Source organism: Zootoca vivipara, chromosome 15 (genome assembly GCF_965207765.1).
Source record: "Zootoca vivipara chromosome 15, rZooViv2.hap1.1, whole genome shotgun sequence".
Classification (NCBI taxonomy): Eukaryota; Metazoa; Chordata; class Lepidosauria; order Squamata; family Lacertidae; genus Zootoca; species Zootoca vivipara.
In genome coordinates, this window is record NC_142598.1 from 17,364,255 (window position 1) to 17,436,343 (window position 72,089).

General features: G+C 43.1%; 1 protein-coding gene across 12 annotated transcripts; it reads left to right on the top strand.

The window, feature by feature from the left end:
* Positions 1-226: 226 nt before the first annotated feature.
* PCGF3 (polycomb group ring finger 3) lies at positions 227-52,145 on the top strand. 12 transcript variants are annotated; one of them, XM_088658749.1, is made up of 13 exons: positions 625-827; positions 28,030-28,072; positions 28,744-28,849; positions 31,595-31,632; positions 35,126-35,239; positions 35,887-36,004; positions 40,843-40,939; positions 41,260-41,315; positions 43,229-43,339; positions 45,234-45,322; positions 47,202-47,339; positions 50,693-50,773; positions 51,001-52,145. In XM_088658749.1, the coding sequence occupies exons 6-13, from the start codon at positions 35,896-35,898 to the stop codon at positions 51,046-51,048; spliced, it is 729 nt and encodes a 242-aa protein (XP_088514875.1). In that variant the 5' UTR covers positions 625-827; positions 28,030-28,072; positions 28,744-28,849; positions 31,595-31,632; positions 35,126-35,239; positions 35,887-35,895; the 3' UTR covers positions 51,049-52,145. The 12 variants fall into 12 exon arrangements, with proteins under 12 accessions (XP_088514877.1, XP_060125212.1, XP_060125211.1 ...); XM_088658753.1 differs by having other exon boundaries at positions 691-827; positions 28,787-28,849; XM_088658751.1 differs by lacking the exon at positions 28,744-28,849 and having other exon boundaries at positions 227-827.
* The last annotated feature ends 19,944 nt before the right edge of the window (positions 52,146-72,089 follow it).

A 72,089-nucleotide genomic window follows, 5' to 3' on the forward strand; every position in this document is an offset into this window, starting at 1 on the left:
TTGCTATACTGTACTGTATGGCATTCTTGCAAGCGTGGAAAAGTGAGTGGCGGAGATGCGGGTGCCGTCAATATAGGGAGCCCCACTTCGGCTACCTGTAGCAACTGCGAGACACCCCCCCCCCCCGACGAAGCAAGGAGGGCACGAGCCCACGACCTGGGCCAGAAGCAGTAGCCCGTCGCCATGGGAACGGAAGGTGTGTGCACGCGCGCGCGATTGTATGTGCGTGGGGGGGCGTGTGCGTTAAAGGTCCTCGCGCCCTCCGACTCCCCCTCACGTGGGCGTTACCGCCCCTGCCAGGCCCCGCCCCCTTCCCCTCATCTCTCTCCGCCCCGCTCCCCTGCCGAATGTTGCCTGCCCAGGTCTGAGGGACTTGGTCGCCGACCGGCACCAGCCGCGCTGCTGCTGCTGCCGCCGCTGCTGCTGGTGGTGAGGCGGCGCGCTCGGGCCGGCCCGAGCGCGCATGCTCCGGGTCTCGCGGCGCCCCCGCTCGGGCGCGCTCGGCTCCGCTCGGCTATTTCCGCCTCTTTGTTGTACTAACTCCCGACCGGAATAATTCCCCCCCACCCCCATTCTAACCTTCTCCGGGTTCTGTTTTATATATATATATAGATAGATAGATACACATATACACACATCTATCTCCATATCTGCATATATATATATATATTGGGGGGGAAAAACACCCACCGCCGAGTGTCTGAGGGGAGCGGGCTCCCTCCCCCACCACCCCACCCGCGTGGCCGGCGCCGTCCTCGCTGCTGCTGCCGCTGCCGCTGCCGCCGCCGCTTCCTCCTCCTCCTCTTCCTCCTTCTCCCCCCGGCCAGGTCAGTGTCTTCTCTCCCTTCTCCTTTCTCGCCTCCTTTCAATGCCCGGAGTTACGGTGGAGGCCCCCGCCAAGGGCTGGCTCCCTCCCGCCTGTGGGCCAAAGGTGTTTTGGGGGGCGGGCGGGGGGCGCTCGCGAGGGGAGACCACCCCCCGCGCCCTCACCCCAGAAACATGCCTCGGGTGCCGGGGCCGCCCCCTACTTCCCTCGACAGGAAGGGGGTTGTTATTGGAGAGGGGGGCAGGTGGGGAGGGGGGGCAGGTGGATGTGCGAAAGGTGCGGGGGGCCAAAACCTCTTGCCCCCTCCTCTCAACACAGTGCTGGGATTTTGGGGTGTTTTTTTGGGGGGGTGTCTGTGTCAAGGGGAGGTGTTGGTTTATGAAAAAAGAGAGGGAATTGGGGAGGTGGGTTTGAAGGGTATGCGCGTCCTTAACTTTCTGTGACTGCAGCAAATGCCCTCAAGGGAAAGGGTGGTGGTGGTGGTCTTCCTGATTCAGAGTTGGAGACTTTCTCCTTCTACCCCACTCCGTGGCTCCCCGATAATTATAGCCCTCCTCCCCACAAATCATAAGCTTGTTTTAATAATAATAAGTCTTCTTCCCCATGGCGATTTGCCTCCCCACCCACCCCTCCAGAAGTGTAGGGGGTCCTTAGATCTTTCAGAAATGTCTAACTCCCCTTACACACACACACACACACACTCTCTCTCTCTTAAAAGGATTTAAATACCTCACATGGAAAAGCTACAGTTGATTTTATCTGCTTTCTCAACCCACCTCCCCGCCCCCAAGTTGTGCCAAGGAGTAGTCTCTGCTGGTGTGGTGACTAAAGGCTGGTTCACACCGGTGCCTTGCTTGTAGTATGGTGGTTCCCATTGCCCAAGTGCAGTTTAAACTGGAAGGCTGCCACATGGGTTTGATGGTGTAGAAAAAGACAAAAAAGGGAAAAGTGTGGTTTGCTGTGTTTTATTGGGGATTTCGCCCTGGCACAATTTAAGGTTACTGCATAGTTGTGAGTCTCTCAAGTTGATCTGCAAGAAGTCTGGGCTTGGGATCAGCAAGTAACTAACTTGAAGCTTGCCCATATCAGAGCAGCCTGGGCTCTCAAGGTGTTCATGGCCTCAGGTGTCTATGTGAGTGTTATTTGTTGTAATGAAGTATTGTTTTTGTTTGTTTTTGAATTCTCCACTCCACTATTTGATACTTCTGAGAGTGCTTCTTGATTTTGCCATTAAGGAAGTTCACGTCTAGCAATTTAGCCAAATGGTCTCACATAGTAAATAGTTTTAAGATCTCCTTTGATGGAAGCGATAGGAGAGGTGATCAAATCCATAGTTGAGATGAACTATCTATAGTGCTATTGATAACTAAAGAATTTTGTTTCAGAAATTATTTTGAGTGGCTCTGCTATTCTGGGATGGGTGCACTGTCAAAAAAAGTAGGAGATAGTGTGTTGTGAACTTGAGATCTGTGCTTCTAGTGATGGGGTGTAATTGAAGAAACACTTTTGTGGCTGGCTTGAAGTTCAGTTTAACTTGGATTTGTTAAAATCACTTTATCATGTTGGAATTTCAGTTTTGTAAATGCTGTGGGAATGTGATTCGGATTTGGTGATAAATAGATACATCTTCATAACTAATTACAAGTGGGCTCTAGATTTTCATATGCTCCACATAAATTGCCCTAAATCTTCCTACAAGAATTGGTATTTCTAGTTTAAAATGCTTGCTATTTTATTTAATAAATGCAATAGTGTGTGAAAATGCATGCTTTAAAGGTAAAGCTACACTTTTAAATATGACTCCATTTTTATACAGTAGCAGTGTTCAACTTTATATGTTATCCTTGATGTTATCCATATATATTTCTCCGTGTTATCTGATTATGTTTTCATAGTATGCGGTAGTATCTTTCTATGCATTCCTATGGTCCTGGGACGGTGTCTCAGGGGTTGAAGGATGGATTAGCTCTACCTGATGTCAGGTGGGGAGATCAGATGTCTGAGCCTCCTCTCTGATGCCCTGGCCCAACTGATGAGAGCTCTGACATGGAAAGGACCAAATAGGGGGGATTCTGGGAAGTTGCTGATACCCAAAAGATCCTAAGTCCTCCTGGTCTCCTGCTAAACCCCCAAACCCAGGAGAAAGCTAGACATGTTTCTGAGTGTGTCTGAACCTCTCCCTCTCTTTGAAAACAGTGGGAGGGAAATGAAAAAAGTCACATTTTTAAAAAGCTTGGAAGCAGATGGCATTCACTTCCACTCTGCCAGCAGAGCCTGGGGGGAGGGCATTGGATGATGCTGTTTTAACATCTTTGGTCCCTGCTCTTTTGCTGAGCTGCAGCCTAAAACTGTAATTCAGGCTTCCTGTTACCCCTGATTCAGAAGCTCTAACCTGTGATGACCTGTTTCACAAAGGTATTTATTGTGTAGAAGACATTACTGACACTTAAGAAGCTTTTTGCTAGGTCATAGCCAAACTTTACACCTTACTTAAATATACTGACAGCTGCTTCACATAACAGAAGCTGGTATGTGTTAACTTTTGAACATATCTGCTTCTTCTCCATAATGTTTGGGAACATTATGTGTGTGATTTTTCTCCATACATATATATCACTGAAGAACATGCACCTCTTTCTGTAATGGCTTGCAAAGTGATCTTAAGGCTGGTAAAATTTATCAAGGGTAGAAATGGAGCTGCAGGGATGCCAGAAGTCGCCTTACTCAAGGGTTTTCAAGTTTTCTACCGTTTCAATGTCAACATGTCTACTAGGGAGCCACTGTTAGTTTGCAAAAGATTCTGGGGCATGTTTGGTGTTAACAATCTGTTCTGCAAGAGCATTGGTTAGGGCTGTTGCTGTTGGGCTTCATCATAGTTCTCTGCGAACAGAGAATACTTCTTAGCAGAGGGTTCCATGTCTACACATTAGAGGGGAAGATTGGCAGTAGTGGGCAAGCTGTTTATTTAAGCAAACTGACCTGTCATTGCTGATCTTCTGATTAAAGAATCTCTGATAAGCCTGTGAAACCATTGATTTAATCTATATACGTAGTACTAATAGCCTACTTGCGCTTGCTTTGTGATAGAAAATATCAAAGTTCACTTTTGACCAATTTTACCCCAAATAGCCAAATCTTAATGTGAAAATACTTTCATCTTAGCATTGCAAGTCTTTAGCTAACTTCATTTTCAGGTACCATTTATGTGCCGGCGCCTGCATTATATACCTTTAGGTGCCAGTCAAAAACGTTCCTCTTCTGCCATGCCTTGGGCTGATAAACATCCAATACACTTTTAAATGTGTTGTGGGAAGGAGGATTATTGGTTTATTTTTGTTCTTGTTCTTACTATATATTTTGTGTTTTTTTATATTGTATTTTTATGTTGTGAGCTGGATGAAGGGAGATATACAAATTTAATAAATAAAGAAATAGTTGCTTGAAATAGAGCTGTTTGATATTAGCCATGGCAGTCTGGGCTTTGGAGTGGCAAGTGGCTCATATAGATTTAATACAAAGAACTTCATGTCTTCAACGAGTGAAATTAAAAGTACAAGTCTTAAGCACACCCGTACATTGCATGCTTGGAAATGTGATTGTCATGCTGGTTTTTGTTACGTTCAAGCACTTCAGTTCTGTGTAGCTGTGATTGGTGCAGAAAGTGGCTTGGACCGATGCAGCCTTAGTAACATCCATCCTAGGTGAGGGAAGTAGGGCAGGTCTGTCTTGTAACATTGCCTGTCAGCCGAACTCCCATTACAGCCAGTTACTATCATATTTCAGGCACTCAGGCTTATTCAGCTATAGCTGGCTCTGTGGTAGCCCCAAAGGTAGGCAGGGACTGTGCGAATAAAATCTTCTGAATTTTATATTCAGCCCACCTCTGCTGTGGTCCAGATTCAACCACATTTCACTCGTGAAAGGCATTTGCATGAAGATGCTGCATAGTGTCTTAAGGAATGGTTGGTTAGTTGTTGTTAGGCTGCCCCTCTGCCGCAGTGTCTTGGATTGGTCAACAGCAGCCAGTGGCCAAACTCCTTGGGTGTAAAGTCTTGCCCAGGCATCCCCAAACTTCGGCCCTCCAGATGTTTTGGACTACAATTCCCATCCTCCCCGATCACTGGTCCTGTTAGCTAGGGATCATGGGAGTTGTAGGCCAAAACATCTGGAGGGCTGCAGTTTGGGGATGCCTGGTCTTGCCGGTGCCACCAAATTCTACCTGATATTGAAGCTGTTTGCCAGAGCTCAGTTATTCATAGGACTGGGCTGCAAGGCACTCCTTTTCTGTGAAGCAGGTTGGTTTATTGTGAGAATATTGTGACATTAAAACGAAAAAGTTTTTGGCTTGAATAGAAATATTGAAGAATGCCCTGACTTGTTTTTTTTTTAATGATCGAGTGAAGAAAGTAAGCATATTTATTCACCCCCCCCCCAAATTCTGAGTAAGACAGGTTTTCCAGCCATTACACGTAACAAGTAAATTTAAAAATGAGTGCTGTTTCCCATGTGCGCACAATACAAATACTTTTGTACATGTATATGAACACCCCATAGCAGAGCAGCTCTCCTGATAGAACACCCCCCCCCATTTCATATAACTTTCCCCATTCCAACAAGTGATCTTAGCACCGCTTTCCCAGCAATTCTCTGTTGATGGAATAATTTAAGCCATCAGCAGAATGAAGTGGTAAAACTTCCTTCTGGCTTGCGCCTTCATTCTTCAAATAAACTGAGAGAAAAGTAGAGTATAAGTAGAACAAATGTTGTCATCTCACCAGGTATATTCAGAAAACAGGAGTCACATCAAATGTGAGAAATTTTCTACGTGGGAAACATTTCCAAATATGAAACAACATGCAACTGTCATGCATGGACTCCTGTCAGTTCCCTAGCTTGATGGATCAACTTGAAGTACAGTGTGTGTGGCTGTATGTGCAACGTGTAGTTTTGCACACAGTAGAGTTTTCTTGTACTTTTGAACTTGTTTGCAGAGTGAGTTACCAAAAAGGTTTGACACTGTTTGATCAACTTCATAGTTATATATGCTACAAATGTGAGTAGTGAAATATACCCAGTAGGCATTCTATTTCCAGGATTGAAGTGCTTCTCATGTAGGACTCTAATCCTGTTTGTAGTGGCCTTGAGCTTTTAGCGCTTTCATGGATTGTCAACCTTTTTGGCAATAGTGTGGCAAGTCAAATGGTACCACTCAAAGCACATATACAGCCTCCCTCCCATGTACCTTGAGATGCTGCTGCCTCTACTGATCTTGGGAGCTGGCAGAAGTGACTCCGTTTTTATCTTTTTATTAGTTTAGATATTAATCAAAAATATATGTGCCACAGCTGGTTGCATGGGAGGACTTGCTCCTATCCAAGAGTGCCACAGTTCCAAGCTGATCATGCCACTCCGCAAATTGACTACCAATGGGTTAGTCACAATAAAGGACAAGGAAACTTCAGTGATAAATTACTGAGTATGCTGTATGTTACCTGAACTTTTATAATGATGTTGTGTGTCAGTGACTATAAAGTACGGATGAGCAGCCAAGGTCAGCCAGACTAGTCTCAGAGGTGAAAGAGAAGAACCCGTTACTCTTGGCAGTGGACTTTGGTTTAGAGCAGTGTTTTCCCAAACTTGGATCTCCAACTGTTTTCAGGCTGCAATTTCCCCTATCCCTGACCACTGGTTTTGCTAGCTAGGGTGATGGGAGTTGTAGTTCAAAAACAGCTGGAGACCCGAGTTAGGGAAACACTTGTTTAGAGAGTTATTGCCCTCAAGGCGCTTTCTCAGGGTGGTTCTGTGTAAACATAAACGCTGAGGGCTGTAAAACCTACCAAGAATGAAACTGCTGTACCTGTTAAATGCACTTGAAAGCCTTCTACTGTTACACCACGTTTGAAGACACATCCTTCAAACCAAACACCCTCCGACATTTTGCTGTTCTTAAGAGTCATCAGACAGTCTCATGCATACAAATGCCTGACCTTCTATCTGCTGCTGTGCCAAAGCTGTGCAATTGTTTCTATTTACGTGTGTCTGATAGTGTGAAATCTGGAGTCATGTACTCCAAATCTGAATGCTTCAGCCCACATTGGGAGCTGTGAATAGAAGGACTCTGAAGTAGAAACGGATGCCAAGGGTATTGACGAATTAGTAAGATGCAGTTTTTGAGTGTATGGGTTGGTCAATACTGTATGTTCTTAGTACTTTCCAGAGGTGGGAGGGATTCATGGAAAGCTACCCTAAGGGCTTGATTCAAAACCTATGTATAGTGCTTGAGGCTGAAATATACAGTAGTCTTCTTTATTCCTCTTTGGCCTGAAAATGGCTGCCTTTCTGTGTGCCACAGCAACATTGATGTTGACCATATCTGCACCCCAGTAATCTACTTCCAAGTTGTCAGCCTTTAGGGGGGGAAATACCCCCCCAAAACCCATAAAGCACTGCTTGATGGAGGCTCACTTGGCAAATCACATTCTAAAATCAAATACAAAAAAAAATTGGCAATTTTTTCTGTTGCAGCTACTTTTAACACCCATTGCTCAATCCTAGGATCAGAAATATTTAATTTGGGTGAGTAGCTTGCCTTATATGCATATGCATGGGTTCATATCAGGTCAATTGGTAAAACCAAGCAGAGCATTCTGTTTTATCTACTTATTAATAGCAGTGATTCAGAACTAATGCAAACTGCTCTTTCATCTTTGGGAAAGTGTCACTTTTCAGCTCAAAAACATTTTGATCCGCAACAGTTAAAATTTTTGGTTGCCCAGATAAGATCTCTGAATACACTATAGAAACCTACATGTTTTAAGTGCATTGTTCAGTTTGATTAATTCTTCGAAGGTATGAATGCTACTTTTTGAGTAACTTGCTGCTGATCATTTAACATGTGCCAGTGTTTTTGGAGGGTTAGGTGGTTTTTTTATTCAGGGTTAGGTGGTTTTACCCACATGCAAGTGGCAGATATGTTAATTGATCCCAAACTTCAGGATTGAAAAAGTGTTATGTGTGTAAACAAAGCTATTGTATTCTCCAGAGATGCTACAGGATACAAAAAAAATAAAGTAAGTACTCAGTGATAGACATTTGAGTTTGATATGTCCTAGCAAGCAACAGGTGGTGTTAGTTGTTATAGCCCTATGATAGTGTGAATGCTGAAATGTTGCACTCTGAAAAGATGCTAATTGATGATGTACCCACATACACCTTCGATTACATATGGCATTGTTTGTATTGTTGGTGCTTAGTTTGCACATTTATCTTTTAAAGATGGTTTGGCTGGTGGAAAGATTTGGTGTCTATTCATGAGGTAGACCCAGTATGGAAAAGGTGTATGCTTAGGTCCAGCATGAGATAATTTGGATTGCTTGTAGGCAGTGTTTGAAATTCACCAGGCACCAGGTGCATTTTGCACCTGGCTATTGGCCACTTGCGATCAAGTGAAGATGCCCTGCCACCAGGATGGCGCCTGATGTCTCCACTATCTGGAGGTGCATACCTGGGGATCCTTGGATCTTGCCTGTTTTCACACACTAAAAACACATCCTGTAGAAGTCTGTGATATTTTATCTGCACAATCAAAACGAATTTTAAGAACCAAAAAGTTGTATTGAAAAATTCGACTTTCGAGCCCTCTGACCCCAAAATGAGAACTAGACATTCGTTTTGGCAATTGGCACCTAGCTTATATATCTGAGTTTATAACACTGCTCTTAGAATACACTTTACTGGAAAATTGTCTTGCACAAGGCTCATTAAGTGATTAAAATAAATGGCAGCTACACAGGAGAGCTTCCTGGTGGGTGCAAGGCCATTTGCAAGCCTTTTGTTTCTTGAAGCCTCAATCTCTGCAGGAGAGTAAGGCCTCTCTTTTTTTCCCTGGACAAACTGAATATTTCTTTTTAAAATCAGCTTTAAACCTGTGCTTTGTTTTTATTTCTGCCACCTCCCCCCCCCAGGAGCGCAAGGTTGCACACATTGTTCTCCCCCTCCTCATTTAATCTAGACAACAACATTGTCCGCAGAGTAGGTTAGGCTGAGGGGCAGTGATTGGCCCAAGGTCACCCTGTGAGCTTCATGGCCAGATGGGGGATTTGAACCCTGGTCTCCCAGGTCCTAGTCTGACACTCTAACCACTATACCATGCAGGAGTAAGCCTCATGGAGTTCAGTGGGGCTTATTTTCAAGTTAGTGGATGTAGGATTGCAGCCTTAAGAATGTAAAAAGAACCCTGCTGGATAAGACGAAAGGGCTATCTAGTCCAGTATTCTGTTCTCATAGTGGCCAACTAAATGCCACAAGCTGGAATTTAAGTACACTAGAACTTTCCATTTGTGTCCAAATTTTAAATCAGGGGGTCAGTTTCTTATAAACTTCTTAAGTGGCTTGCTTAAGTTGGTGTTGCATCAATTATATATGTAATTTTGGAAACAATAATTCATAGTATGTATTCCTGGCATATGTGAGCATGGCTCGAATGCCATTTCCAGGGGGTCTCCCATCCAAGCAACTTACGAGCTATAGAACTGCGCCATGTGCCTTCAAACCATCACCATTCCAGAATACAGCATTTGTCTGAAAGCGCTATTACAACCTTCAATTTCTTTATTCTCTCATTCCTTATCAGTTTAATATAAGATTCTTGTTCACTTTCTGCCATTTAATAATTGGCCAGATTGTATTGCCTTCTTGCTAAACAAGGATGACTGTGAACCGAATTAATCCTTTGTGAAACAGCTAGGTTTTTACAAACCTGGACAATTGCTTAGCATTGTTCTGTGGTGATTAACATCAAGGGAGAAATGAGCTTTTTAGAAAGCAGGCTGCCTGGAGCAGCTCCATTTAATGAGGGTGTAGCTAAATTAGGATGATTTTTGTCTTCTGAAAATATCTTTACACTCTCAGGAATTCTGGATTTATGCTAGTTTACCATCTTTCTAATGCATTTTACTAGTGGAAGCCTAATTTTTAGGTCTACTGTTCAGCTTTTTTAGATGGAAAGTAGGAGAAGTTCTGCAGTAGTTCCCCTCTTACCTAGGGGTTCTCTGAGCTGGAACCACACATTCATGCCATGACCCCACAGTCCAGCAGATACCAAGGCACCAAGTCGGAGGCTAGCGTAAGATCAGGTTCCTGACTAGGAGCCTCATGCTGTGAATGATGGTACGCAGTGCAATTTTTTTAAGAAAAAGAGTTGTGTGAACTCCTCCCTTTTTCTCACAATGGCAATAGCGGCTACCTGAGAGGTGCCGGAACTGTGTTCCGGTGAGTTCCAGCTGAAGAAAAGCCCTGGCAGTACTCTTGAACCAGAGGGTGGTGTTACAGCACCAGAGTCCATAGAACAGGATCCCTCAACCAGAGGAACATGATACTGCCTCCCACAGTATCTTGCCATTTCAAGGTGAAGGTAACACACCATAGAATGCAAAAGTGCCTGTCTGGAAGGCTAGCCCTTTAAGAAAGCCCCAGTTTACTTAGATTTGAGTCAGAAACCTGGATGCCTGCTTGCCAAACACAAGCTTCATTCAGTATTTTGCGTAAAAAAGTAAAATAGGCTGATGGGTCCTCTCTACCGCCAAATCTAACAATTCTCTAGTTTCTGCTAATTGTTTTTTCAGGTCCTATTAGATATCTAAAACACCAGTTAAATAAGCCAATTTGTATAATGAACGATTCCTGTGGGTTCTTCAGATAATTTAAACAGAATATTTGAAACATGGAGTGAATATCTTTATAAATGTGCCAACCATGTATTTGATTTGGCAGCAAATAATGTGGCACGCTAACAGTAACTCTGCACAATAGCACTTCAAATCTCAGTGTTTTTAACACGTTCCTAATTAGGTGTGAAGTGATGTGAAGTGATCGAAGGTTGATAGCATCGCAGTGGTTGAAGCGCATTCAGATTTTCTACTAACACAGTTTATTGGGTTGGTAGTCAACTAATACTGGATATTAATCTGGATCGACAGTTTGTGAATCAAGGTTTCACTTACATTATGAAAAAGCTAACAATCCATATTTGAAGGGTGCCAGAGTCTTTCACCCAGAATCTGAGCCAGTAAATGTTGCCTGAGAAAAAAATGGTCCTAGGATTGAGGCAGAACTAAATGTCATGCCAAACATAGGTTGCTGCTAAATACACAGAGTCTGTGACAAGTTCACCCTCCTCTTCTCAATAATATTATATTTAAGAATATACAAATTTCCAGTTTGCACAGCTATGTACAATAAACAGAATGTATAAAAGATATAAATATATGCACAGCAGTTTAAAAACAAATCTTTAAAAGATACATTTTTGGTAATTGCTTAATATAGATTTACTTACAGAAGCATATTATGTTATGTATTCTTCTTCTTGCCCCATTTCCAGGCACCCAATATTGTTGAGAGGCGGTAGAGGAATGCACAGTGTGATGTCATTCTGTCATGTATTTCCTTAAGATATTAAGGGGAGATAAGGGAAAATACCCATTTCATTGTCTTACATCTGATTCTGCCCTTCCATTGTGATCTGTACATGTCTACTCAGAAGTAAGTTCCTCTTTTTTCAGTGGGACTTACTCCCTTGCTAGGGTGTTTAGGATTGCAGCCTTTTAAATCTGGTTTTCATACTAGGCCAGAGCCCGAAGAACCATTGTACATTTTGTATCTCATCAATATGGCTAGGAGCACTCTTTTTGTTCAGCCTCTAGGATTGTTGCTTTTTCTCTTAAAAGAAGAGTTTTGCACTTGCACTGGAAGCAGAAATTCAACTTGTGAAAATTTCCTGGCAAATTGTTGCAGTGATGGGAAAAAGCTGTGCCTGTTGAATTTCTGTTTGCCATGAAGCAGTTAAAAGGACAAAGATCCTCTTGTCAAGAAAGAGAGAGTGATAATCCTGAAGACTAAACGGATCATAGAAAAAACAAAAACAAAAGATCTTAACATCTCTCAACCTATTTCAGAATAATAATAAAAATAATAAAAATAATAAAATTTATTATTATTGGTACCCCGCCCATCCGGCCAGGTTTCCCCAGCTACTCTGGGCGGCTTTCAACAAAGATTAAAATACATTAAAATGCCACACATTAAAAACTTCCCTAAATAGGGCTGCCTTCAGATGTTTTCTAAATGTCAGGTAGTTGTTTATCTCTTTGACATCTGATGGGAGGACATTCCACAGGGCAGGTGCCACTACCAAGAAAGCCCTCCCATCAGATGTCAACCTTTGGTGAGGCAGGTGGGGACACTTTTGCATCTTCTGTCTCTTCAGTTTGTTGATGAACAGAAAGAGCAAAGGATTATGAAGCAAAAGTGGGCGATTGGGTGTGGGAAGGAGATCACTCAGAGAGGGATGGGAGAAGCGTGGCTGGCTCACATCTCTGGTTTGTAGAGGATTCAGAGAGGTTTTCACTGCACTAGGTGAGGAGCCACAATACAGGAAAACATCCTTGAGGGTGAAAGTAGGGAACACTGTGAAGCCCCGACAGTTAAAGACAACTGCACATTTTGCGCAGAAGTTGATCTTGTTGTGGTTACATTGGTGTTTCCTGCAGCAAACATGTAGAAGGCTAAATGTCAGATGTGAATCCTTGTTTACCTATAGCAAAGTGATTTGTCACATAAATATTAATTTAGACATTTCATTTGAAGTTGACAAGTCAACTAGATGTTGAACATACAACCTTTCCCCCTTGCTCCTGAGGAAAATGAAAGAGAAAAATTCGCACATTCCCCCACTGGGTATTAGGCAGCCTGATACCCATGTTCTAAATGCATTATATTAATTTCAATATCATTTCTGTGATAAGTTTTCAGACTAGATACATGTAACCCACTTCTCTCAATTTTAGTCAACTAGCACTGATTAGGAAGTTGCGAGTGCTGATTTCAACAGCTTCCCCCCCCCCCCCCATAGCCTTGCATATAAGTCTATGAAGTTATGAATCTGCATACATTTTTACTAGGTATATAGGTATACTATACCTATACCTCAATGCCTCAATATACACGTTTCTTTAACTTTGTCACCTAGAGGTTATTCCTACCGTGTTTCTCATATTATAAGACATGTCTTATATTTATTTTTTCCTCAAAAAAACACACTATGGCTTATTTTCAAGGGATGTCTTATTTTTTTCCTCCTCCTTGCCGTGGCCGGCATTGCTGCTGCGCCTATCACTATGTCTTATTTTCGGGGTATGGCTTATATTCCTTGAATGCTTAAAAATCCTGCTATGGCTTATTTTATGGGTATGTCTTAAAATATGAGAAACAGGGTAGTTGTCATCACGTGGATAGTTGAGTGGTTATTGTTAAGTTTTTCAGACTCTCATCAAATGGTTTTTCACCGAAGTTACCCCCCCCCCCCGGGATACTGAGAATGAAAACTTTTTTGCTGCAGAGGAACTTCATTAAACCCGAAATATGGGATCCCCTCCAAACCTGTGCCACAGTTTTGCAGTTGTTTTGCAGGGTTTTGCAGAGCAAACCTCACGTTTTGCAGCCCCCCCCTGTCAAACTGAGTAGTCAAACTGGGGTTTGTCGTTAACCCCCCCAAAAAAACAACCCCTGCGGAGGAGCTGCTTGCCAAGGGGGGCTGAGTTTTTTTGTCTTCTCCCCCTAGGAGATTGAGAGAAGGAATGGTGAAGAGGTTGAGAGGGATAGCCAAGAGTTTTTGAGGAAAAGATACTGAGGAGATGGCAGAGATAGTGAACAAAAATGAACTACCTTCAGATGACAGGAAGAGCAGTCTTCTGGCCTGACTCCGCTTTAATCCAGCCACAGTTTATTGCCAGGGGAGTGACTGAGACTGGGGCCTCTAGCTGCCTTCCAGCCCAGACTGTAAGATCAGACAGGTCTGAGAAACCCCAATTGCTCATCTGTGGATAACTGATTTACTAGATTCTGAGCCTTCTCGTGTTTTGTTTAGCGACGTGTATATTTATCTGAAATGTTCCTCTTTTGTATTTCTCCCACTCCAAATTCAGTCAATTTGCCTATAAGCTGTGATGTCAGTTTTCTGGAACATTTTGAATTGGTATTTTTCCTTAAATTCCTCCCCCACCCCCAATTACGGTAAGTTACAATGGAATTTTTTTTGATGCCCCAAGAGAGCGATCTTATTTAGCATGCTTATTTTATTTGTATTTAGTAAATAAAGCTAAAAACTTTGAAATTGCCAAGCTTACCTAATATTTATTTGCAGTTGGCACCATTCATTGTTTCGGTGGAAAAAATAAACACTGGAGAACCTTCCACCCTACAAGTTCTCCTTGTAATTCTGTTGGCAACTTAATCAAAGGCTGTGACATTTATCCCCCTTCATCCATCCCATTTCAGTTAAACAACAACAACCAGTAAGCCTAGGATTCCTAGTAAAAGAAGTTGCCAGTATGGAAAGTGGGGTTAACAAATGTTGCATGTATAAAATACATTTTTGCTAAGAGTAGTAGAAATATCCAGACCACTTACATTTTATTCTGCAACCTAAAACAACTTTACACAGGAAGCAACTATTGTTTATGTTTTTCTAACTTCAGGGTTACACGTTACTGTAATGTAATTTAAGTAGGCCTACCTTTGACAATTTGGAAGCTTCACCCGGCGCAAAACCCCCCAGCTGGTGTATGTTTCTTTTTTGTTTTGTTTTCAATTTTCATTGAAGGTGTCTCACATCACTTCTAGGGACTAAGTTTCTGTCTCAAAATGAAATTCAGGTAAAATCATAGCTAAAAAACAAGTTTGGAGTGACACAGTTTGAACACTGCCATTTCGATGGTAGAATGGGGAGACTTTGTACTGCCACATCTGTGTGGAGTAAACCTTATTTGCCTGGCATTAAAGCATGACCCAAATGATCATGTTCAGTTGAATATGGAAAGTGCCAAGATAACTGCGTTAGGGCTAGAAATCCTTGGGTAGAATCTTACTCAGTTTTTTCAGTATGCAAGTTGACCTTGCTGGTTTCGTTGTAAGATTTAGCGACGTCTAAGTTTGGCTGCTTTTGAAGTTTTCACTGAGGCTTGTTTAATCTAAGGGATTTCCCCTGTGAAGCCATTATTCTGTCCTAATGCCATTATTCTTGTAGAATTGTTAGTACTACATATTCAGTATTGGGACTTTACTAAAAAGCTGAAATTGTAAAAGTTGAAAAAAGAGGGCTTTGGGACATTTGTAAAACGTTTACTATCTTAATTAATTAATTAATTAATTAATGTATTTAATTAAATTTAGTTACATTTTAACCAGATTAAGAGTTGATTTATGGCATCCTAAAATGCCTGCAATGAGTTTCAAATGTTCATTAGTCTATGTTCCAGCTAAACTTACAGGTGGGGATTCTCAAACTTATGGGGACATTGTGGAATTTTGAAATAGTGCCAAGAAATACTGACTTCTTCTCTAGATTTCCACCCCCCCTGCTCCCACACTACACTGCTTTTCCATTTAGTAAAAGTCAGCTACAACAGAATTAAAACAGATCTTCTTGAATTTGCATGATTTAAATAGAGAAAGGGCTCCCATTCGTTCACACTTTCCACAGGATCTGGGTAAAAGTCTGTTCCACTAAAATCAGAAAACAGATCTTATTACATGGTTTTTAAAATGAGATCCACCCAGGACCATGATCAAATGAGATTTTACATCGGTGTCTATAGACTGCATGCATGCTAAAAATCATGGATCCAGCACTTGCCAGCAGTTACATGACACATACAGAAAGATGAACCCACGACATGGATCCTGATGAATTATCATGATTTTTAGATGATATGTCAATAAAACCATCATGTCACATAATATATCTGAGGTTACCTATGATTTGCCTGAGGTATGGGGAGAAACTTTTGTAAAAATCATAAGCATCCAAAAAAATTATGCCCCTAATTCAGGGGTTCCCAAACTAAGGCCTGGAGGCCGGATGCGGCCCAATCACCTTCTCAATCCGGCCCGCAGACGGTCTGGGAATCAGCATGTTTTTACATGCGTAGAATGTGGCCTTTTATTTAAAATGCATCTCTGGGTTATTTGTGGGGCTTAGGAATTCGTTCATTTTTTTTTTCCAAAATATAGTCCGGTCCCCCACAAGGTCTGAGGGACAGTGGACCGGCCCCCTGCTGAAAAAGTTTGCTGACCCCTGCTCTAATTCATGTTTTTTTGCCATTTTACAACCCATTCACTCAGTTTGGAGAGTTCCCTTTGGAGCTCTTCACAATCTCTCTTTGTTGTAGTGACCATCAGCAAACTTGGCCGCCTCACTGCTAACTCTATAAATTGTTATGAACTCATTAGAAAGCTCAGTTCCCAATGCTGATCCTAGAGGGACTCTATTTTCTATACCTTCATTCAGAAAACTGTTCATTTATCCCTACTCTTTGCCTCCTGCAACTTAATCAATTCCTGTAAGAGGGCCTAAACCTCTTATACCTTGGCTGTTAAGTTTATTCAGGAGTCTTTGGTGAGGTACTTTGTTGAAAGCTTTTTGAAGCTCCACGTACACTATGTCAACCAGATCACTTCTATCTATATGCTTTTGTTGACACTCTCAAATAACTCTAAAATAGAAAAATAGAAAAATTCCTTCAGTAGCACCTTAAAGACCAACTAAGTTTATATTTTGGTATGAGCTTTCGTGTGCATGCACACTTCTTCAGATACACTCTGAAAGCTCATACCAAAATATAAACTTAGTTGGTCTTTAAGGTGCTACTGAAGGAATTTTTTTATTTTGCTTCGACTCAGACCAACACGGCTACCTACCTGTAACTAACTCTAAAATAGGTTCATGATACGTTGAATGTTCTCCATAGCAGGTGCTTTACCACTGAGTGTGTGTGAGAGCTCCCAAGTGTGAGTAGGTGTGGCACTTGGAGGAAGGGCTAGTACATTTTTGGGGTTGCGCTTCTGCAAGGTTACTTGAGAGCTAGTGTCAGATTTCTTAATTTAGGCAGCTTGAGCAAAAGGCTTATGTGGCAATGCTTCCTATATTTTGTCAGCTTCAAGAAACTGAGGACACTTGACAGCTTCCTCTTTCTTTATACTTTTATTTTATTTATACTTATAGAGCAAACTGCTTAGCTTTTAATTTCATTTGAACACATCTTCAGACTTTCCCATTTATTTATTGGTCCCTGTGACAAGGCTGCATTAAGTGCCCACCTACGGTACTTCCAGGGTGTCTGGGGCTGCATTTGGTGAGCTAGTTCTGTGTAGGGATCTCAACCACAACTTGTGTTGATTTGGAAGACTGATAAGTGAAATGATGTCTCTGACCACTGCATGGCAGATAGACAGCTTGGCACTAGTCTTCGGTAAGCTTATGTTCAGGTAGGCGAAATTGATATGAGAGCAACCCTTAAAGGGACAGGCCTTAATTAGAACCAAAGATGGCGTATTGGTTTCATGGCATCCTGCCCCCCCTGCATTACCCAGTGAGATATTTGTACAGAATATTTTGGATACGTTTTGGGATCTCATAGAATTGTAGAATCATAGAATTGTAGAGGATCATCTAGTCCAACCCTCTGCAATGCAGGAATAGGCAGCTGTCCCATACAGGGACTGCATTTGCAACCTTGGCGTTATCAGCACCAAGCTCTAACCAACTGAGCTGTCCTCAACATTATTTTTATTGTCTGTGCCTCTGATGTGTTGTTCAAAATTTACAGAATAATATGGATGAAATGCTGGCCCCTGCACTGATTCAGAAGAGATTTCAGTCTAAATGTGGGGACATGCAGGAAAGAGATGCAGGAGGTGGCAGGGGGAACGAGGGCTGAGTGCGAATGAAATGCAGTTAGAGGTGCTTAGGTTTTATTTCACTAGGGATTAGGATTTAGGAGCAACAGAAGAGTGGAGTTTGAGGAGGCCCTGAGGAGGAGCAGCATGCAGATGTAACTTGTGTTTTAATGTATTGGATATTTGATGTTAGCTGCCCTGAGCCCAGTCTTGGCCGGGGAGGGCGGGATATAAATAAAAACTTACTTACTTACTTACTTACTTACTTACTTACTTACTTACTTGTGCAACTACATTCTAGGCATTAGGGGCAGCAAAGGGGGAATAGGCAGAGTTTAAATGCTGAGAAGTCAGCATATGAAACAGCTAATGGTTGGGGGAATAGCTTAGAAAAATGAAACAAAGCATCGTCCCAGTGAATTAAAAATACAAATCCTGCTCCTACTTCTCTTCCAAAGTTCTAACTTAATGGTTTGCTGGTTCAAAAACCAAACAAAACACTGACTGGGAATCCCCACCCAACACTAAAAGTTTCCAGTTGTAGAATATTAATAACCAGCTTAATACTGAGTCTGCATGAGTCAGTACTTTATTTTTTCATAGCTTAAAAGCATGCCTTGCATATTTTCATGCAAATGAAAGAAATCATGTTTTTAAAGGCTGTATAAAAAGCTTTTTTGGTATATTTGCCTTTAAAAACAAAAACTATCCAGTTATATTTCAAGTTGTTTCTGTAGGAAGTGTGAAGTGGGCATTTAGAGACAGTTCCTTTTTTAAAAATAATTTTATTAAGTTTTTAAAACAAAATTTAACATATTCAAAAAACTCAAATTACATTTTACATAATATACTCAATATACCCCCCCTCCTCCGAGACTTCCCCCAACTTCCCTTTCTGGTTCAGAATGTATTATTTTTGTTCTGCATATAGTTTTATATCCCTTCTGTGATAATAAACTTATTTCTTAATCTGTAGGCTACTTAGTCTCTTAGACCTTATTTGTATTTACTATTTGTATTTGTCCATTGTAAGCGTATTACTCGAATCCTACAAGTGAGTTCATTTCAGTATGTATGTACCGTATATCTTAAAAGGTTCCCAATCCTTTTTGAAGTCATTATTGTCTTTGTCTGTAAGTCTCTCAGTTAGCTTCGCCATTTCCGCGTAGATTTTCGAGACAGTTTCAAATGCTGAAGAAATTTAAAGGTCTGTTCTTGAGAAGCCTGCAACTGGGCATTATTATCCAAGCTTGAACTTACTGTACTCCAAATTAGGGCTTCGAGTGTTTTCTCTCTCCACTGGAAGGCAACTTTCTACTGTTGGGAAGTCACAGCCTGTACTATACAGTAACTGCAAAGTTCAAAACAGATAAAACTTCTCTTCTCAAGGCAAGGATGGTTGGTTTGGTCAGGTGTGGGGAACCTTTGAATCTTCAGATGTTCCTGATCTACAACTCCTATCTGTCCCAGCAAGTATGGCTCATGGCCAGGGATGGTGGGAGTTGTAGTTGAGCAACATCTGGTGGTGGTGGGGGGGGGGCAAATGCCAAGCTACCCTCTAATGCTGTACTGTGTTCATGCACAGCACCTTTTTTGTATCATAGGTTGTTGCTACTATTAAGAGTAATTAGAAGCCCAAACTTGCCACATCATTTTCTAAAATGCTAATTTAGCAGGGAGCAGAGTCACTGAAATCATATTTCATGATTACTGTATTAGTGACTCATCATCCAGTTTGGGCATTCTTTATGCTCAGAATCAGTTTGCCAGAGGTTTGCCAGAATCAGTTTGCCAGAGCCCTTTATTTTCGGGGCTTTAAGGAATTTAACGAGGACTAAAAGGGGCGAAATGCAGTTAACCCTGGCTACATGGGTTCATGTGCTGACAGGGCTATCAACTTCTGATTTTAAAAAATGTGGGCACATTGATCGGTCCAAGCAAGTCAGTGGAAAGAAGTAGAAGCAAAAGTTGTAGCAGCAGCTGGAATGCCAGGAGGAATGAGGTGAAGACATGGAACTGCCCTGAGAACTCTGAGTATAAGGCGGTATACAAATTCAATAATTTGTTTATTTATTTTTAAAAATTGAACACTGCCACCCACTCCACTGCCTCCCTTTTGCCTCTGCACTGAGTAGAACAGAGTTGGGGAGACATTCTGGAGATATTTTGGGAGGGAGTCAGTTAAGTTTTATTGTTTACTAACTGGCCTTGCCACGCGTTGCTGTGGCATTGTTTGTTAAATGGCGGATCAGAGTCCCCCTTCAGATTCCCCAGACCATCAGAGTCCCCCGTGTTATGTTTAGATAGGGGCATACCTGTGTCTCCCCACACTCTGTAGCGACCCATCCGAGGGAAGGTCTTAGTTATCCCTTTCACCTATTGACAGACTCCCCCCCCATCCCAATCAGGGAAGGACTTAACTATCTGTGCCCTCCATTTTGACCCCCACAATCCACCCCAACCAGGAAAGGGTTTACCTTTCCCTGAGCCCTATTTGCCCCCCCCCAACCGATTGAGGGTAATATGGAGGGGGTGGGGTGGGGGTTTGGTGGGTGGTGTTGTAGAGTGAGGGTAGTATGTAGGTGGTTTGTGGGTCCTGGGTGAGCGATGTTGTAGAGTCAGGGTAATATGGAGTTGGTCAGGGCTGTTGAGGTGGGATTTCTGTGTGTGTTGGGGTGTGGGGGTGGATTGGGGAAGGTGGAATGGTGGGCCTGTTCTTGAGTCGGACTGGTGTATGCTGGTGGCGGAATCCGGGTGGTGGGATCGGTGGGTGTTGGATCGATGGGGGGGGGAGATCCATGGGGTGGGGGGGAGTGTGGATTGGTGTGTTTTCCGGGGGGCCCCCAGAGGGATCGGGTGGGCGGGATCCGTGGGGTGGGGTGGTTTGCGGAGAGGTCTAGGCCTCTTCTGGAGGTGGCCTGGTCCCCGGGGGGGGGGGATCAGTGATGGCGGGATCGGCAAGGTGGAGTGGGGAGTGACTGGGGGAGACGGGATTGGCGGCGGTGTAATCCACGGGGTGGGGATTGTGGATTGGTGTGTTCTCCGGGGGGGCCCCGGCGGGATCAGCTGGGCGGGATCCATGGGGTGGGGGGTTTGTGGAGAGGTGTAGGCTCTTATGGTGGGGTGGGAATGCCTGGGGGTGGCGGGATCGCAGGTGGAGTGATCTGCAGGGTGGGGTGGGGAGTGCCTGGGCGTGACAGAATGGGCATCGGCGCGATCGGTGGGTTGGGGGGACTGCTTGGGGGCGGCGGGATCTCATGTGACTCTGAGGTTGTGGCCAAATTTCAGGGCGATCGGGTAAGTGCTTGTGGGAGAAAAGTGGGGAATAACACACATGCACCTTCACCATTTTTATATACAGTATATAGATTGCTCTCAAATTATTATTTTTCTGTGAGTTTAGTATAATTGGCATGTGATTCTTAATCAGTACTCTTGCTGTGTACTAACCCTTGGATTTTGTGAAGCATTTAACTGCTCTAAGTTGCTTTGGGAACCAATCTTGGTTGAGCGGGATATAAATATACTAACAGTGCAGTTGCTAATCATGTTTGCTCGGAAGTAAGTCCTACTGTGTTAAATGGGACTTAATCGCCAAGTAAGTGTGCACAGGATTGCAGTTTAAGTGAATAATAAAGCTTTTCATTTGCTCCTGTGTCTAGTGATGGAAGTCACAATGTGCGGCTGCTGCTCATGTTACCTGCTTTCTAGAGCATGTTGGTTCAGAAGTGACACAAAACGATAGTTTGTACTTGTGAAATTTGTGTTCCAGATGTGGAGGTAGAGCAAACTACATTTCAGGGTTGTTCTGTTACCCTCTTCATCCGTGTTGTATGAGAATCTCTAGATGGTTATCAAAAAAGCAGCCACTGAAGTTGGAGCAACATTCCCAGCCATACTTTGCTGATTTGGATGTACTGTAATGCCAAGTCACAGCTTGCCCAAATTATAGTCTCAAAGCATAATTTCGGATCTAAGTTTGCAAACAATGGTTGTCAGATGATGGCGGCCTGGACACCACAATAAACCATGGTTTGAAGTTTATGTCTGAGCTTATGAGTTTATGGGAAGGCCCATAAGTGCCGATACCACTTTGTTCTGCTTGTGCTGCCTTTTTCTTCTAGACTACTGTTTTATTGTGATTACTGTGAAATACATTAGTGAGCTGTTGCTTAGGGTAGGAATCAGATCCCCCAACCTTGTATTTTAACTTATAATGGTAAGAGGTGCCATATGATGTGCTTCTAGTTCCCCTGAACAAATAGTTGATTCAAAACTTGATGAGACATCTGATACGTGGGCTCCCGGGTGTAGTATGCCCGTTGCCTGCAGTTTATAGCAATTGCTAATAAAGTTCAGGTTTAGTTCAATCAAGACTGTTAGGATGGTTTCTAAAAGCTATGCAAGCTTTAGTCTTTTTATATCTTGGAAACCTCTTATGTGTGCATAATATAGGTCCATTGTTAAGATATTTGTGTTTGGTGGAATTTTGCTTTGGCTCATAGGCATACTTGTCCCCTTACAGCTAGGTCCCCTGGAGTTCAGAAATACTTTAAGACTACTTTCATACTAAACCTTTTCTTCTTGTTGTTGTTCTTAAAATCCCTCTAGCATTCTCACTATTGCATTTGCTTCTGTTGTTGTTTGATGGCTTTGTGTACTTCATATTTTGTGTTCATTACTCTTTTGGGATTTTTTTTAATTTTTTTTTGGTGCAACGGGGCTCTAAAACAGAATGCGGAAATTTCCTTGATCTTTCTATAGCTGTTATGAATGCAATGCAAGGCCTGCCATTGCTTTGAGTACTGAAGTAATGTAAGCTGTCACTGTATGGAGATCTAGGCATCATGGAGATGGTGGCCTTTTAGCAGGAATGCAAAGTTAATGATGCCTGAGGATGTGGTTAAGATGCTTTCAACTTCACAGCCTATTACATGCTCTCTTTCATATTTATCCTGGCTGATTAGTGCCAGTCCTTGAAGCTTTACTGGGTAGCTCCAAGGTGTGATGAATGCTTTGTTTCATGATAGGATGGTCCCTGCTGCTTTGGAGGAGTTGGTAGTGTGGCTATGCAAAGGGGGGAAATCACTTTGGGGGCAGAGGTTTATGCCAATTATTGCATGCAAACTACTTTCAACACACCTTTTTGAGATAGGGTGGTGCTGGTTCAGCTGTGGATGCTTTTCTAGTCTGGTCTGGTTTTGGGGCAGAATTGGTCTCAGTCACCCTGATAGATGACCTTCGTGATGGGGAAGTGTGAGCATGTTGAGATTGCTTGGATCTCTCTGTGACCATTGATACCATTCACCACATTATACTCCTGGACCATCTTTGTAGGTTGGGGACACCACCATTTCACAATGGTTTTGCTCCTACTTGTGGGATTGCTTCCAGAAAATAGTATTGGGTGGCTTTGTCTCAGCCCCTTGGCAATTGATTTGTGGGAGCCACAGGCAACAATTTCCTTCTGAAACAATTTAATATTTATATGAAGCCAGAGGGGGGCAGTCATTGGGGGATTTGGGGCAAAGTGTCACTAGTATGCTGATGATACCCTGCTATATTTCCTTGGAACATCTGAACCAGGAGAGGCTGTGTATGTCCTAAACTGGTGCCTAAATGCAGTCATAGGCTGAATGAGACCAAATAAACTGTGACTGACAGAGATACTATGGATAGGAAATTCCCAGATCATAACCTTTCTGTTAACTCTATAATGCTATCTATGTGTCTTAAGTGCCCTTTGACAAAGTCATATTGACAGTAGATCCATTGAAATGAATGGACTTAAATTAATTATGATTAACCTAAATCCATTGATTTTAGTGGGTCTCCTCTTGAGTGTGGCATAGTCAAAGGTCATTCTTTGAATTTAGCTTGTTACCAATCTGTCAAAAATGGGAATAGTCCATTTTTTTGGATAATCAAAAGTTTGCATTGGGTGGGGACCTTGACTCTCTAGATTTTCCATCTCCTATCACCCCTGACCTTTGCCTGTGCTATCTGGAACTGATGGGAACTGGAATTTAACAACATACAGAGGGTTTCCCACCCTTGGTCTACATTATTTTATCAAATTGCCCACTAGCTTTGAGTCATTGTACAACGAGTTGAGGATCTTAGTGTACCAAAACATTGTGATAATCATTTCCATCATTCCAGTCTTGAATGTGAGCTTGTTTCTTCTCTTAATCTAAAACAGGGAGAGGTTAGCAGCCAAATTCAATGCCTTGAACCATATGACAATTTGAAGTCTGTGAAGGAGGCAGGAATGGACTAGAATAGTGCATGCTTCCCCCTTCTCATTGCATGTTTAGCAGCAAGTTATGATTGGACTTCTGCATACACCTTCATTAACTAGATAGTTCTGATTCATTCCTTTTGTGCCATCTGTTCATTAAATGACTTTGAGGAGGAAGGTGAAAGAAATTGCTCACACTTATGAGTGTGTTTGAATGAATGATGCTTAATTTGTCACTGGTGATTGCCTAATATTCGGTCTTAATAACTTCTAAAATTTACATTTAATTGGTCTATAGTATAAAGCTCACTGTAAACTAAACCTGCCAAAACACTGATCAGAGAACTGTTTTTCTAAAATAAGTATGCCCAGAAAATAGACTTCATACTTATATGCAATATATGCACAGTAAGCTGCCATTAGTCTTAGCTTTTTCTCAAGGGAAAGATGCTTCAACCTCTCGATCATTTTGGTTGCAATATTCTGTAAGTGGTGGTCCTTTATCTCATATACTCAGCAGCAAACCTGGGTTTGCAACAGGGAGCTGCAGCCAGTCCTGGTTCCTTGCTGAGTGTATCTGTATGATACATGAGTCCTGAAATAGTTTTACACTACATTTTTAGATGTACAGTTGTGTGTATACAACTACAAAATGTAGTGTGTGAGAGGTGTGCAACTAAGTGCATATGGGAGTGGAGCAGCCCCTGCCTTTGTATTGTGTGAACAGAGGGCTTAAGACACCAGTAATACTGCATTCCTCTTCTGACTTGAGAACATGCTTCTAGAGCTACTTGAGCTCAAAGGCATGAATTGTTGACTAGGATATTTAAGCTTGCTAATCTTGGAAGATTAAACTGATTTTACTAATTTAGGAGTGGTAATTCATCTCTGGAAGCTGAAGGATTTTTGGAAGGCTTGCCAATTAGTATTTGGTTGTACAGTAGTTAATTTTCAGCTATATGTGTAACAGCAGTGGTTCACTGTACCATAGGTGTCGGTTATTCATTGTTTCAGAAAAATCATATTCTTAAGTCTTATTCAGTCATTATCCCCTCAATGTAGTTACCACGGTGCAAGAGGGAGAGACAGGGTGAGGACATTAGCCCTTCCCCCCACTTTATGTTTCCGTGGTCATTTCTACTGTCCATGTGTTGGAGGCAATTTACAACTGAGGACTCTAGCTTGCACAGAACATCTAGTCAAGTAGAGCAGGTGTCCCACTGCAGACATTCAGCCCCCACCATGTGGAGGCCTTCAGGAATTTCAGCATGTACAGGGTGAGTCCTTTAAAAGAGGCCCCATGGATACAGACAACACATGTTCCATGGGGCCTCTTTTAAAAGACTCACCTTGTACATGCAGGAGAAACTGTCCCAAATGAGCTCATTTCTGCTTGCTCCTTTGCATGATGGTGACCACGGGGTGGGAGGGAGAGTAATTGCAACAACATTTCAAAGCAATTGGCAAGAAATGCTAATTAAATTCAAAAATCTCTGAACTACACCTGAAAGTAGTGCCCATAATTGTCAGGTGCACTGCATATGAATTAAGTTCATTTGGGGCATAACACTGAATGAACAATTTCTAGTTCAGGTTCATTCTCTTACATGTGTTTTGTACTCTTTAGACCCTTTGAGCCTTTATGCTTAAAGGTCATAATTGCTGAGGAGTGTGTGTGGAAATTAAACAACTCACATCCCATTGTGTGTGCTTTGATGTTTTCTTAGTCTTCTTAAGTATGTTGTATTCTTCAGCACAACAGCTTGTGAATGCTGAATTTTCGTTTGCAATCATTTGCACCAATGGTTCCCAACCTTTTTACTTGGTATGGTGACCCATCAATTTATCAGTTTTTTTGGACTTTAAGTCGTTGGCAGGCATTGGTTTTGTGCATTTTAATTGCATGTTTGTGTATTTTACCTTGAGGCATCCAAGCAACAATTTACTTAATGTCCGTATTAATGTGGAATTTGTTGATTTGTTTATAGTACTTAAAAAGTTACCCATAGTTTTGTTTATGGGAATATAAGAACACCAACCATCTGATTGCAGGATATTCCTCCATAAGCTGTGGAAATTTGTTTTTAAAACATACTTTTACATAAACCCTGTTATATCTAACAACATATTAATATTTTAAATATTTTTATTCTAAATGAAGTCCATTTCAGCGAATAACAATGGGATTGCTAAACTAGCATTTTGCCAAAGAGTAGTTCAACTTTAATGGTTGTCAGACATGGTTCTCATATCATTATGGATACATAACCTGTTTTTGTACAGTGGAACCTTGGTTTATGAACACCTCGGTTTACGAATTTTCAGTTTACGAACGCTGCAGACCCATCTGGAACGGATTAATTCACTTTCCATTACTTTCCATGGGAAAGTTCGCTTCAGTTTATGAATGCTTCAGTTTATGAACAGACTTCTAGAACCAATTACACCCATGCTTCAGTTTAAGTACGCTTCAGGTTGAGTACTCCGCAGACTCGTCTGGAACGGATTAATCCACTTTCCATTACTTTCAATGGGAAAGTTCGCTTCAGTTTATGAACAGACTTCTGGAACCAATTGTGTTCATAAACTGAGGTACCACTGTATTTTGTCTTCATAGCAGCCATTCCTGAAAAATATGTATCGAAAAGATATTTCCTACCAAATGGCAGCAGCACAGATATTGCTTCATCAGCAAGCTCTGGATACTCTGTGGCAACATGAAAGCAAAATTCAGAGCACCTCATTTACAAAAGTTATCTTAGATGGCAATTGAAGGAGCTGTTCTTTTGCACAATGAAGACTTCATGACATCAGTTGCAAATGGGTTTTGCACCTACTCAACCTTCTCAGTTTCTAAGGAGACTTCAAATTACCATTGACTTAACTAACTTTGGCAGCAGGTTCAGTGATGGTTCACTTGTACAGGGAGTTTCTTTGAGTGATTAGTATAGCTCATCTGTGATGCACAGCTGCCAAAGGAGCGCCTTGTGGTGACTGGATCTGCCAGCAGACAGCAGTTCCCAAGTGTTACAGTGTAAGACCTGAGCCATCCGGATGTTCAGAGACATGTGTTTATTCAGATCCTGACCCACTTGTGGGTCATGACCCATAGGTTGGGAAACAGTGATTCAGATGAACTTGAATTGAACTGTGAACTGGATGGTGGTGAATTGGAATTAGTGCCTTTTGGGCTTCTTGAACTTGTTCCTTTTAAAAATGAATTCCCAAGTGGCTATCTCATTTTTGTTCTTATAGCAAGAAAATGCTTTTTGGGAGGGGATAAGGTGGGAGGAGGGAGGGGGGAGGTCAAACCCAACTTATAATGGACCCCCTTTGATTCTCAACGCCCACGGGTCCTACTGGTGGCAGAAGTGGACGGGTGGGTGGAGGGAAATTGAAGGGACAGTGTTATATTGTATGTTTTGTGTGTCTTGTTTGTATAAAAAATTAATAAAATTGTTATTAAAAAAGAAAAGAAAATGCTTTTTATCCTCCGGCAGGAAAATAATGAAAAAAAGGCATTCATGTACATCGGTAGAAATAGAATAGATTTGGACCTTGTCATGAAATTTGGCACAGAATAGTGGATGAAGAAGGACTCAATAGCAGCTTGCATGTGGGTCGCAAGATAGGTAATGCATGTATTAGGAATCAAGTTTTGAAGCCTGTGTCCAGTTTTGTCCCAGAAAAACTGGGGACTAAGAAACAAGAAGTGAGCAGAGCTGGCTGGTGCTGCCATCCATTTATTATAATTATGATATAAATATCATAATTATTCTGCCACTCCTGTCAAAGGGGCCCAGGGCAGCAGACACAGGAAAAGTAAAACAGTGTCAGACTAGTGGGTTTAACTCCGCGAAAGGTTACACTCTTGTACCTGCTACACTGGATCTTGTGGATCTAGGGAGTTTATCCAGTGACCTATTTTAAGCAGGAAAGCAGTTGGCCTTTTGATAGCTTGTCTATTTTATGCTGACAGAAATAAGTTCACTGGAAAAAGTGTCACCCTGTGGTGGCAGGGAGAAATGACATCTACACTTTGTTTCAGTTCATGTATTAGCCTCATATGTCTAATTTTTCTTCTCTGCACTGTGACAGGCACCCATCATTTAATGTCAGCCCCATCCCATATATGCCTTGAAATATTTACCTACATTCCTTAAATCTCTGGTATTTATTCTGGCAATCGTAGTGTTATTTAACAGATTGTTTTCCTCTCTCTTTTCAGGTCTCTGGATGGCAGACTCTGAAAAGAAATGCAGTTTTAAGAGGTATGTTGACCATGTGTGCTTCTTGGGAAAAGAGCGCTTTACTGATGGAATTGGACTTCTCGCGTCTCACTTTAAATAGATGAAAGGGGAAACAGGGATTGAAAACAACAAGCACACCTAAATTGAAATCGGCGCTTTTGAAGTTCTAGTCACTATAAAAATTTGCAAAACGCTTAGTTTTACTGTAAAGAATAAAATTGCTGCTGTCCCACCAGATAGAACCTGTTTTAGCCTCAACATCAGATTTGTTATGGGTCCAGTATAAGTTGCTTTTAATGTTAGCCTTTAGTGTTAGGGTGTGACAGTTGTGTAGAAGCTCAGGGAGGATGAGGTAACTGTTTTAATCTTGAGGGGTTTTTAAATGTAGGAATACTTTTTTTATTCAACTGAAATATCTCGACACTCTTTCACATAAAGAATGTCAATGGAGATCCCCAAATCTATTTGAATTGCATCACTATAAAATATTTGAACTTACCCTCCTAACTGGAAATAGGGAATTCCTGTCAGTGGCAAGGACTCCTTCATGCTCTGATTCCTGCCACAAGAAATGTTTAATGTGTTCAAAGTTTTGGAAATATCGCAGAAGAGTCTTTGTGTGGTTAAGTTATCCTTGCAAGGCTACTGAGAGTCACCCAAACTCTAAGCTAACCCTGCTTCTTCTGGGGTAGTTTGTCCATCAGCCTGCACTCATCTCTCACCTGTGAATCCTAGAGGCTGTCAGCATGCAACAGCGACCACACCCTGGGAACGGCTTCGGCTAGCTGGCTAAACCAGGTGAGGGTAGCCGATGTGACTCAACCATTGATGAGTTAGGGACTTCCCTTGCATGTGAAGACAGACTCCTGCAGATTGAGCAGACAAGACTAGTATTGTCTCCAACAGTCAAGGAGATGGTTTCTGCACATGCTGCAGAGGGAAGTGAGGGGCAGATGGGGCTCATCCAGCTGGAAAGGTAGCCCACCTAGGAGAAGGAAAACTCTGATGCTAAATCTCTGCTGCCTTGTGGAATACCTTCAGGAGAAGAAAAGGCAAAGGAGCAGGGCTTTTTTTTTTCTGCCGGAACTTGCCGGAAGTCAGTTTCAGCACCTCTCAAGTGGGCGCTATTGCCGTTCTAAGAGAATGAGGGAGGTTTTCATGGTGAGTCCTGGCACGTCTTTTTTTTTAAAAAGCACTGCTAAGGACTTGGAGTAAACCCAAGACAAATCCAGAGTGGAGACCCTAAGACAGTTGGATGGTGACTTGTACACCTCCTTCTGGCAACTCCTGCCACCAAGTTGGTGCCAGACATATTGCTCTGCTTTCCTTTGAAACCCCATCAGCGAGGCTGGGGTGGTGGTGTCCTGTCTTCTGGGCAGCCCAGGACCTCCATACACACTGCCCAGGCTTACACCCCGGGGTGGTTACTTCAGTACTGCTAGTGCAGTAGCTTGACTTCACCCCCAGAGGTGCATTCCATTGTCTCTTGAGACAGATGGATACCAATGAAAAGCACTATGCCATGGGAACTAGGAAATTGCTGTTTTCAGAAGCAGAAAAGCCTGAGATTATCTTGGGGCCAAACTAGATATGATCAGGGGAGAGTAAGTATTAGCTCTCCCACTCTTTATTTATTGGACGAGTGAAACCAACCAATGCTTCCCTCTGCGAGGGAGCCTTCCCAGACCCGCTGAAACCGCTTCTTAAAAAAAAATAAAAATTAGACCCGGCCAATATGGCCAACTATCGCCCAGTCTCAAATCTACCATTCTTTGGCAAGGTGATTGAGCGGGTGGTTGCTAAACAACTCCAAGCACACCTGGAGGATGCGGACCATTTAGATTCCTTCCAGTTGGAATTCAGGCCTCACCATGGGACTGAAACTGCCTTGGTTGCGCTGGTCGATGATCTTTGGTGGGCTAGGGACAAAGGTGAGAGCTGTTTCCTAGTTCTGCTGGATCTCTCAGTGGCCTTTGACACCATTGACCATAACATCCTTCTGGACCAGGGGTTCCCAAACTGAGGCCGGATGTGGCCCGCACGAACCAGTTGTGCGGCCCCCAATGACCCCTGCCGCCTCCTGGCGCTGCCTGCTCTTATTGGCGCGCTGCGGTGCGGTTGCCCATCTCCGTGTTGGCACAGCGCCGGAAATAGCTTATGTGCACGTGCGGGCCGGAGGGCAGGGGAACACGCTCCCATACGCATGCGCACAAGCTATTTCTGGTGCCGCGCCGACCCGGAAGTGCACTGGAAATGATGCCTGCGCATGTGCAGAAGCAATTTCCGGCGCAGCACCGTGCTAGAAAAAGCAATTGTGTGCGCGTATAGGAGCGCGTTCCCCCGCCCTCTGACCCGCCACGTGATCAGCGCCGGAGGAAGCGGCCCGAAGCCGGGTAAGTTTGGGGGCCCCTGTTCTGGACTGTCTAGAGGGTCTGGGAGCTGGGGGCACTGTTATACAGTGGTTCCGCTCCTTTCTCCTGGGCCGTGTCCAGAAAGTGGTGTTGGGGGATGAGTGTTCAGACCCCTGGGCTCTCACTTGTGGGGTGCCTCAGGGTTCCGTCCTCTCCCCCATGCTTTTTAATATCTATATGAAGCCGCTGGGTGTTTATCAGTATGCAGATGACACCCAGCTCTACCTCTCTTTTAAATCAGAACCAGTGAAGGTGGTGAAAGTCCTGTGTGAGTGCCTGGAGGTGGTTGGAGGATGGTTGGCAGCTAACAGATTGAGGTTGAATCCTGACACGACAGAAGTACTGTTTTGGGGGGACATGGAGGCGCAGGTTAATTCTGTGTCCAGGGCGGCTGTCTACCAGCTCCATCTGGTACACAGGCTGAGACCCTACCTGCCTGCGGACTGTCTCGCCAGAGTGGTGCATGCTCTATGAATCTCCCGCTTGGACTACTGCAATGCACTCTACATGGGGCTATCTTTGAAGGTGACCCGGAACTGCAATTATTCCAGAATGCAGCAGCTAGATTGGTGACTGGGAGTGGCCGCCGGGACCACATAACACTGAGAGACCTACATTGGCTCCCAGTATGTTTCCGAGCACAATTCAAAGTGTTGGTGCTGACCTTTAAAGCCCTAAACAGCCTTGGTCGTGTATACCTGAAGGAGCGTCTCCACCTCCATCATTCAGCCCGGACACTGAGATCCAGCGCCGAGGGCCTTCTGACGGTTCCCTCATTGCAAGAAGTGAGTTTACAGGGAACCAGACGGAGGGCCTTCTCGGTAGTGGTGCCTGCCCTGTGGAATGCCCTCCTATCAGATGTCAAGGAAATAAGCAGCTATCCTATTTTTAAAAGACATCTGAAGGCAGCCCTGTTTAGGGAAGTTTTTAATATTTAATGCTGTATTGTTTTTAACACTCGATTGGGAGCCGCCCAGAGTGGCTGGGAAAATTCAGCCAGATGGGTGGGGTATAAATAATAAATTATTATTATTATTAATTTTAAAATAACAATTTAAATACAATTAGAAGTGTAGGCATCCATTTGAGACAATGTGTTAACCCTATTCTCTCTGTAACATTTTCCTATTAGGCTGCTATTTGCCCTGCAAGAGAAAACAAAGCATACAGGTATCCATATTATTAATAGCTTCAGAAGATGATTTTCACTTAAACAACAGCACAGAGTAAAGGGTTTAACATACCCACCCCACTGCAGTTCCAATCAAATTCCCCAATGTACTCCTGCAACTGTTGTTAAACTGTAAAAGTATGTACATTGGATGTCCTCTTGTGGTCTTCTGTTGTCCTGCAAACCCTTTGACAAGTGTCATATTCTGTGTAGGATTCCCCAGGTATGGAACTGCAGAAGACTGCAGGCCTGGTTGTTGTTGCTGCTGCTGTTCATTCTCCTAAGCACAGTTAGTGCCCACTTCCCCTGAAGCACATGAATTTTCTGTTTGCATTTATTAGCTAAGATTATGCTGTTTATCTTGAGGATTAGATGAGTTTGTTTAGCATTACTTCTAGGCATCTGATATCTCAGATCTCTGGGGCACTGCTTTATATGGTGCCAGAGTATGGCTTATCATATTCCCACACCCACCTTGCTCCTTCCCAGGCTTTTTTAGGTCAGCACAAGACAGGAGATAAGCCAAAGTTTTGCTTATTGTGTTGTCTGAACCCAGAATTGTTGTTAAGGAGGAGATAGTGTACAACTTCCAGAGCTGTGAAAGGACTGAACTTTGGCTATTGTCATGTTCTCAGCATCATGGCTGGCCAGTTTGGCAATGTTGTGGAGATGATATGGCAAAGTTTGAAATGGATGTTTGAGCTGGATACCGCGATTGGGGGGGGGGGGCGCGCTATTTACTCTGACTCAGATCTGCCCCATTACACACAGACTCAGAGTATCAGACATAATGAAACCACCTTCTTCTTTCTTTGGTGATCACTCGTAGCCGAGTAAGATTGTCTTCCATGAACTTAACAGTGAGTCCATAAGTGACTATGGAGGCCAATTCTGGATCCACACATCCTTCCATAGTGGGGACATAGGTTTCCAGACAGGAGTTGATCATGGTGAGGGTTTGCCAAATGTGCCTTCCTCTTAGCACGTTTCTCCCTTTTGTCCTGAGTTTGAGTGTCTACAAAGTCCATGACACCTTTGGTAAAGGCAGCATCTTCCACCATGTGAGCAGGAAGAAACCAGCAACCAAATGCTGTTGGCATCCCTGCACTCAGAGGTAGAGTTTGCCCTGGCAGCACATATTCCTTGCAAGTACATTTTTGATTGCAGCATGTAAAGAGAAGGAAGGAGGCCTGCAGAGAAGAGAGCATAGAGCCCTCTTTGAGATAAGAACTCAAGACTCACTGAAGGAGTAGAAGTGTCTTTTGCCAAGCAGGGAAAGGGAAGTACCAGATTAGAGGGCAAAGGAAACTGTAACCACTTCCTGACAACAGTGCCCTCCATTAGCTCACTGTATAGGGCACAAGGTAGGGAAACTGGAGTTTGAACCTCACCAGGGGGAATAGGGAGAAGATGACCCACACTGGAGACACTACTCAGCAGTTCCCTATTGGCAGCAGACAGGAAACAGATGCACCCTGACGCATTGGTTTCCCTCAGCATTGAGACCCAGTCACGTGTGCCAGAAGTACATAGGTTGCAGATGAAGCCTGGCGGAACAAGTGGCATTCTCATGGAGGGGGTCTGAAAGTAGATCATACCAGGGAGAGGGTTTTACCGCCTTCCGGCAGTAAAAGAGCATGAGTGCACAATCTTGACCAGATGCCAGTCCTATTGAATTCAGTGGGGCTTACCCTGAGGAAAGGGGGTTAGGATTGCAGCCAAATCGTAGTGAACAGCACCTGGGATGGAAGAGAGCCTGAAAAGAAATGTCTGTGGCATAACCAGTTACTCCAGGAGGGCTGCTGCGGTGCCCCTCGTGGCTCACAACTTCATGTTGATACTGAGAACAAAGAGTGGCTGGAAGAAGTATCCTGGGAACAGGCAGGGGCACCCTGATTGCTGGTCATGGGGTGCTCTTCCTTGGGGCCTACGTGGAATGGATACCCCATTCCTTGTAGGCCATGGGGAAAGCCCACCCCATGAAAGCTTGGTACCTGTGGGCCCATGGAGAGCAAGAGGCATCTGCTGCCAGACTATAGTACCTGCATCTCCTCAAGCACAGTTGGTGTTTGTAAGAGAAGACTGAGTGCCTCTTTCCCCCACCCGCCATAAGTGCTGCCATGAGGGAAGCCATCCTTCTCCCTGTCTCATGGGAGTTTGCAGTGGAACTGTGTGTGTGCGCTCAAAGAGCATGTCTTGATCCATATGTCCAGGCTGTGATCCAGCAAGGCAGAAGTGTTTGGGCCAGCAGTATCAGTGTATGGAATGGAGTGCCATGCCTTTACCAACAAATAGTTTACCTATATGTGCGGATGCCTTGTACGGAAGAGACTGTTTCTTGCTGCTCTGGCTATGGGGGTGGGTGGGGAGCAAGCAATACAGTTCAGACAAGACACAGTATTAACATATAGCAAAGTGGGGGGTGGTGAAAGACATAGGAGACAGTTGAATCAGTCATACTTTGTGGCATACAGCCCCCCCCTCCTCCTCCGGCGTTAAGGACCTGTCATGGAGAATTGCCTATGCTGATTTTTCTTGGAAAGTTTGGCTTTGATGGATATGCAGTACTTTCATCGGACATAAAAACATATGAATGATTCATTTCTAACAATCTACACAATAATTTGTAGGAGGCCTCTTAAGGGGAGAGAATAGTTAATCATAAAAAGAAAAGAATTTCCCCCTCCCCTAAGAATCTTTGAGTTTGGCTCCTGCTAGCTAGTTTTATTGAGTGACATGTACATTTATCAGGAATGTACATGTACATTTATCAGGAAAGGAAAATGGTCAGTGCAGAATTATCTTAAAGTAATCTGAAGACACAAGTACATTGAATTACCCTTACTGCAATGAAATTATGAAATGTGTTCCAAAATAAAATTGAATTAAAGTGTTTTCTGAGCCAAAGTGTCTCAGCAGTTCTTACTGAAAAAGCATGTTAATTTGGTGACACCTGCCACGTAGGATACCATTGCAACAGATGGTAAAACTAGCTCCCCCCCCTTTTTAATTATTTAATGCTATACTCTTCTTTTTCCAGTGCAGATTTTCCCAGTGAGGAAATGTGAGCAGGTGTTTTTATCCTACTTATAAGTTTTAATATGTCATACTTCAGCTGCTTTCAGGGAACTTTGAGTTTGTATATTTTTAAGGAGCCAAACTTGCCCATCAAATTTGGGTAACATTCTTGAGAGATTTTAACAGTTTGTTTTGTCAGGGTCCCCCCTACCCCTGCCCTTCCAAATTTAGGGTTCAGGGATTTATTCTCGATGAAAGTGCACATGCATGCATTACACACAGGCATGCAGAGGCTTCAGATGACATGGAGACTTGTTGTAACTTCTGTTCCAAGGCCCCAGTTGAAAGAAGGAAGATGACTAACCATTCCTTACTGTCTTACGCTACCAACATACACATAAGTCCCCTCCCCAAAGTTACACAGACTTCTGATTCATGGATAATAAAATATGTAACATCTGTCCCCTGAGGCAGACTTTCAACAATTCCTTCCAGACCCAGCGACTCCAAATTCCTAGATACTGGATTCATATCATGCTGCTTTTTAACTGACCTGCTGCAGTCAGCTGCAGGTTATATCAGTCTAAGGTAATTTCAACAACAGATCAACTTTTACAGTTCAGTCGTATACATTCCTACTCAGAGGTAAGCTCCATTACAACATCATGACCTAGGAAGCTGCCTTATACTTAGACTGTTGACCCACCTAGCTCAGAATTGTCTACTGTGACTGGCAGTGACTCTCCAGGGTTTGTGTGATAGAATCATGTGAGACTGTACTCAGTAACGTGGGGATTTAGGGAAGTTTTTGAAATTCATGCTAGTAATTCATTCTAATTTGGGATCCTGCAATCCGTACTACCATCACTGCCCCCAACTGCAATCTGAAGTGGTGCAGTCCAGGAACCTTACTCCTGAGAACTAGGCCCCAATTAAACCTGATTGTGTAGAATGTCACAAACTTAGTTGCGAATAAATATTGCAGCATTGGGTCTAGAGTACCAAATGTTGAACTTGCCTTTAGTAATTGGATTGGATAGTTCAGTGGATATTCATTCTCATTTTCTTAAACCAGGACCTTTCTTTTCAAGTAAAACATTGTTAGGAAGAAAGCTACATTGAAAAACCTAATCACTCTCTGTATTGCAGGCTTATCATGAATGTCAAATATTTAAATTTGCAAAGGCCACTTACATCCACACTTGGAAAAACTGATGGCCCTGTTTTTCTTGCAGACACCAAAGATGCTGACGAGGAAGATTAAGCTTTGGGACATCAATGCCCATATAACCTGCCGCCTTTGCAATGGTTATCTTATTGATGCTACCACTGTAACGGAATGCTTGCATACCTGTGAGTATTAATATATCTACCCATAGTGATGTTTCATCTGATGTAAGATTAGTGGGTTGGGTATTTTTCATTGTTCGATACATCCTCTCTGCCTGCTTCTTCTAGCTCTGTAATGTTTCAGAGTCAAATGTCAAATACCAAGCTTCTCTCCACCCACGCCCCCATTCAGGATCAGATCGTGGGTGAAGACAGATTCTGATTACAGATAAAATCCATATTCTGGCTGGATAAGATGTTACTTTCTGCTGGGAAGGACATAGCAGAGGTCCCTGTAAGCCCGAGGCTAACTCTTATGTGAATACAAGCATATGCTATGGTCCTTCTTTTCGTAGTAGGGGAGAGTGTAAATGAATGATGCCAAGTAATGTTCTGCTTTACTTTGAAGGTGAGGGCAATGGTATATTATGGTCAGCTTTTAGGAATGCTGAAAAGTGGGATTGTATTGAAAGATAAGGTGTATTGGAGAATTAATGATGGTGGTGATGTTTGAAGCGGCACATAATCCAAGGTTTATTGCTGGTAATAAATCAGGTTCTTCTTTCCCTCATATGAACCAGTAGTGAAGATCTAAAAAGAAGGATGAGGGGGAGTTTGTTCATATTTTGCAAATGGTATTTGAAAGAAAAAGAAATATGGAGATTTAGTTCATGTGATATATACTTAATTATGAGTTGTTTGCTGTGCCGATTTGTAAGCCTTAGATCAATACTCCTAATGTAAACCTAAACTAAAGACTTTCAGGAACTGTTGTGTGAAACTGTACAAGGCATAACTCTGGACAAGAGGGAGACAAGATAGGTTTGCAACTCTTGCTCATGTAGCCATAACATGTAGCCACCTGCCCCTTGTTAGGTCACATTCATTCCCAGTTTGGGTGCTTGTGGCATATTCTGTTATGAGTGCTAAGGTCCTTATGACATTTAGTCTAGTCAAGTTTTGTGGGATCAATTTCAATCTGTTACCTCCGAGGATGTGGACAGGCTGCTTAGACGAATGAAACCAACCACCTGTCTCCTTGATCCTTGTCCATCCTGGCTTATAAAAGCTAGCCAGGAAGGGCTGGGCGATGGGCTTCGCAGGTTGGTAAATGCTTCTCTCCATGAGGGAGCCTTCCCAGACCCGCTGAAAGAGGCGGTTATTAAACCGCTTCTTAAAAAACCATCTTTAGATCCGGCCAATATGGCCAACTATCGCCCAGTCTCAAATCTTCCATTCTTGGGCAAGGTGATTGAGCGAGTGGTTGCGGAACAACTCCAGGCACGCCTGGAAGAAGCGGACCATTTGGATCCCTTCCAGTCAGGATTCAGGCCTCATCATGGGACTGAAACTGCCTTGGTCGCACTGGTCGATGATCTCCGGCGGGCTAGGGACAAAGGTAAGAGCTGTTTCCTTGTTCTGCTGGATCTCTCAGCGGCTTTTGACACCATCGACCATAACATCCTTCTGGACCGTCTAGAGGGCTTGGGAGCTGGGGGCACTGTCATGCAGTGGTTCCGCTCCTTCCTCCTGGGCCGTGTTCAGAAAGTGGTGGTGGGGGATGAGTGTTCAGACCCCTGGGCGCTCAGTTGTGGGGTGCCTCAGGGTTCTGTCCTCTCCCCCATGCTTTTTAACATCTATATGCAGCCGCTGGGAGAGATCATCAGGGGGTTTGGGCTGGGTGTCCATCAGTATGCTGATGATACCCAGCTCTACCTCTCTTTTAAATCAGAACCAGTGAAGGCGGTGAAGGTCCTGTGTGAGTGCTTGGAGGCGGTTGGAGGATGGATGGCGGCTAACAGATTGAGATTGAATCCTGACAAGACAGAAGTACTGTTTGTGGGGGACAGGAGGCGGGCGGGTGTGGAGGACTCCCTGGTCCTGAATGGGGTAACTGTGCCCCTGAAAGACCAGGTGCGCAGCCTGGGAGTCATTTTAGACTCACAGCTGTCCATGGAGGCACAGGTCAACTCCGTGTCCAGGGCAGCTGTTTATCAGCTCCATCTGGTACACAGGCTGAGTCCCTACCTGCCCAGTGACTGTCTCTCCAGAGTGGTGCATGCTCTAGTTATCTCTCGCTTGGACTACTGCAATGCGCTCTACGTGGGGCTACCTTTGAAGGTGACCCGGAAACTACAACTAATCCAGAATGCGGCAGCTAGACTGGTGACTGGGAGCGGCCGCCGAGATCACATAACACCGGTCCTAAAAGACCTACATTGGCTCCCAGTACGTTTCCGAGCACAATTCAAAGTGTTGGTGTTGACCTTTAAAGCCCTAAACGGCCTCGGTCCGGTATACCTGAAGGAGCGTCTCCACCCCCATCGTTCTGCCCGGACACTGAGGTCCAGCTCCGAGGGCCTTCTGGCGGTTCCCTCATTACGAGAAGCAAAGTTACAGGGAACCAGGCAGAGGGCCTTCTCGGTAGTGGCACCCACCCTGTGGAATGCCCTCCCACTAGAGGTCAAAGAGAACAATTACCAGACCTTTAGAAGGCATCTCAAGGCAGCCCTGTTTAGGGAAGCTTTTAATGTTTGATGGATTTCTGTATTTTAGAATTTCTGTTTTTTTGGAAGCCGCCCAGAGTGGCTGGGGGAACCCAGCCAGATGGGCGGGGTATAAATAATAAATTATTATTATTATTATTATTATTATTATTATTATTATTATTTGAAAGACACCTTTGATAGGTGATAGCTTATTAGTGTATTTAAACTTCATAGAATTTGCCATTTATATAGTGCTTCCAAAACACTGATCCCCCCCCTCCTACTCAGAAGCTCCTCTTCTTTTCCCATTTCCTTTCCCTCCAAAGGAACTTCCAGTCTTTGCAAGAGAGCAATAAATATTTTAAGAAATAATAAAATTGAACCATCATCTTGGTCTATCTGGACTTTCACCTTGCTGTCTCTCTTCCATGGCTTTAGTCATATGCTTTTTGTTGAATTTTAATGCAATAGGATAGCTGGGTAATCGTGTGGGTGTGAATCTTGTTTTGTCAATTGGTCCTCATTGCTTTGCATATATCTCCCTCCCCTCCCTCCTTGCAAACCAGGCTTCCCTCTAAAGGCTCACAGTGCCTCATTCTGGATGTTATTAAGCCTTGAGCTTGTTTCTGCTAAAATGTGCATCATTTTTTGTGAGATGTAGATGGCACTGTTTAACCGCAGGAGCCAGGCACCAGTATTGCCAAGGTTTCAAAGCCATTGTAGGGCAGTTGGCTAAATGCAAGCGGACGGTGGTTTAGGTATCCTTTTGCTGTACCTACAACTCTGCTGTTAACGTCACTGAAATAACCTCAATATCAACTTTAGACAACCCTAAATCAGTGGTGGCACACTGTCAGATATGCTACAAATACAGGTGAAACTCGGAAAATTAGAATATCATCGAAAAGTGATTTATTTCAGTAATGCAACTTATTATTTTAAATTTTTTACAAATGCTTTCTTTTGGAAATTCCTCAGTAATAAAACAAATAGTTACAATAATACAAAAATAAACATCGCTATTACATTTCATTAATTACCGTGTTTCTCATATTATAAGACATGTCTTATATTTATTTTTTCCTCAAAAAAACACACTATGGCCTATTTTCAAGGGATGTCTTATTTTTTTCCTCCTCCTCCTGCCGCGGCCGGCATTGCTGCTGTGCCTATCACTATGTCTTATTTTTGGGGTATGGCTTATATTCCTTGAATGCTTAAAAATCCTGCTATGGCTTATTTTATGGGTATGTCTTAAAATATGAGAAACAGGGTACATTCCATTTATAATTGACCCGCCTAACGACAAATAATTACAATTGCAACAAATAAAGGCTTGGCATATCTTGCTTTGCATGTTATGCATCTATCTCATATACTGGTTTCACCTTTTAAGTTGCATTACTGAAATAAATGCACTTTTCGACGATATTCTAATTCTCCAAGTTTCACCTGTATATGTTTATAAGGAATATCCTATGTATACAGACCTCAGTTTGACTCTAAACACTAAGCAGGAAACAACTTCTTCATAACTTCATATTCTGCATTCAAACAACCTAAAAATAAATGTGTACTTTAAAAATTTAATCAGTTTAGAATTCCAAACACATGCCAGATTCTGTTGAAAAAAGCAAGCAAACAAACAAAACCCCTCCCAGTTTTATATTGCTGCTCTTCTGATCTTTCTTATCAATATTTTACCCTCCGAATTTTACCCTCTGAAGATGAATGGAAGTGCCTGAATTTATACCTTAACATTTGTATGTTAGGCAATACACCCTTATTGGGCATTATTTAGTTAAAGCTAGAAAGTGAATACAAATAGATGCTAAAATATACAGTATAATGCATTTAGATTACATTTAACTTTTTGTATTAAGAAAGCAGTTTCGTAAAGAATGAAATTTCTAGTCAGAGATGGAGAACCCCGGGCTTGGAGGCCAAAAGCTTGGAGCCTTCCAGGGCTCTCTGGCCCTCAGAAATCTCTCCAGGTCACATACGCTGGAGAGCAATGCCCCTGGCCCACCTTTGCTCACCCCTTGAGTGTTTTTTGACTGGCTGGAAAGTGCCCAGTGAACCCCAGTAATGCTGCTTACTTGCTTGGGCAGATGGAGGATAGAGAGGAATGTGTGAGTGTGAAGAAACTAGCCTACTATACAAAGGTGATATTCACATTTATGGCTCTGTTCACTTTTGCCTTGACCCACCCACACCCTGCATGTGGCCCCCAGCAGGTCACCCTGAAGGGAATGTGGCCCCCTGGCTGAGTGGAGGGCAGGTTCTCCACCCCTGGCTTAAGTGAACAGTGTTAAATATGCAACATCCATGTTTGTTCTTAGGACGGTATTAACCAAATCTTTCTATAAACAGTCTGCAGGAGTTGCTTGGTAAAGTATTTGGAAGAAAATAACACCTGTCCCACATGCAGGATAGTTATACACCAGAGCCATCCACTACAATATATTGGGTAAGTATCGTTTTAAGGTAATATGTACAGAGATCTGCTAGGTATGCCTTTTCCATCAGTGGGCTGGTTTAGAAGTGCATGTACATAATTTGGCTGCACATCACTTGATTGCATAACACAATGCAAATTATGGGGAGCCATCCTGACTTCCTTCTTTAACTTTAAATTTTACGTGAGGGATGAGTTGATGTTTCAGCGTTCATCCCAAGGGAAATTTCAATGCTCATCCCACCATCCAATGTTAAGCGATACAAATTCAGCATGGAGGTGTTTCATAGTGAAATTCACTTCTTGTTATTCTCTCTCTCTTTTTTGGCCAGTCATGACAGAACAATGCAAGATATTGTTTACAAACTTGTTCCAGGTCTTCAGGAAGGTAAGTGAACAATATACTCTTCGCTAAACATTTACATATGATTAAAACTTTTCAATATGGTGTTTGGAGGTAATGGTTCTGTCAGGGGATTGTTGCGGTTGCTCTCGAGTAAAGACGCTCCAGTCCGATCTGTCTTTTAAGGTTTTATTGTGCATACCATTTACAGTGCAGAGATAGCAGAAAACATGACCTCCTAGTCACTCACAGAATCCGGCAATGGCGCCCTTCTGCTTCGGGGCCAGCATAATAGCTTGGGGACCATGAAATGCCGCCCCCTAAACCTGCATTTGGGCACATGCCTCAATTCGGGCGCCGGAAGCGGCTGGACTCCCTCTTCCACCTGTTGCTTTGGGAAGTGCAGGGGCTCTGATACATCGCTGAGCCTTCCTTCCTCCACTAGTTGGCTGGGGCAGTGCAAGGGCTCTGATACATCGCTGAGCCTTCCCTCCATTCCGCTCCATTCCTCATTCCTCCCCGCCTGACCCGCTGCTCCTGCTCTCGCTGGGCGAAGTGCTGGTCAGGATGACGGGGGGAGGCTCCCTGTAGGGAGTCCCCCTGACAGGTTCGCTTTTTTAAATAAAACAACATGAAATAATGGATGGCACGATCTAGTTCTAGGTTGTTTTTATGGGGTTGCTTCAGCAACTAAGGGCCAATCAGCATGTTTCAGTGGAGCTCCATGCTTGTAAAAGTTACTGGGATGGCTTTGGTGGTTTCAGGTTTGGACTGGGAGAGAGGGGAGGTCCCCCAGTACTGTGGCCCCAAGTCAGATCACTTCTGCAGAGCTGCTGTTAGCCTGTAGAAGAGAAAACTAATCTCTTGGTTGATTTTACAGAAAAAAAGTTATGTTGGGAGCTCCAGACATGAGGCACCAATGTAATATGTAGTTTGGCCCTCAAGATACTGCAGCCAGGAAAATTCATTGCAGTGGGGGTGCCTCATATTTGCACATGTGTTGCTGTGAGTGTGAGAAATTTTAGCAAGTTGGGATGTTTACTGGTATATTACTTTATTTGAATGGACCCAGAGAAGTGGCAGGATAACTAAAGGCCTTTGGGAATTTTATTTTATTTACAGTATTAGCTAAATACATATAACCACCCTTCACCTGAAAATATATAACACAACATATATAACCAAAAAACAAAAGCAAACCAATAGCACCCCCTCCCACAAACACATCTGGAAGACCATAGATTTTTTTAATTAGCCAAAGGTCTGGTTATAGAGGAATGTTTTCGCCTGGCGCCTAAATGTCCAAATGTCACCCTCATTTCTATCATACAACTGATAAAGGACACTTACCTAAGAAGCACATGAGTAAATTTTAAAAACAAGTCTCATGGTTCAAGCATTTCTAAGATTTCCCAGTGGGCTTCCTAAATTACCAGTAAACGTCAACAGCCACATAGTTTCTTACATTTCCTGCAGTGCATGCTAACATAAAATTCCTTGTGGATATGCTGCAATTTGCAATGCCTAGTTTCACTAATATGGATATTTCATACATGCGATGTGTGTACAGTAATACCATCATTACTTCTGACTGAAAATTATTTCATAAATGAACCAGGGATGGGAGTGGGGTGGGGTGGGGGGAGGACTTTATTTTACAGTTTGTAAAACATGAGTCCCTGCCTCAATCCTAAATCTTGCCAAGAGTCACTAACAAGTGCATGAAACAAGTGCTGGGCAATTTTAAAGTAGAAACTGAAATCCAAAAGTAGCATTCAATCATTTAAGGAATTTCTCATCGTATTACGATGATGCATAATGAGTCACAGAAAAGCTGTCGGACATTAGAGGGTGCTCTTGATACATTTTGCTGAAAGTGTGAGAGGAGTAAATTGTTTGCTTAAGTTGATGAAGTCCACTGATCTTAGCTAAAGACACTGTTTTAAAATGTTAAACAGCGGAAATGAGAAAGCAGAGGGATTTCTACCACAAATTGGGCATGGAAGTACCAGGTGACATCAAAGGGGAGACGTGCTCAGCCAAGCAACATTTAGATTCCCACCGTAATGGTAAATAGACATTGCATGTATTTGCTACACCTGTGCTTGCAAAAGGAAATTGTTTGAACCTTCTTTATTGATTTATAGTATGTTTGTTACCAATATATTCTGTTTCCTAAATAATATGTATGCTGTTGCTTGTAAAATGTGGGACAAATAGGTTTTTCCCCACAAGTAAGCAGTTGGGAGGCTACAGCCTCCTGACCTATATATTTGCAACAAATTTTACATTCATGCCATTTTCCACAATTGATTGTACTTATGATCTTCCCCACTGGCTGTTGTATGGTCCACCCACATATATGGGTTCTGTGTTGTAGGGCATTCAGAATGCCTAGTGGTTTATAAAGATGACTACAGGTTTGACTAAGGATGCCAGATCAATAGCCAATTTTTAAGTCTTTAGAGGCAATGAAACAACTTCCCTGTGATACACTTCACTGTGAGCTGCTTTCAGCAAAGCAAATTTGAGTGGTGCATGTTTTTCTGCTGTTGCAGAATGAACGTTACAGTACTTAAGTGGCATAATTGTGACATGAGCCACTGTAGTTAAGAACCTACTTCAGATGCATCAGTCAAGAATGCATAAATTTATTTAAGGAAATAAAACGCCTAGGATCCAGCGCAAGGAACGTGTCACTGGTTCAAAGACACAAGTGGTATCCTAATATTAGTCTTGACAGTAGTGTGGGGGTGTCCATTAGTGTCCTAGTGCCAGTGGGTGCCACATGCTCTTGATGCATCTGAGCAAAGGACTGCACAAAGATCTGATGTGGGTGTGGTGGAGTTCCCCTCTCTGTCCACCTTGTGGGATGTTCTTATGCGACACAAGTACAAGGCATTAGGGGTCAGGTGTGTGTGTGGTTCTTGGCAATTGGGCAGAGTTGGCTGTCCGCATCCCACTAACTGGGAAGCTCTAAAATAAATCTAATGTAAAATTGGCTGTGCCATATAACCTTGTGTTTGGGATTGATCGTGCTGCTCCACTACAGCTTGTCAAAACAGAATGCTAGTGTTGCAAGGACCGTCATGGCTTTGCAGGTAAATATGCCACCCCAAACGATTTAGCTTCATGAAGGGCTTGATTGTAAGGAGAGAACTCTTACACAGCCTCTGCCTCTGGAGAGGAGCAGAATAAATAACCCTTTGCCTACATCTCTGCTGGGGACAAATTAGCTGATAGTGGTTATGATCAGGGGCAAATTGTGGCCAGATTTGTTTTCTAGCTTCCTGTTCTCTCTTTCTGGTATACTCTTAAGTTTAAATCTTCAGATGTTTCAGTCAGAAACAGGAAATGGAAGTTGTGTGCAGTTTAGCCTGCAGCCTGATCTTTTGAAATATTTGAGGTGTTGCAATGAGAAGAATGTGTAAATGTTATGTTGGGATGAAAAGTCTGAGTTTTGGTGGCTTTGCTGGTAAACTGTTTTCATTAAAAGCAGAAAGAGCACAATCAGGTTGTTGTTGGAATTATCTAAAGTTATTATAACCCATCAGAATCTTGAGGGTTGTTTTTTTTTAAAAAAAACACCTTTCAAATGCCTAAGTTTGTTATGATGCACTAAAAGACATACTAGACCAGGCATCCCCAAACTGCGGCCCTCCAGATGTTTTGGCCTACAACTCCCATGATCCCTAGCTAACAGGACAAGTGGTCAGGGATGATGGGAATTGTAGTCCAAAACATCTGGAGGGCCGAAGTTTGGGGATGCCTGTACTAGACACATAGTGTCTTCCATGTGTAGCTTGAATTGCTCTTAATATGAATGAATTTATTGTAGCTGATAGAGCTACATAGAGCTACATCTGAAAGGGCCGAGGACTTCTTGCATATATTTCATATATGAATTTGATATCTTTAGAGTCTTCAACTTTGTCACAGATGCTCTCTGCTTTTTTTCAAAAGGGGAAACAAAAGCAGATGAGAGTACAAACAAAGAAACGTCGGAAGAGAAACAGGAAGAAGATAATGATTATCATAGAAGTGATGAGCAGGTACTGTTTAAATATGACTTTTTAATTGAGTAGATGTTTAGCTTTTGGTTTCAGGAAAGAACCAGCTAGGAGATAACGTTGTACCTTTTCAAAGAAGGCATTTGTGTGAGTAGCTATAGATGCTACAATGGGTGTGCTCATTTTTAAGAGAGAGAGGTATCCAACAAGATGCTGCATAGTGGAATTTCCCCTCCTTTTCCATCTACTCAGTGTGTCCCCTGCATGTATTCTGGGTTTCCCCTCAATCTTCCAGAGCAAATTTGGGAAGGGCACAGGAAGACACGTGGGGAAAGGAGGCAAAGTTCCATTGCAGACACATTAATCCTTTTGCTAGTGGAGCACTTTTTGGATACTCCCCAGAGTTTCAAAAGTTTCTCATCGAGTGAGTACTCAGATTCTAAAATGAAAGCAGGCTATGCTTGCTGGGTATTATGATTCTTTGAAAGTGTTGAGCCCTTCATTGCAATCACATGTAGCCAGGTTTTGTTTTCTGTCATCCTAGTGTGGTTGGTTGTGGCTCCGAAAGCTCCATATACCAGTTGGATAATTGATGCAATCTTCTGTACACTTGGTTTCGGTTTCTGCTCTGGATAAGTTGGCTTTTCGAATCACTGCCTTTTAGGACTCTTTCTACATGTGTAGTTTATTCCTGCCAGCTGGTCTGTCACCTGGCTTCAGCAGCTGTGAAAATGTAGCCACTTAGATAAACTGTTATTTCATCCCTAACTTTCATTTCTTGTTAATGAAATTCAGCATTTCCTACAGCAAGGAAGAATAGTGAATCTTTTTGTTTAAGTATTTCACAATTTTGCTATTTGAGTTCATTTTGAAGAAGGCAACATCTCTGATGTTTGAAATTGGGAGAGGCCATAGCTCAGCAGTAGAGCACATTTTGCACGCAGGAAGTCTTGAGTTTAATCCCCTGTGTCTCCTGCTGAAATAGATCCTTGGGCAGCAGGAGCATAAAGGATAGCCTTTTGACACCTTGGATAACCTCTGCTGCTCAGAACCGACAACAGTTTAGTATCATAAGGCAGCCTCATATGTCTAGTAGTCTAGTATCATAAGGCAGCCTCATATGCTCAGGGTTTTGCTGAAATCCAAATCCCTCGACTCCTGTTTTTGTCTCCATGGATCATAGAGGTAGAACTGGAAGGGCTATTTCTTGTTTGTTTTTTGTTTAGATGTCCAAGACAGCTAGAAATCCTAGGAAGAATTATAGATCCAAACGGACATGGATTTAGCAGCACACTGTAGGGGAGTGGGTAAATGTAGAGGAGCTGGTCCTGGAATTTGCACATCCCAGTGTAAGAAACTTCTTGGTTTCTGTAGAGGGAAACTAAAGATGCAGTGCTTTACTGAACCACTTGAACAACATCACCATGTGAAGCTGCCTCCAATACGTGGAGCCTCCACCAACAAAAAAAGTACCTGTCCCAGTTTGGTGGTGAACAGCAGTTCTGGTCTTGGAAGGTATAGCTCTTGCACGACTCTTTGATATGTGGAAGTTGCATGCTTCCATAGGTACCTGTTAGTTGGTACCCATGATGTACCTTAGGAACATAGGGAGGCTGGACTGGTTTCTCCATCTATCCCACTATTGACTACTCCGCCTTGCTGTGGTTCTCCATGGTCTCAGACTGAGCTCTCTGTCATCACCTGCTCCCTGACCCTTCTAAAGCCAGAGATGTCAAAGGTTGAAACTGGGACCTCTCCTGCGTTCCAAGAATATGCTCTACAGCTGATTTATTTGTCCCTCCATTGTATGTAAAATGAATCCTTGCTTAGTTCAGTTTCTCAACCTTTTTGCCACTAAAACAAGGGGAACTTAGAAGGGAACCCCTATTAACTTGTACTGGCTGCTTGTTTTCCCCCAAAGGTAAGCATCTGCTTAGAATGCAACAGCAGCAAATTACGTGGATTGAAGAGAAAATGGATTCGCTGCTCTGCACAAGCTACAGTCTTACATCTAAAGAAGTTCATTGCCAAAAAGCTTAATCTTTCTTCTTTTAATGAGGTAAACTTTATAAAAAATTATCCTTACAAAGAACAAACATACGATTGTGTTGTGTTCTTAAAATGATCTTGCAACTCTTTTTTTTGGGGGGGGGGAGAACATCACTTTACAAATGATAGGTTTTTCCCCCCCTGAGACCGAAATAGCTTGATGAATTGGTATCTTGAAATAGTCCCTTTAGGTATAACAAATGAGATTTTCTCTTAGAATTGGTTCTGAAGCTTTTCGGTATTAGTCATATTTCTCTATTCTTCCTTCATCTGCTATTTCCATTTGAACCATTCATTTTAGCATCTATAAGGAGACTTGGCTGTTAAGAGGTTTGGGGTAGAGGCTTGTACTAAGTGACATCCTGTCCTGACTGTTGAAGTCCCAGGCCTTCTCTACTTTTTCAAGATTTTTTTTAGCAAAAACAGCTAGGATAACCTCAGGCTTTCATTCATACTGTGCAGTCTAGAAATGTGCTTTAAAAACAAAAAAAATCTGCTCCAGTAGGTCCCCCAAACTTGTGGAGCAGATTTTAGGGGCACACAGAGTGCTGCGGGGGGTGGGGAGAGGTAAAGGAAGTAATGTTTGCATGAGTAGAAGTCTGTTGTACAAGCTGAATGTCACAATTAGAGACCTCACCCTCTAGAATTTAGGTGGTTTCGTAGCTTGTTATAATTATTATTTATTAAATTTGTTTACCAACCTTCATCCGAAGATCACAACATAAAAATACAACCTAGATGTTACCAGAGCATAGACCACAGAAGTTAGACTATCCCTGCCCAGGTAGGGGAGCAGTTGGGTCACCAACTGAAGCTAATGGAAGGCACTCTGCACCACCGAGGTCACCTGAGCCTCAAATGACAACTACATACCTGCTCCTTCAGAGGGAGTGTAAGCCCATCAGGAGCAGGCCACCTTCCATCCATCTGGCCCAGGGAAATGACCACTAACAGTGTGTCAGTCTTATTTGGATTGAGCCTCCGTTTGTTGGCTCTCATCCAGTCCATTGCCAAGGCAAGATGAGGGTCCAGCACATTCACTGCCCCACCTGCAGATGCAAAGGAAGAACCGAAGCCATGTGTCATCAGCATATTGTCGACAGTGGACTCTAAAACTTTGGATAACCCCAATCAGTGGTTTCATGTTAAACAGCATAGGGGATAAAATTGAACTCTGATGAACCCTTCCATAGTTCTAGTTACAGGTAGGTAGCCGTGTTGGTCTGAGTCGAAGCAAAATAAAAAATTCCTTCAGTAGCACCTTAAAGACCAACTAAGTTTATATTTTGGTATGAGCTTTCGTGTGCATGCACACTTCTTCAGATACACGTGTATCTGAAGAAGTGTGCATGCACACGAAAGCTCATACCAAAATATAAATATAAATACCAAAATATAAACTTAGTTGGTCTTTAAGGTGCTACTGAAGGAATTTTTTATTCTGATGAACCCCACATTGAAGGGTCTACAGGGCCAAAGAGCACTCTCCAAGCATCCCCCTCTAGCAATGACCATCCAAGTAGGGCCAGAACCACTGCAGAGCAGTGCCAGCCATCACCAACTCGGACAGTCGCTCCAGAAGGATACCATGCTCGATGGTATCGAAAGCTGCTGAGAGGTTGGGGAGAATTAACAGGGACACATTCCCCCTGTCTCTCTCCTGACAGAAGTCATCATCCAGGGCGACCAAAGCAGTTTCTGTGACAAAATCGGGCCTAAACCCCAATTGAAATGGATCTAGAAAATCAGTTTCCACCAAACGTGCCTGGATTTGGTCCGCAGCCACCCGCTCAAGAACCTTGCCCAGGAAGGGGAGATTGGCAGCTAGCCGGTAATTGCATAGATTTTTGAATCCAGGGAGGGCTTCTTAAGGAGTGGTCTTACCACTGCCTCCTTCAAGCAGCCAGGGATCACCTCCTCTCATAAGGAGGCATTAATCACTTCCCTGGTCCAGCCAGCTTCCCCTTCCCTGCTAGTTTTTTATCAGCCACAAGGGGCAAGGGTCCAGAGCGCAAGCGGTCGCCCAGACCAGTCCAAGCATCTTGTCCACATCCTCGAGCCTTACCAACCAAAATTCATCCAACAGAACAGGACTAGGCAGTGTTCTGGACATCCCTTGAGGTTCATCTGCTCTAAGGGCGGAGTCAAGATCATGGTGGATGCAAGTGATTTTATCCTCAAAAAGCATTTAGATATATATGAGAGGTGCAGGTAACCTGACAAGGGGAGCCATCCTAGGAAAGTGTGCGGCTGAGCTTGTCCAATCAGCTCCTAGGATGTGGGAATGGATTTCCTGCTTCACACTGGATAAATCTATTGAGCAAGATTTTCCCCATGGCTGGGTGGCTACTTCTGAGGTGGTCCCTATATAAACTGTGTGTGTGCCCCCTATGTGTCTGGTCTTGCAGGTCTAATAAAAGCCAGACAAAAGTGACAGACAGAAGGATAAAGTAGAAGGTATAACCAGACCTACATTGAGACATCTAAAGCTGGATGTTTTGGGACCATGTAATAGTTTACAGCTTAATATTCATGATATGGATGTATGAGGCACTCTGGTTCTGATGAAGGCAGCCAGACAATCAAAATTGGCTATCAAATATCTAATGAGGCACAATTTTCCAGTGTCCTCCCGCTCCCTTTTTTGTTGCTGTTTCGTATCACCTGCTTCATGCATAGGGTAAAATGCTTAGTAATGGTCTAGTTTGCCCCTGGACAATTGGGTATTTACTGGTGACTTCTGCAAACTTCTTTTTTGTTCCTAGGGAATCCTGTCTGGGAGCTAAAATGACACTCTTATTATCTGCTTTTTTATTCAGACCTCCCTCATCCCTTCCTTTCACAGTTGCTTCAAGCAGGCACGCTCAGAACTTTGCACATGCTCATTTTGATAACTTCCACACACTCTGGCTTTAGTTTATTTTCCACAAGTGCAGAGCTTCTGGTCTGTTGTAGAGCACAACACAGATTGTGACCTGTCCCTTTATTGTTCTGCACACCAGCAGAGACTATAGAATGCAGTTTATGCCCTGAGTCATGCAACCCCAGTAGGTGCCCAAATATTATCCCTGCACAGCCTGGCAAGCTCAGTGATAGAGACAGATCGAGACATATCCTTGTTATGTAATTTGTCCTGTGGCCTAGAGTTTGAGCTCTAAATGGATTTACTGTATTTGAAGAGACTTCCCATTTGTCTTCTGAAGATTCTTATAGGGATTCTTTGAAGCAACGTCTATTTTGCCTATAAAGGGATTACAGTTTACATTTAAACCGGCATTTTCTTTAATTTAACTGTTTAAAATTGTGTCAGGATTTGTGCCAATTTTGTTTGATAAATAAATGAAATACTTCTGTTTTTGTTAGCTGGATATATTATGCAATGAAGAAATTCTGGGCAAGGACCACACTCTAAAATTTGTAGTTGTTACGAGATGGAGATTTAAGGTATGCTATATTTGTTGTTAACTTGATGCATTTAACTTTTGAGATTAAAGCCTCCAAACAAACTTACTGGGGAAGAAACCCTCCTCCCTTCACACACATGCAAAAGAAGTTGGCTATGACTAGTTTAAATTAATTTCAATTTTGATACATAAATTGCTTACATTCTACACTAAACTTTGATTGCATTAGCAATTGACTAAAAGCAGGTGTATTATTTTATCTTTCAGAAAGCACCTCTACTGCTACATTACAGACCCAAAATGGACTTGCTGTAAGAACTATTTTGTCCTTCTGGACGGTTTTTTGCAGAGACTATCATCGGGCACCCTCTTAGTGCATCACGCAATTCACCCGTGACACAGACCAGCAGAATTCATTCCCGAGAACAGTAGTGCTCTCCTGTTCAACCACCCTGAATCTTTCTCCGAGGGATGCATTAACCTGACTTTCTGGACAGAAAAATATTTATACTTTTTTCTACAAAAAGAAAAAGAAAAAAAAGGATATCGCAACTCGAGAGGACACTACCAGCACGAAGTTTACAGACAATGAAAACACTTCACAGTTCCCTGTGTGTAGCTCAGTTCTTGGTCATCATCTTGCAAAGACGCAAAATAGGTTAAAAATGTTGTGAAGGAGATGAATTTCTAATTTGTTGCCCCTAAGCCACTTTTGTGTTGCTTCACAACGTAACGTTAATGTGGCATATATTTTTTTGCAAGATTTTCTGTCTCTTTATACCTCACGGCCATCTTGTCTGTTAGTAAGCCCTTCCTAGATTATTTAACATTGACAAAGATCTAATGGCTGGCAGTGAATTTCCTGGGTTTCACTGTTCTAGACTGTTCTCCTTGGTTCCTTTGCTGATGCATTTGATGAGGTTATTGGAAGACTTTCAGTTGTTTCCATTCGTGGTTTTATTAGTCACATCAAAAGTGCTGAGCATTTAGAACATAGATCTTGCGGAGCTGGGGCTGATATTGGACTGAGAGATTTTGCCTTTCAGTAAATGAAATAAGCCATTGGCAGCCTTAACTACTTGAACTCCAGTCTTGTTCCTTTTGAACAACACACTAATACTAATGCTGCAGCACACTTTGGCGACATGCGTTAGTACACTGACTTTCTTTCTGGTTTCTGGTTTCCCTAGTAAGTCAGTTCTGTTCACCTGACTCTCTGCTGAATTAACTTTATGGGGGTCAGATTTAGATGGCAATGTGGTACTTCCTGGCCTTAATTATAAATCTTTATTTATTTTTTAATCCAGCCCCCTAAGAATGCATTAGCCCCTCTAAACTATATAAGTACTGTCTCTCTCAATAGAGGATTGAACAGCTTAAAAAAAGGATAAATGCTGCTCTACTTTAAGCAACTTGAGATTTTTTTATTTTTAAAGTTTGCGTTCGGGTGGGACTTCTGCAAGTTTGCACCACGCACAAAGTGGGTGTGTGACAAACGGCATGCTAGCCTTCATTGGTCAAGGGCATGTGAGGCCCTTTCATTGGGGGCCATTTAGATGGTCTATTCTGGGCGCACCCAGTAACATGTGTGCATACTCTCATTGTTGCACGTAACCCTACGTACTGGCATGTTTTCCCTCTCCCACATGCACATACATGCACAGAGGCATGTGTATTCTTTGCATGTACACAAACCTGCCATTCCTCCATCAGGCACCAGCTTGGCTGGGACTTGTATTTGTTCCAGGGACTGGTAGGGAAGAGGGTACATCACTTTCCATGATGTTTTGCCGTTTTGCAGTACGCTGCCTTCAGTTAGTTTCTCCTATCTCTGTTGCTCATAAACCCGCTGCTGGTGGGATTTGGGCTTGACGAGAAGCACAGAGCGGCCAAATGAATAAGTTTCAGAGAGACTGGCAGGAAGGTCGAGGGGGAGATGATGTTTCCCCAGACTTGGTAGAAGGCTTCCCCCCACTTAGGGAGACTTATGCTTGAGTAGCCAATATGCTTAGCCCATAGCAATTTGCCCATCTTTGCTACTTGCTTTTCTGATCATTCTTGCTCTGTATTAATGGGTGCAGGTGAATGACTTTCCTTTGTGGAAGAAGCCCAAACAGGGTGCAACAAGGGGGTGGTGTAATATGGCGTGCGGACCATTTAACAAATCCTTACCAAATGGAAGTCCAAAGCAGGTAGTTGCTGGACAACATTGAGATCAAGTATCTATGTTAATAGCATACACTCAAGTTAAAATACTGCTCTCATCTTCTTGAATGGATTATTCTTGCAGCACTAGACCTCCCCCACCTCTTCAGTTTGGAATTAAGTCATTTCCTTCCCTAGTCCTGATTTTTCTATTGTCATCAACTAGAATTAAAATTAATCACCGAACTTCTTCCAGCGACTGTCCTCATCTATGCCTTTGGCTCTTCCTGTCAGTGTGCTAGGAGCCCATCTTTCTAAGGTGAGCAGTGTGGCCTTCGTTACCTCAGATTTTATCATGGCAAATCTGAATAGGTGGAAGTCAAAGGAGTCAGTTAGAGGAACGAAGGGGAAATGGGAGCAAGTAGGAAATGTTGAGATGACTAGATGAGATTTGGCTTAGCAGTAGACGGCACTGGGCACTCTTTCGGTGGAAAGTTTTCCAGGGTAAGCCCTGTTGAAATTAATGGGCACCACAAAGACTACACTAAACATTAAGGGCACTTATCCTGTTCACAGGAGAATTTTCCATTGGATAATTCCCCTTAAATTTGTAGCTTCTACTTCTTAATAAGGCCATACTTCTGTGAAAAGCAATTTCCCATTTCATGTTAAGCTATTGCTGGCCATTGTTCAGAAAGTATCTTCCAATATTAAAAATGAAAGCACTGGTTATTGGAAGACTATGGATTTGTGGAGTGTGGAGGACTATATGGGACTGCCCTGGAAAAAGAAGAATCTTAAGGTTTTCCCCAAATTCACAGGCCATATGGTGCTATCTGAAAACATATTGGCTAACATTGCTTAGTGAGCCTCAAGCGTGGAGCCTTGTCCAATAGCCACTTGATTCAATTAATCTTTTAGAGGGTTAAATGACCATATACAACTATTCAGTCTACCTCAGACTAGATACACAGCTGAATTGTATGACCAATGCCATCTTAAAATACGGAATATAAATGTTATCCTGTGTAACTTAAAACTGAGGGATTAAATAGTATCAAGATGCAAACTACAACCCCACAACTCTTGACTGCAGCAGTCTACAGAATCTGTATTGCTAAGTTTCTAGCAAATTTTTGAATCACTTGAATTTGATACGGTGCTATATAAATATATTTAAATATATATCTAGGCAGGTGCATGGAACCAAAGCCAGCAGTTGACACCTAAGCTGGTTTTGCTGCTCTTCAACGAGTATTTATCTCTGCTTTTATAACAGCCTGATGAAAACAACCTTGGCAGAAAATGTTTGGGTTTTTCTTTCTTTCTCAACAGCTTCTTACAATACGTTGTTTTTTTTTTCCTGTGGAAACTTAGTTCCTTGGGGTGTGTTTGTTCCAAAGACCTAGCTGACTTGTTTTATCAGAAAAAAACACAACTACAGTGGATACCAACAGAGCAGATCCTTGTGATAGAAATTGTCTCTCTTCTGTGAAGTTTTTAAGGGGCAGGTTGCACAATGATTATGTTGGCAAAACATTCTGTTGATCTTCTGGCTTTAGGTCTTGGAATCATTTTCAGCTCGAGTGGCTCAGGCCACACAATTTGGCCGAATAAGTGATCTATAAAAGTTACTGTGAAGTTGGTTTTTGAGGTTTTTTCTTTTCTTTTTTCAAACGACTGCTTACCGCTGGTAAATAAATGCAGTAAAATTATCTTGTTGCATTATCCTCAGCAACAAAAGAGACGAGCATAACGCAGGTTCATGTTCTCGCTTGGTATAATTTTCTTTTAAAATAGAGAAATCAGAATATATAATATTGAATTTTAAATAAGATTGGGGCAGGGGGGGTTAAAAGTTAACTTTATAAAATTATTTATTCTATTTTAAGCATTCTATCTTACTTTTTACCATCTAAGTATTTTTTTGGTTTTGATGGTCCAGCTTTATTTATGGGCATATAAAATGAAATTGTGAGATGTTTTTTACAAGCTTCTTCCTTCTTTTTGTGAGGGCCAGATTGGATGTTGTGCTGAATGAGTGGCTGCAACCAAAAATGGTAGCCGTGTGTCAAGTCTTCTCTCCACCTCTGTAATGTTTATGATTACTTATTTGTGCTCTCCTGCCATTTTGCATGTCTTTGCACCCTTCCGGAGGCAGACAATGATATGAGAAATGGTGAATGCTCTTACATGAGGCACAGATAAGTTGTACTAGATATTATGGAGCAGTAAAGAGGGAAGATACAGCTGTGATTATGTTTGACAGCAGCTGCATATTTAGCGTAATATTTAGTTTGGCCCCTTCTTTGATTTATTTTTAGTATGTTTTTGTTTTGTATGGATAAAGAGCATTACTTTATGCTTTTTGTGCAATAGGTTTGAAACATGCTTTTGTTAGGCACACCTTTAAGATTTTAAATGTAGCATCTACTAACCACAGATCTGAAAAGGCATGTAGGTGGGTTTAAGTGTACATTCAAATGGGCTCTTCTGTTTTTGTTTTTCCTTCCTTCCTGGGATTTTTCAGAGTGACATTTGGGAGTTGTGTCTGTGTGAAAGAACTACCTGTCAGCAATATTTTTTAACAAAATGATTTGGCAAAAAAACTCTTAAATGTAAAATGTGGAAGAAATCGGCAAGACTTGCAACCTATCCGAATCTTTTTTTGTGTGCCATTAATATGTCTGGTATTTCTCTCTTATTTGTATACCATTTAACCTGGAAATATTTATTTCTCAGTGGTTGTGCAATGCTCCAGATACAAACTGTAACCTTGGAGGGGAAATGCAATCATTTTAAAATATCAGACTTTAAAATATGATGGTGCTATTCTCCCCCCCCCCCCCCTCAGTAGGATTTGAGCCTTTTGAAAGCTTATCTGGCTCTTATTGTTTTCATAACAATCTAATTAGTCTTGGGAGATTCACTGTCCTGTTTCTTTTCCAGTGGATGACAACTCTATTAAGCATAGCCTATTTGCAATGATTTGAAACTGAGCTGTAAATTTAAAAGCAACAGGAGAAAGCCAACCAGTTTGTACATCTACACAATAACTTTGATAACTTTATATTTTAACCAGTACATACGAAATGCATTTACTGCAGACGGTTAAAACTGTATTTTACAGAAAAAAATCTGTTTCTGTATTTCCTCAGGTAATTGCTCCAGTTTTAAACACTTCACGTGATACCTTAACTTAACATATACACACGTGCCCTCCAATTACAAATGTAAAAAGATGAGGTGCGCAGGCAGACCCCATTGCATGCCAGAATTGCAAGTGGACGTATTCACCTTATAGTCAAAATGTGCACAGGGAATGCAACGTTTTTAGTAAGATGCATACTGTTGGCATAGAAACGCAGTTTCCGCTTTAAGTGGAAGTGGTGGCTGAATGCACATTCTCCAGGAATTGGTTTCTAACCCTAAAAAACTGGCTGCTGTTGTTTGAATTCCTCCCCTCTTGGTTGAGCACAAATTGTGTCCTGTTGGTGACTCACAAAGATCCAGGGTTTCTGCTGAGCAGCTGCAAATTGGCAGAGAAGATGGAGATCTGCAGCGGAGGAAGCAGGGTGTTTGTGTGTGTGTTGCTTAACCATTTCCCCTACCGACCACTTGCCTCTACAGTCCTGCAAACATGCTTCTGGTACCCTGGCTGGGGTGAAGGAGGAAAGTGGTGCAGGAAATGTTAAGCACTTTCTCCCACCCTACTCCTCTTTGCTGCAATTGGTTCCCTTAACCCTACTGTTTTGCAGCTCTGTGGCAGATCTCTGTTCCAGGCCTTGTTCTGTTGCTGAATGTGTTGTTCTGACCACTACACCTGTCTGGAGTTCTACGAATGCCCATGAGCGTTGAACCTGTCGAAGCTACAAGTGGGTCCTCCTCCTCCTCCTAATGTTTTGTGTGAATGGGCACATTTACTTGGGTGAGGAAAGTTACCTAAGGTGCACTGTCGGGTATTGCAAAATGCCCTATTTAAAAAGGCAGCGATAACAGCCAAGTGACAGGGCAAATGTCAAGAATACCATTCGCTTGCAACGAGATAAATTTAGGGTTATGGGACAATAAGCCAGTGCAACCGTTTAAGCCTTTATCCTCACTTGGTGGCATAATTTAAGTTACTGAAAATTCTTGCCGTATTAAAATCAAATAAATCATATTTTTTGGCTTGGTTTCATTTGAAAGTTTACATTTTTTTACGCTTTGTGTTGCTCTGTAACTTTTGTACTATTGGTGGCTAGTTTTTGTCTGGATAAGCCTTTTGGGGGATTATTGCTTAATGTTTTGATTTTATGATAGTGAAGCTTGTATTCAGTGTTCTGCCAATTAATATTATATGCTTGTAATAAAAGCAAAAAAAAAAAGTTATTTTTGAGGGCCTGTTTTTCAAGAACGTGAATGTTTAGCTCGCAGAAGGATAAATCCACACTCCTGAGAATGACAGCAAGCTTGGCTTGTGTGACTATTGCCAGTTTTGTCTTCAGTAAGCTCTGATAATGGCCCTTGCTTGTCAGGCTGGAGGACAGAGGTGAATGTATGTAGAAACTAGACTACTGTACAAAGGCAGAGTTCACATTTGCTGCTCAGCTCATTTTGGCCTTTTGTGTGTGACAGGAATGTTGCATACAGTGGTACCTCGGTTTTGAATGTAATCCATTCCAGAACATTCGACTTCTGAAACATTCGACAACCGAAAACCCAATAGCCAATAGCTAGGCTTCAGGTTGTTGTTTAGGTTGCGAGATGAGCGCCGCAACCCCAGAGTCGGTTACGACTGGACCTAATGGTCAGGGGTCCCTTTACCTTTACCTTTAAGGGACACGGGCCCCTAAACCACAGAGCCTAGGGCTTGCAGATCAGAAGGTCGGCGGTTTGAATCCCTGCAATGGGGTGAGCTCCCGTTGCTCGGTCCCAGCTCCTGCCCACCTAGCACCTCAAAGTGCAAGTAGATAAATAGGTACTGCTACAGCGGGAAGGTAAACGGTGTTTCCGTGTGCTGCTCTGTTTCAGCAGAAGCGGCTTTGTCATGCTGGCCACATGACCTGGAGGCTTCCTCGGCCAATAACGCAAGATGAGCGCCGCAACCCCAGAGTTGGTCACGACTGGACCTAATGGTCAGGGGTCCCTTTACCTTCAGGCTTCAGGTTGTTGCACTCAGTGGAAGCTGCGTGGCATGTTCAACTTCTGAGGCATGTTCGAAGACTGAAGCATTTACTTCCGAGTTTACGGCGTTCGAAAATCAAACTGTTTGGCAACGGAGACGTTCGAAAACCGAGGTACCACTGTACTGTACAAAGGCAAGAGTGACATCCATTATCCCATCCACTTTTTGCCTCTGGTCCCACCATCACTGCATGTGTCCAGTTCTTGGCACCATACTTTAATAAGGATATTGACAAGCTAGAATGTGTGCAGAGGAGAGCAACCAAGATGACCAAGGAAGGGTCTGGAAACCAAGAGGAATGGTTCAGGCAGTTGGGTATGTTGTTTTATCCTGTTCCGGAGGGTAGGACTCGAACCAATTGATTCAAGTTACAAGAAAGGAGATATCAACTAAACATCAGGAAGACCTTTCTGACAGTAAGAGCTGTTCAACAGAGGAACAGACTCCTTTAGGACTCTTCTTCCTTGGAGGTTTTTAAGCAGAGGTTGGATGGTCACCTGTCGTGGATGCTTTAGTTGAGATTCCTGCATTGCAGGGGATTGCACTAGATGACCCTCAGGGTCCCTTTAAATTCTACTATTCAATGAGTCTATGAGCATACCCACCAAGCTGAATGCAGGACACCAGCAATGGGTGGAGGCCTACCAGAAGCTTGCTGTTCTACCTAATTTTGCTGCTTTCCTGGAACGCAAGAGATGAGATTTGTGTAGAGAGGTCCCCATTCTGCATTGATCTCCTCTCTCTGCTACAGCAGAGGAGCAACAACAAATTCCTGAATGAGAGGGAAGGGCAGGTGCAGGGAATCTGTGGTCCTCCAGATGTTGGACTACAACTCTCATCATCCCTGGCCATTGGCCATGTGACCAGAGCTGATGAATGGCATCTGCAGGATTCTAGGTTACCTATCCTGGGGGAATTGTCAAGGGCTTGTGAAGCCACCATCCATGACTGATGAACCGTGTTTGGCTTGGTGTGTTGCAAGTTGTACAGCCTTACTGATGTTCATCTCCTTATAGAACAGATTTTTGCTGGCCTCTATTTATCTTCCATGGAAAACACTCATTTTTGGAGGGGTCCGATTGCTGTGCCTTACATCAATGCATAGATGTAGCACAAAAGATCTTATCCTGGAGCAAAGAATGTTCTTGACTCTGCTTGGTTTTTCTCTCCGCATGCTGCTCTTCAGAATCCTTTCATCTTTGCACAGTCAAAGCTGGAAAAGTGTGTTATTGTCAGCAGCGCAGTCTGCAAACAAGCCTATCAATAGATTTTAGGAGCAATATCTGGTGAGACAAGATTTTCTGAGTGGCCATACAGACCTTCAGCAAGACCAGAGATTCCCAAACTGTGGACCAGGGAAGGTTGAAGGTCTCCCAGGGTCCAGAGAGTGGTTAGGGCTTCATTGGAGGAAGGGGCGTTACCATTCGCTGTGAAGGAGCTGGTGGTTCGTCCCCTCAAGAGGGATCCCCATGGACTCTGAAATGTTAAGCAACTATTGCGTTTCCAAGCACAATTCAAAGTGTTGGTGCTGACCTTTGAAGCCCTAAACAGCCTCAGCCCAGTATACCTTAAGGAGCGTCTCCACCCCCATCGTTCAGCCCAGACACTGAGGTCCTTTCCGAGGGTCTTCTGGCGGTTCTCTCCCTGCAAGAACTGAGGTTACAGGGCAGAGGGCCTTCTCGGTGGTTGAGCCCGCCCTGTGGAGCGCCCTCCCATCAGATGTTAAGGAAATAAACAGCTATCTGACTTTTAGAAGACACCTGAAGGCAGCCCTGTTTAGGGAAGTTTTTAATGTTTGGTGTTTTATCGTGTTTTTAATATTCTGTTGGGAGCTGCCCAGAGTGGCTGGGGAAACCCAGTCAGATGGGTGGGGTATAAATAATAATAACATCATCACCATCATTGTTGTTATTCTCCAGTGGCAAATATGCCCTTTTTGGACAAGGTGCTCGGCAGAGTAGTGGCAGTCTACCTTGAGGCATTCTTGGGAGGATACTATCTGGATCCATTTGACTCTGGCTTCAGACCCAGTCATGGCACTAAAACCACCTTGGTCATCCTGGCAGAAGACATCTATCTAGAGAGAGATGGGGAGATTGCAGAGAGTGTGATCCACCTCTGGGTGAATTTCAATATAATTGACTATGGTATCCTCATGGAGCAGCTCAGGGAAGTAGATGCTGGGGGCACCGTACTTCATTGGTTCCATTTCTACCCCCAGGGCTGTTTCCAGAAAGTAGTTACGGTGGTACCTTGGTTTACGAACTTAATCCGTTCCGGAAGTCCCTTCTTTAACCAAAGCGTTCTTACACCAAGGCGTGCTTTCCCATAGGAGCGGGGGACTCACTTTACAAATGGAGCACACTCAACAGGAGCACAAACCAAAACACCTACTTCCGGGTTTGCAGCGTTCTTAATCCAAGTTGTTCATAAACTAAGCTGTTCTTAAACCAAGGTACCACAGTATGGAGGAGGCTCCTGCTCAGCACCATGGGTACTGTCCTGTACTGTCCACGGGGTTCCACCTTGCCCCCCGTGCTAGTCAACATCTTATCTGAAGCTGCTGGGAAGGGTCATCAGGAGAGTTGGAGTGAGGTGTCACCAAAATGCAGGAGACACTCTGCTCAATCTTTCTGTTTCATCTGAATGAAGCAGAAGGTGGAGAGGTGGTTGAGGTGCTGGACCAGTGCTTGGAGGGGCTGGATGTGAGCCAATAAAATGAAACCGAATCTTGAAAAGGTAGAGGTGTTATGAAGTTTCACTTCTCTAGAAGGAGCAGGTCCTAGCTTGGGAGTTCCTCCTGCATTCGGTGTTGTCCCTGGAGGCTCAGATGGTCTACCAGTGGACAGAAGTAGCTATTTCCATCTCTGACTGGTTCACCAGCTTCGAGCACCTTTTAGACAAGAGATAACTTGGCCGCAGTACTCCATGCGCTATTAACTCTCAGACTGGATTATTGCAGTGCCCTCTATGTGAAGATGACTTGGAAACTTTAACTGGTACAAAATGCAGTGAGTGGATTTCCTGGGGTTTCCTATAGATCTTGTATAACACCGTTTTAAAACAGTTGCATTAGTTGCCAGCTCATTTCTGGGCTGAATTCAAGATGCTGACCTTAATGTTTAAAGCCCTTAATGATGTAGGCACCAAAAAATCTGAAAGGTGGCTTTTGCCCCACAGAGGTACATCTAGCCCCTTCATTATATAGTTTATGTTGTACACCAGGATGCCCCTTTTTACCCTGGTCTTTGTTGCTGGAGACATATATTCTTAGGGCTTGCCCTAATCTTGTGACTGTCATTTGTTTTAAGCTGTTTAATATTGTATTTTTAAGTTGCTGAAACTAATGCTGGAGGGCAGGTAATAAATCAAACATCTACTTACTATCTGAGGGTGGCAAGGGGCCCCCTAATTCTATGAAACCTAAAAATTATGCAGATGAACACCTCAGCCCCTCTGGTTGCATACTCATGTCCCTGGCATGTGTTTTGGGAATCTCTGCATTTATGTTTGGTGATATTTGATTTTTTCCAAATGGTGGCGCTAGTGGGCTACCAGTAATGTTCACTTTCCTGGGATTATAGTGCATGGTTGTCCTTCTGCGGCAACTTTCTAATATGGACATGCAAAATTCAGTTCCTTACATCTGTAAATGCAGGTGTGTAATCCGGTCCATTTCAAACATGTTTTCGTTTGCCTTATTTCATAATTAGTCTTTAGAATTGCACAGGAGACCTGCATTTATAATTTATTTATTTATTTTGCATGTCACTCTCCTTTGTTATAGATTATTTGTCGTGTACATTCACCCACAAATCAAGCTATTTTAGTCCAACTGAATCACACCCAATTAAATTACTTGAACAATGCAGGGTATAATTTATATTCTATGACATTTTAATGCTGCTTCAGCCTGAATAAATCTCCTGTATATTTTCTAAGTAGTCTGCAAGATGGCAATTGACAAAAACAATTTCTGTAGCCTATTATAGAGGGTCTAATGAAGTTGGTACTTACAAAGTATTTCAAATTAAGAGGAGGGGCAGGTAAGCATTAACTTGGAAAGACTGATATGCCAAAGCAATGGTGTGATAGGCAAAGAGGGATCAAATAAGCTAGCTTGTAAACTTGGTAGCGGTGTACACTTTAATAAATGTAGAAGTAACATGAGGGACCCAGGTGGCGCTGTGGGTTAAACCACAGAGTCTAGGGCTTGCTGATCAGAAGGTCGGCAGTTCGAATCCCTGCAACGGGGTGAGCTCCCGTGCTCGGTCCCAGCTCCTGTCCACCTAGCAGTTCAAAAGCACATCAAAGTGCAAGTAGATAAATAGGGACCGCTCCGGTGGGAAGGTAAATGGCGTTTCTGTGCGTTGCTCTGGTTCGCCAGAAGCAGCTTTGTCATGCTGGCCACATGACCTGGAAGCTGTCTGTGGACAAACACCGGCTCCCTCGGCCTATAGAGCGAGATGAGCGCCGCAACCCCAGAGTCGGACACGACTGGACCTGATGGTCAGGGGCCCCTTTATCTTTACCTTTACCATTAATACATTAGGTTTTTTTTTTTGAGAGCACTCAGCACTTCATTGACCAACAGTGCTCCTGCTATGAATGGATTGTAGAAGGTTCAGAAGCATCAGGGTGAGGCCATTGCTCAATAGCAGAGGGCATGAATTGCATACCAAAGATCCCAGTTCCATTCGTTAGCACCTCCAGTTAAAGGATTCCAGATTCCATACCTGAGAAAGACCCTCTGTCCGAGAGCTTGGCAAGTTGTTCTCACTCGGTGTTGAAGGAACTTGTCCCACCATTTTGAGATCTGTTCTTTGTTGAAGAATGGCTGCTTTTGGTTAAGAGGCTGCCTTGCACGGGAAAGTCAAAAGTTCGCCCTATGATGGGCGTGTGACACTTGAGGGGGAATTGAAACCCGAAGTTTAAAAGGGGAGATAAAGAATCCAGAGCGATTTGAGAAAAGGAAATGGCACTCTAGTGCCCTTCTGACTGGCCAAGAGGGTGGATGGGGGACCTGTGGCCATTAGGCTCCAATTCCTACCATCCCTGACCATTGTTCGTCCTGACTTTGATTATGATGGGAGTTGAATAACATCTGGAGGGCTACAGGATACCTGCCCCAGTCTAACTGGGAGGGAGAGTGGAAATAATATCTCTGAATAAAGCTGGCCAATAGGATTAGAGTTAGAATATGGTTGGAGAAGGAGAAAAGGAAATCAGAGGAGCGAGGCCAGAGGGCGGCAGTGGATCCAGATGACGGAAGCTTACTGGAAAGGGCTGAAAATGGCTTGATTGCTTATTATTGGCTCAAGTTGGAAATTACCACTCACATCAAGCAGTGGGCGGGGTTTGCGACCCGGCACAGGCTTCCCGTGCCAGGGTGACACCCCTCTGTGTGCTGGCCTTCACTCAGCCCCCTCCCCGGCTAGCCAATCGGCTGCAGGCTGGGGTGGTGGAGCAAGGGCCAAGTAAGGTGGGCTCCAGTTGACCTGTCTCCCAGTCGGTCTTTGGAGTGTCACCCACCCACCCTTCCCTCTAACTTAAATGTGGTATTTCTTGCAGGCTAACCTTTTCCTTCCCAGGTCTGCGAGCGTTGCTACGGTCGCACAGTGGTTGCTGTTTCCCAGAGCCGGGAAGGAATTTTCCCTGCTCTGCAGGTTTTGCCTTCCCCGTAGCAATTGTCACAACTTTGGCTGTTTTAGGCCTTGGACGGTATCCTATGGTCTATCTTTGGAAGGGGGGGGTAGCATTATTATGCACCCCCATATGGCGCCGTTTGCAGGGCCCGTTAAAGGGTTGATTGCAGGAGCCACTGGCCCTGAGCGGTGGCATTAGGTCAAACTCCCCATGTTGGGTGAAGTGGGGGGCACGCTGTGTAAATTCTCCCCTTCACAACATCCTCAGACCCAACAATGCCTAAGCCAAGGTTTCAGACATGTGAAATCAATAAAGTTGTGGCCTATTTTTATCCCATACATCGTTGTCGTGTCTCCTTATTTACGGGCTGGCTCCCGGGGGAGTTAGCGCATGGGCTTGCAAACAGTGTAGCTGGACATGTTTTCTTAGGCTATTTTCATTTGCTCTTATGGTTAATTGCTCAAACTGTTTTAGCCCCCCACTTTAATATCTTTATAATAAATGTATAAATGACTGCCTTACAACAAAACAAAACAAAACACCATTAGGAAAAGCAAAATTTGTTGTTGGTTTAAATTTGCCTGCGGGCGTGTTATTCACACCACACCTATTTTCCAGTACAGAGAATTGGTTGGGCCTGTAGGCAAGTCTCAGAAGTTACTTTAAAATATTATTTAAAAACGAACTTTCTCACATGGTACCGAGGTGAAACGGATGTAATGCAATAACATATAAAAAACATTAATCTTCGCCTAAATATGTATGGTTAACATATTTTAAAACTATAGTAATAAATTGAATAAATATAGTAAATAGCCAGCAAATACATTAAAGCAGCAACTGTCCCCTGGAGAACTTAAAACATTATAGCAAAACAGCACTGCTGATTTCAGCAACCCAATTAAATTCGTTGCAGAAAAAAACAGCTACAGCTTAAAGGCTGGAAGAGACAGAGATGGGAACTGAGGATAGAAGAATGATGGCAATTGGGGAGTGGGGTAGATATTATAGAGATTAATAAAATACTGAATGGTATGGGGAGAGAGGAGGGGAGAAGGTTTTTTTTATTTTTTTTAAAAAAAAACACACCTAAAAAACCATTATAAGAAAAGAGACATCCAACAAATTTGAGGGAGATTAGGGCTGAGGAAGATGTGTGCCACGATGAGGGTAGGAAAAACTCCTCCGCTCCCTGTGCAATATGGCGGCATCTTTAGGAGAAGGAGAAGAACAAGGAGACATTTCATCTTTGTCACTCCCTAGAGGTTCCACCCCTCTTGTTACAGAGCAATAAAATGTTCAGATATGGGACTGAACCACCCTCAAATACGAGCCCCTAAGCAGCAGAAAGCACCTCAGGAGTTGGCCAGGGCAGAATGGGTGTCTGGGGGTGGGGAGGAAAATGGCGTTCCTTTCCTCCTCTTTCAATCCCTTCCCAAAGACCTCACTAGCTCACTACAAAGCTTATTTTCCAGTCTGGATGAAGCTCCGAACATGCACTCTCCTGGGTTTGGCATCACATTGCAACACTTGGTTGCAGGGATGGGCAAATCTCTCTGGATTCCCTCAGTTCCTCATTTTTCCAGTCTTAAATTCAGCTCTCGGCATCTCTGCACCAGCATTTTGGTGTGAATTTCCCATCTTAAACACATTCCCCAAAGCAACTTCCCCTCTACATAGTGCATTTTAATGCTATTTTCACAGATACATGCATTTCAAAGCATGCTTTTCCCTAGTATATGTATTTTTAGGTTACTTGGCATTGCAAATTTCTGAGAAGTGCAGATTTGGAAGGGCAGCTGTGTGTCAATTCATGTATTGTGCTGGTGAGTGCGAATTAGGCAGGTTTGCCCCTTAATGCAAAGTTGCTGGTCCCACTATGAATGGCAATGCCAACTGCCTGTGAGGGGACACTTGCCTCCCTCATGGACTGAGTTGAGACCTGCCAGCTTGGCCAAAAGAGACTATGGTTGAAGGCGACAAATGCCACCCGGATAATCCTGTCATCAGGAAGTTTCTGTTCCCAATGCCAGCCTTGGATATCCTTTTTTAAGTGTGAGAATTATTTTGTACGTCCTTTTGAGAGCCTCTCAGAGCTATCAAGGCGGAATGTGAAGTACAGCAAATAAATAAAGAGTGGATATGAACATATCTGGATTAGAAACTTCTGCGTTGTTGGCAGGCAAGATCGTTGTTGTTGTTGGTGGTGGCGTTAATAATAATAATTTTGCATACTGCCATATATCCCTGTTTAGGGAGGCTTTTAATCTTCAATCAATTATTTTATTCTTCTGTTGGAAGCTGCCCAGAGTGGCTGGGGAAACCCAGCCAGATGGGCGGGGTATAAATAATATATTTATTATTATTATTATTATTATTATTATTATTATTATTATTATTATTATCCACAGGTCTTAGGCCAGTTCACAGCATAAAATCATAGTATAAAAACACGAAATACATAATAAAAACGAAAACATGAATATCCCAATAACCCCCCTCAATGTTTCTGCATGGGGTGGGGTGAAGATTGGTCCTATGTGGGATTCCTTGTTCCCAGCCCTACCATAAGCCAGAATGAGGCAACCGCCTCAGCAGCAAATATTTTGTGTGTGTGTGTGTGTGTGTGTGTGTGTGTGTCCGTCCGTCCGTCCGTCCTCCTGAACTCCCGGCTGTACCCTTCTGTTGGCGGGCAGAGCTGAATGTGTCCCATCTGGACTTTGCTGTGGAGTACACAATCCTGTTGTCAGTACTGAAGTTTCTACTGCCAGAACAGCCAGCTTCTATATACGGATGGCATTGATCTTGTCCTTCGCCTCACATGGCAAAAACATCTTAGAATCATAGAGTTGGAAGAGACCACAAGGGCCATCCAGTCCAACCCCCGCCAAGCAGGAAACACCATCAAAGCATTCCTGACATATGCTTGTCAAGCCTCTGCTTAAAGACCTCCAAAGAAGGAGACTCCACCACACTCCTTGGCAGCAAATTCCACTGCCGAACAGCTCTTACTGTCAGGAGGTTCTTCCTTTAGGTGGAATCTTCTTTCTTGTAGTTTGAATCCATTGCTCCGTGTCCGCTTCTCTGGAGCAGCAGAAAACAACCTTTCTCCCTCCTCTATGTGGCATCCTTTCATATATTTGAACATGGCTATCATATCACCCCTTAACCTTCTCTTCTCCAGGCTAAACATACCCAGCTCCCTAAGCCGTTCCTCATAAGGCATCGTTTCCAGGCCTTTGACCATTTTGGTTGCCCTCTTCTGGACACGTTCCAGCTTGTCAGTATCCTCCTTGAACTGTGGTGCCCAGAACTGGACACAGTACTCCAGGTGAGGTCTGACCAGAGCAGAATACAGTGGTACTATTACTTCCCTTGATCTAGATGCTATACTCTTGTGCTGGCCCTGCTTATTTCCCAGCATCCTCTTCTGAGGAAGACTAACGTTGGGATCCTCTGCAAATGTTAACAATGTTTCACAACACACAGGGGAGGACAAGAAACCCAAAATATTTGTCCCTCGTCTCGGAAAGAAGTAGGCCAAGAAAGATTCCGCGTAACGCTTGCAAAAGCTTTTAAAGCATTAGTCTGAGCTGTTGTTGTGATTCATCATAAAAGAACCCCGATCTAGAGGCAATATAAAAACAATGGAGCAAAGTAGATTAAGTCTCTAACCAATGTTTGTATCCCAAGTAGAGCGGAATCAATAGTGAGATGAATCAGCGATGGCAAAGAAGTCTATTCCTGCCTATTGCCGTTTCTTCAAGAGCTGTAAATGCTTCTTCTGGAACAAGGGAAAACCAATTGCAATTGAATGCAATCCAATCTGTGCATGTGTGTGAGATGACTGCTCAGAGGTTTTGTCAGATGTGTGTCCATCTTCAGCTTCTTTTCATTTTGATCAGTTCCTCCCTCAGATTTTACCCAAGCACTGCAAACGCTTTTCGTTTCAAGGGGCAGAAGAGCAAGGGAGTTAGGAACAGGCTGCCTTATTCACTTCCATTTCGGCTGCACTTCTGCAATTGCAGAATCCAGGGGAACGGAGCTCTCCAACACCAACGCCACCGGATTCTGAAAGGGCACGAGATGGCGGCTCAACCATGCTGTCATACGTGTGCCATGCGCGTGGAGGAAAAAAACTTAAAAACATGTCTCAGAGTTCAGCAGAGTTCCTCAAAATAGACCAGAGGCAATATTTCATCCAGCAGAGTTTTACTTGTGCTGAAGGCAGATGAGCGTAATGGTTATCAAATCCAATACAATCAGGATTGGCTCAGTCAATACAGAGTTGCAGCACTTACAAAATTTATAAGCTTACAACAAGACTAAACCTTAACGCTATAGCATACAAAAACAAGAAACACCACGCCAGAAGGAAGAGAGATGGGAAGAGAAAAAGTAAAGACCCAGGCACCTTCTGGCCTAGAATAGAATAGAATAGAATAGGAGATAAGAGAACCAGTTCAAACCAGCTTCCCAGAAGGTATAACCCCAACAATCATTAACCCTTCTGTCTGCTTTTCTCACACAGAGAAGCTTCTAGTAGCTTCTTGTATTCAAGGGGAGGCAAACCACACCAGGGCCAGGCCTTTGGGGCTGGGACGGTGAGTGTGGCTCCACATCCTCCAGCTGGGCTTCCCCCTGCGCGGGTGCCGGGAAAACAGATGTGCAGGGGGTGGTGCAGCTTGCCTTCCCGCAGGGCGCTTGCCATGGGAGTGCCTGGTTGTGCCCTCTCGCGCCCTCAGAACCATGCGGCCAAGGCTGCTGCCCCCACAGCCCCAGTCATGCTACGCCAGTGAGCCTGAGCCGCCATGGTCAATTCAATGGTCAGGGATGATGGGATATGTAGTCCAGCAGCATCTGAAGAGTCATAGGTTGCCTAACTGTGGAGTCTTTATCCACCGTGTTTTGTTCAAGGGTCTCCCTTTGTAAAAAGCAGAAATCTGACAAATGATGGCTCAGTGGGAGCCTATGGGCCTTGATTAGCTTTTCAGGCCGCTGCTTAGTGAAATTTTAACATTCTAAAAATGGCTGCATGTACACAGCCTCACATGTTTTCCGCTGGTTGATGGAGCATTTATATAAAATCGACCCCAAAAATATTCTGATGGGGTAGGATGAGGGGTTTTACTTCACCCCAAGCCTTTGGATGTCAGATCCCGCAGGATCTAAATTTTGCCTAGTCTTGACTGTAGTTTCCACTACTATACTTCGCACGGTTGTGAAAATGTTCTAAATAACTTCAGTCGCTAAAAGTAATTTGGTATTTTATATTCCTTGTCCAAATACCCCCTACCCCACAACACTCCCTCCCCCCATCACTCTTTATAGAAACTCAGTCATACTGTTCTTCAGAGAAATAATCTAGTGTGTTGCAGATTCCATGAAACTTCCTGTTTTGGGGGAAGTATCCGATGACTGTCCTGAAAGGAAATGAGTGTTTTTGTAATAAAGTATTTTGGTAATTAAGGCAAAATACAGAATGGAAGCATCTGAGCTCCTCTCCAATGGAAGTCACTTGGAAAGAGAAGAATCAGTTATGCTCTGCATAAGGAACCTATCTGCGGAAAATATTGTTCCTCCTGCATCTGTAATGCAACCAGATCAAAGGGTCATTTCATGTCTGGAGCACTTTATTGTATTTTCATCCAGCTATAGGCTGGTGGCTGATTTTCTCAGAGGCAGCACACAGCACTTTGAATTATGCTTTGACCTAGATTATCCTCCTCTCTCTCTTGCTGCAAATCTTAGTGGATATGCCTGTGTGTGTTCCTCTAAAGGTAAACACAGACCCTACAATTGTCCCTATTTTCCAAGGATAGTCCTGGATTTACAGAAGCTATCCTAGTTACCAATTTGATCCCAGAATGTCCCGCTTTTCCTTAGGATCATAGCTGCCAAGTTTTCACTTTTCTCGCGAGGAAGCCTATTCAGCATAAGGGAAAATCCCTGTAAAAAAGGGATAACTTGGCAGCTATGCTTAGGATGTCCCTATTTTCACTGGAGAAATGTTGGAGGGTATGGAGTCATGCGACCCCCGAGCCAAGGAGATAAGTAACTATACAACCTTTAGAAGACATATGAAGGCAGCCCTGTATAGGGAAGTTTTTTTAAAAAAAATGTTTATTATGTTGGAAGCCGCCCAGAGTGTGGGACGTGTTGTGTGTTGCTCATGACACACTGCCCCAGTTTGCAAATGTACCCACAGGTTCCCAAATGACCCCTCCCTGCCTCCACCCAAAAGCTTTTCTAGAGAACAAACATACTATGAATCATTCATTTCGTGCATTGGTTTGTATATCCCTTTCCGCAGGTCCTTCCCATTTTGGAATAGAACCTTACCATGGAAATATTTGATTTAAAGCCTGTTCAGAAGCAGTCTTGTAAAACCTTTACTAGGGGCCAAGTGAACATTGCAAAGCCATGGGCTTCCTCCTCCCCTGCTTTGTCTTGATGTGAAACAAAAACTAAGTAAAAAGTTGCCAATTTTAGAGGGCATGATAGGAGATCCAGCTGCAGTTGGTTAATATGTTAATCCCAGAAGCCCTTTGCAGGTTAGGTCAGTGATGGTGAACCTTGGCACTCCAGATGTTTTGGGACTACAACTCCCATCATCCCTGACCACTGGTCCTGTTAGCTAGGGATGATGGGAATTGTAGTTCCAAAACATCTGGAGTGCCAAGGTTCGCCATCATTGGGTTAGGTGATGCTCTGTGGAACGATGACAGGTTACACTGATTACAAACGAGGTCATCACAGCTGGTCTTACATTGATAATCTGCTGTCATTCACCTGAGCCTTTATTGAAATAGACTCTAATTTGCTTCAACAGGTACCAGCTGGAGCTAATGTAAGAACTTTGCCAACAAAGCATGCAGGTAACATTCTGCCTTATTCCTCAGAAACAAATTGAACCTGCTACGGCCTCATCAGCCTTTGGGGCCAAGGAAGGGCAAATTAATATATTATTGTTGTTGTTGTTGTTGTTGTTTAGTCGTTTAGTCGTGTCCGACTCTTCGTGACCCCATGGACCATAGCACGCCAGGCACTCCTGTCTTGCACTGCCTCCCGCAGTTTGTCGTCCCCTTCTCCTAGTGCCCTCAATCTTTCCCAACATCAGGGTCTTTTCCAAGGATTCTTCTCTTCTCATGAGGTGGCCAAAGTATTGGAGCCTCAGCTTCATGATCTGCCCTTCCAGTGAGCACTCAGGTCTGATTTCTTATTATTATTATTATTATTATTATTATTATTATTATACATGAGAGATCCCAACACCATTTTTCTCTGATTAATGGCCTCTGTAATTTAGATAGGCAAATCTGTTGGTTTTGGTTTCTCTCAGTTTCAGCTTTTCCCAGTCTTTTAAGTTCAGTTCATCACATTTCCATATCAGTTTGTAATTCTTTGAAAATAAACCCTCATAAAAATTCATCAGCATGTTAGTGTGGATTTAGCCTAATGTACACATTTTTTTACACAATTTTGCCTTGCATACTCATTCTTGCAAAGCAATTTCCTTTTATATAAGGCGTTCGTGTGTGTTGCATTTCACTAGTGCCATAATTGTTGTTGTTGTTGTTGTTGTTGTTTATGGACTACTTAAAATGAGGCTGCATTTTAGTCATGTCCGACTCTTCGTGACCCCATGGAACAGAGCACGCCAGGCACTCCTGTCTTTCACTGCCTCCCGCAGTTTGGTCAAACTCATGTTCATAGCTTCGAGAACACTGTCCAACCATCTCGTCCTCTGTCGTCCCCTTCTCCTAGTGCCCTCAATCTTTCCCAGCATCAGGGTCTTTTCCAGGGAGTCTTCTCTTCTCATGAGGTGGCCAAAGTATTGGAGCCTCAGCTTCACAATCTGTCCTTCCAGTGAGCACTCAGGGCTGATTTCCTTAAGAATGGATAGGTTTGATCTTCTTGCAGTCCATGGGACTCTCAAGAGTTTCCTCCAGCACCATAATTCAAAAGCATCAATTCTTCGGCGATCAGCCTTCTTTATGGTCCAGCTCTCACTTCCATACATCACTACATCATTTTTAAGGCATACTTTATTCTAGCACATGCATTATGGTAGGGGGCAATGTGGGGGGCAAGTCGGTGCCCTTGGCTGTGTTTCAGTTTGTGCACTGTTTCTTAAAGTGCAGGTCAGGTAGTTTCACCTGTAAATATGTCAAATTTTCTCCCTCTTACCTATCTGTAATCAAGGAGGGCTGCATTTGGATTGGGGGCTGTCATGCTGAGACAGGGGGATTTAATCCCCCTACTCTATCTTGCTGTTTTCTCTGACTTAGAGGCCTACAGTCCAAGATGCTATTTATTGCTGAGGATTTTTTTTTAACCCAGGAATCCTTAGCACACATGACTATCTGCAACCCTGCAGCTTGCAGTTTCTTAGAAA

What these genes read in the sequence shown, in the direction of transcription:
- PCGF3 (XM_088658748.1), top strand. Translation starts at nt 35,866, where the DNA reads ATGGCCCTGTTTTTCTTGCAGACACCAAAGATGCTGACGAGGAAGATT. An exon ending in AACGGAATGCTTGCATACCT is followed by an intron (nt 36,005 to 40,842) that starts GTGAGTATTAAT and finishes TTCTATAAACAG; the next exon opens with TCTGCAGGAGTTGCTTGGTA. An exon ending in TTTAGATTCCCACCGTAATG is followed by an intron (nt 43,340 to 45,233) that starts GTAAATAGACAT and finishes TTTTTTCAAAAG; the next exon opens with GGGAAACAAAAGCAGATGAG.